Consider the following 72,089-nt stretch of genomic DNA (forward strand, 5'->3'; position numbering starts at 1 on the left):
GACTTCTAGAGGCAACCTGTCAGTGCTCTCAAAATGTGTAAGCTGGCTTTTCGGCACCTATAACACCTCTAGTAACAGAAACAGTGTTACAAATGGACTTTAAGTCCAGGCACTAGCTCACAAAGCCTATTTAATAACAAGTTCCTAAATATCCTTGTGAATCTGTGAGAAAAAATATGTAATACTGGAAATGACTTCTTGGCAAATCATGATGTTTTAACTATGGGTTACAGTTGAAGTAAAATTACAAAGGCTACCCTGGGAAATTAACTTGTTAAAGTGTTTTCAAGGCCAAAGGTGTTCTGAATTCCATCTTATAACTTGGAACTTGGGAGAAAGTTACACACACACACACCATGTGCTGCCGCAGAACTTGCTCACTCAGGGAATACTTTTTGTTCTGGGGGATTCCCGGGGGGGAAAAAGCTGGTGTTTCTCATGTGTAGGATGTTTCCACATCAGGGATTTTTAACTTAGAAAAGAGCCTATTTCATTTCACAAGTAAAAAAGGACATTTTCTGAACTGATAGTGGAAATTCTTTCAATTGATTTATTTTTGGCTGTGCTGGACCTTCGTGGCTGTGTGCAGGCTTTCTCTAGTTGCGGCGAGCAGGGCTGCTCTGCATTGCAGCACACTGGTTTCTCATTGATGTGGCTTCTCTCATTGCAGACCCTGAGCTCTAGGTGCACAGGCTTCTGTAGTTCTGGCATGTGGCCTCAGTAGTTACAGCTCATGGCTTAGTTGCTCCTCAGCATGTGGGGATATTTCCAGACCAGGGATCAAACCTGTCTCCTGCATTGGCATGCAGATTCCTAACCACTGGTCCACCAGAGAAGTCCTCAAGTGATAAAGGAAATTTAAGTCAAATTCCTATCTTCCCTACATAGCCTCCTAAATTTGATATTACTGCCATAGCAGCCAGGCTGACCCCAGGTCAGACAGCTGGGTCCTACTCCCAGTTCAGCTTCTTGCCAGCTGTGTGACTTTGATGGGCACCCTCACCTCTCTGGGCCTTAATTTACACAAATTAAAAATGAAGATGGTAACAGCCAATATAGCCACCTCACAGAGCTGTGGTCAGCACAAAATGAAATAAGAAGACAGCCTTCTTTTTGTGTAACCCTTTGGCTTTTTTAATGTGTTCACACATTTTACTCAACTTGCCAACTCTGGAGGAAAACTCTTTAAAACTAACATACTCCAAGAGGCCAAACCAGGAAAAAAAAAAAAATATGTAAGACTCCCAGGGTATTTGGCAAGTCACACAGTCAACCCCACACCTCTGCCAGCCCCCACCCTTTGTGGCTCTAACACCAGCTGGTACCAGAAAACACCCTCTTTTTTTGCTTCTTCACTCCTAATGAAAGTTCATAAAGGAGCCTAAAGTTTCGATAGTGGAGACAGTTAAGGGGAATATTAACCTCACTCAAACACTCTTACAAATGAGTTTCCCTACATTTCCAGTGACACAGGTAGTATCTAACCCAGTTAGACTCATTCAGGTGTGTCTGTGTGTGTGTGTTTAGTCACTCAGTCATGTCCAACTCTTTGTGACCTCACAGACTGTAGCCCCCCAGGCTCCTGTGTCCTCGGGCTTTCCCAGTCGAATATACTGGAGCGGGTTGCCATTTCCTTCTCCAGGGGATCGTCCCAACCCAGTAATCAAATCTGCCTCTCTTTTGTCTCTTGCATTGCAGGTAGAAGACCCATTCAGGTAGTTCCTGTTGAATGGGTCCCTCTCCCTTCACTGGGAGACAACATGCTGGACTGCCCTAACGCCCATCGCTCATTAATTTCTTGCCTGGCTTTGTCTTTGGTCACTCTTGACTCACACCTCAATGGAGACACACCAACCCCACAAAGGAGGCATGACTCAAACAGCGGTCAGTGAGACCAAACTCAACAGTGTGGCCATTTAGTTAATCATAAATCATCTGTATTCTCTCCGACTCCTTCAGACCAGAGTTTGCCCTTCCCAAAGCACGTCCACGTCCTCTCTTTGAGTAATGGGTTTGACAGTCCCAACTCAAACACAAGCCTGCCCCGTGCACAGACTTATCAGAGCTGCTTGGAATGAAGGAGGCAAGGAGCAGAGGAGAAGAACAATGGCGCCCTGACTGGAGGGGCGGCGTTATCGGCCGCCATCGGAACAGGGCCGGCACCTGTTTTCCTTCCTGCGGAGCGAGCTAGCTGGTTCCAGTGTACAGTACCAGGTGGTGTCAAAGGCTGCTGCCGGGCCCCTCGGTTTGTGAGGGCTGTTGACACAAGGTGGAGTCCCTGTGATGGAGGCTGGTTCCCGCCCTATTTTTCTGATAGTGTAAATGAGTGAAGCACTGTGGGTGGACCCCTTTGCCCAAAGCTTGGGAGTTGCATCTTTTTGGAGAGGAGGCTTTTTGCGTTGTGGAAAGAGCTGTACTTGACCCTCTGGTGGAATGACACATTCGGCCAGTGAAGAGGACACATTACAAAGAAAAGAAATTTTAGTGAAACATCACATACAACTGGTGCCAAAAAGGAAAGGAAGGAAGGATTTAAGGACTACTATACAACTTGAAGACTTCCCTGGTAGCTCAGCTGGTAGAGAATCTGCCTGCCATGCAGGAGACCCTGATTCGATTCCTGGGTTGAGAAGATCTCTGGAGGAGGGCATGACAACCCACTCCAGTATTCTTGTCTGGAGAATTCCCCTGGACAGAGGAGCCTGGTGGACTACAGTCCATGGGGTTGCAAAGAGTCGGACACAACTGAGCGCTGGCAACTAAGCACTGCACGGCATGCATCTTAAGGCTTATGGCTCTTCAGCCAAACCCTCATCTCATCCTGAGACCTACCAGACAAGGGAAGGGCCTGAAACCCACCCCAGACTTTGGTTTGAAAGCCAGAATGTGCCTTGAAATAGCCCCCATTTCCTATAGTAATTCACATGATCCATGGATTTGTGAGGAATCCCCCTGGAAGCTACTTGGATTTTTCTGCTTTTAGTCCCTCTGGGAGTAATAAATATTCTATTTCAATTAAAGATGCCTCAGACCATTTCACCAGATTCAGGGCCCTTTCTTAGCCTAAACTTCTTTTTCCTACCTTTGTTTCCCATTGTTTTATAGTTCAGCTGATTTTATGTAAGCTACTTGAAATTCTTATTAGAAAGGGATGAACCACAAGTCAAGAATAAACTATTTCTAGAAAGGATTTTTTTGTGTGTGGGTACCCTTCCAGGATAAGATTTCAGACAATTCTAGCGGAAGTTTCTTCAAATTATTTATAGATTTTTTTTAAGTTTGTTGGGTTTATTTTAATTTCATTTCTTTATTCTTGGCTCACTGGGTCTTTGTTGCTGTGCACGGGCTTTGTCTAGCTGTTGTGAGCGGGGACTACTGTTTGTTGCGGTACAAGGGCTTCTCACTGCGGTGGCTTCTCTTGTTGCGGAGCATAGCCTCTAGGGCACGCGGGCTTCAGTAGTTGCGGCTCACAGCCTCAGTAATCGTTGTGCACAGGCTCTGGAGCACAGGCTTGTCGTTGTGGGGCACAAGCTTAGTAGCTACATAGCATGTGGAATCTTCCCAGACGAGGGATTGAACACATGTACGCTGCATTGGCCAGGCGGATTCTTATCCACTGTGCCACCAAGGAAGTCCCTATTTGTAGATTTTGTGATGGAGGATTTGGGGAGTGGAACCAGGGCTTAGGGACTTTAGGAAATTGGGAGGGGTGTAATTTTCCTTTAGGAACAAATATAAGTCATGAATTTAGGCCTTTTCTGAGCTTGCTTAGGCTTTGGTCTCAGGCTAAAATCCCAGCTCCTTCACTTAGTAACTATAAAGCTGAACAAGTGGCTGAACTCCTCTATACCTTAGTGCACTGTGCCCCCTGAATGCACTGGCCACATCCATGGAGGACCACGAACATGAATGAGATCATGCACAGGCCCAGCACACAGAGGGTTAACCAACGTTCCTCCCCTTCTCCTCTCAGACTTAAAGCAACTCTCTCCTCTTTATCTGCACCAGAGCTTTTTCTTTGAAATATCCTAGAGAATCAGGCCAGAAAACAAACAGCACGTACATATGTTGCCACCCAATGGAAAGAACATTCTGTTCGTTGGTTTTTGAGCATGGAGCTAATGCATAGTTTAAGAGAACAGTTTACAGAGCACTTGATCTGGATTCAAATTCCAACTCCATTTATAATCTTTGGGCTGAGGGCCAATTACTAAACTCTCTAGGCCTCAGTTTCTTCATCTATAAACTGGGGATAGTACTAGCAACAACATATATGGTTGTAGAATCAAAGGAAATAATTCAAGTAAAGTGCTTTATTTAGTGCTTGGCATATAGTAAACTCTCAATGTTGGCTGTGAGTGTTATTTATGACATTGTATTATTGTTGTGATTACTGTTGATTTGTTATAATAATCATCACCATTACCCAGATTGATAGTAACAAGAAATTTATTCAATTCCTAAAGTCTTAAACTTGGTGTTTTTTTCTTTTTAAAATTTTATTGAAGTATAGTTGCTTTACAATGTTGTGTTACTTTCTGCTGTACAGCAAAATGAATCAGCTACACATAAACATGTATCCCCTCTTTTTTGGATTTTTTTTCCCATTTAGGTCATCACAGAACATTTAAACTTACTGTCTTAAGCTTTATTAATACCACTAGTAGTACTGATGATGATTTTCCCCTCTTTACCTCCTGTAGGTTATTGGCTGTGATAAAACTATGTGCTATTTAATTGGGAGCAGGCCTGTGCTAGGTACCAACCAAACATTGAATCTGCATAACAACCTTCGAATTCACGGATTTTTATTTTCTCATTTCTACAGCCCAGAGAAAAGGTTTAATGATCACACTGCACGTGGCAGATGTGAAAAGTCTTAAAACTATTGGGCTTCAGGGGCCAAAAGCCTCAGACCAACAATGATCCCTAAAATTCCCTTCCAATTCCAACACCTGTGATTCTCAACTGATCATAGTTTGGCTTTATTACCATCTCATGTATATGTGAAAATACCATACTGGATTGAGTTTAATGTATAAGCTATTGTGACTTTCATAAACATTTTGCTGTAGCAAATTCTGTGTAAGTAGGCTCATTTCTGTCTGTGTGTCTCCTCCCTTTGCTCCCAAAGCTTCCAGAAAACTCTTCCTCCAGCTCACGTACCTCCCCTTTCTCATACCCTTCCTGTCTTTCCAACTTCTCCTTCCACCAACAGTCCACACAACCTCCATACCTACTCCCAGATCTGTCTGAGAATCTATCTGCCACCAAGGCTAAGTCTCTGAACCTTGAAAACTGAAGTGAAAGTGTTAAAGTGAAAGTGTTAGTTGCTCAGTCGTGTCCGAATCTTTGTGATGCCATGGGCTGTAGCCTGCCAGGCTCCTCTGTCCATAGCATTCTCTAGGGAGGAATACTGGAGAATTCCCTTCTCCAGGAGGTCTTCCCAACCTAGGGATCAAACCTGTGTCTCCTGCATTGCAGGCGGATTCTTTACCATCTGAGCCACCAGGGAAGCTCTCTCTGAGCCTCAAGACCCAAGTCCAACCAACACCGCTCTGAATCCAAAGATACCTCAGAAGGGCTGAAAAGAACTCTATGAATGCTCTTCTTCTCCCCACATAGATCCATACCCTGATTATTACTTCCTTGAGAACAGGGATTCTTTTGAATTATCTGGGAATCTTGATGAATGCAAATTCTATGAAATGCAGATTCTGATTGCAGTTCTGGGGTGGGGCCTGAGAGTCTGCATTTCTACAAGCTTTCCGGAAACGCTGCTGGGCCCTGACCACACACCTTATGTCAATCATGCCTCTCAACGTCCCTTCAAGGAAAGCATACTGTCCACATTTTACAGATGAGAAATGGGAGGTGAAGAGAAGGACCCACCGTCCCAGAGCAAGTGAGTAGCAGAGGAGGGATCTGAAACTAGCCAGACGTTTCTGATTTCATATAACAAAAAAGAAAAGACAAGAAAAATAGATGCATATGTGTGTACATGTGTGTGTATACGTGTATGTACATATGTAATGATACTGAAGATATTTCATTTCAGTAACATGAACACCCATAAACGGCAGGAGAAAACTTTTGAGCCCTGCACGTTGTCAGCACATAATAAACATTATGCCTGTAGGTGTGAGCAGGAACATTTGAGGGCCTGTTACATGGGAGGCCTGTTGCTTCCATTAAGAGCAGATCCCAGAGAGGCTTTTCCAGAGTTGTTCCTTGGAGTTCTGCACTTTAATTATGTCACTGATTAAACTTACTGACTCTAACACCTTTTCTCCTCTGGCAACCCAGTCCCATAAAGAACCTCAGAAAAACAGGCATTTCAGAATTAATCTGAGTTATGAAAGTACGGTTTCCCAATGGCTCAGCAGGTAAAGAATTCACTTGCAATCCAGGAGACACATGTTCAATCCCTGGGTTGGGAAGATCCCCTGGTGAAGGAAATGGCTACCCACTCCAGCATTCTTGCCTGAAGAATCCCATGGACAGAGGAGCCTGGCAGGCTACAGTCCATGGGGTCACAAAAGAGTCGGACGTGACTTAGCAACCGAGTGGGCATGAAAGCAAGAGTATGAATGATGGGGATCGTGAATGGTGAGTCACCGATGTCTCACAGAGTGGGAGCAGGATGTCATAGGGTCAGCGAGAAAGGGACGCAGCCTTTGCAGCTCTAAGGAGGAGAACATTTTAGCTGCCATAACTTAGTCTGGTGCTGGAGGCCTTTGGGGACCTGATGACCTAGCTGGAATATGTGTGTAGGTTGGAAGGGAAGAACAGGAAGACACAATTAAACAGAATACTCAGAAGATAAAGCAGTGATTACAGCAAAAGATTACCAATGGGCAGCTGTCTAGAGGCCGCAAGAGCCCAAGGGAGCAGGAATAATGAGGTTTGGAGGGAATGGTGTCCCAGACAAAGGCCCAGGGAGTGGGGGAGTGAACATAGGGTGTTCTCAGTGGGGAAAGGAGAGAGCAGGGGGATCCCCTGCCCAAGAGACAGAGCAGAGAAATGAGGTTGGTTGCCTTGCCAGGCAGAGGGCTGGTTACCTCAGGGTCTTTGCAAGCTAGGCCAAGAGTGTGGTCGCCATACAGTAGCAGGGAGGCTTAGGGAAGGCGGCAGGCAGGGTGATGAGTAGTAAACGGGGCATCTACAGTCAGGAAAAGTAGTTTTGGATCCTGGCTTCATCATTTGGGAGCTCAAATCTGATGCTCTGTGACAGCCTAGAGGGGTAGGATGGGGTAGAAGGTGGGAGGAAGGTTCAAGAGGGAGGGGACGTATGTATACCTATGGCTGATTTATGCTGATATATGGCAGAAACCAACAGAATATTGTAAAGCAATTATCTTTCAATTAAAAATAAATATATATTTTTAAATGGAAAGAATCACACCTCTGTGAACCTTAGACACTTTTTTTTGGCAGCACCGCTCTTCTGTCTTCTGCATTGGCAGGCAGGTTCTTAATCACTAGTGCCACCTGCGAAGCCCATCTTTCTGTTGGCCTTGGTTAAAAATGTTGCTGTTGTCCAGTTGCCCAGTCATGTCCAACTCTTTGTGACCCCATGGACTGCAGCGTGTCAGGCTTCCCTGTTCCTCGCCGTCTCCTGAAGTTTGCCCAAGTTCATGTCCATTGCATCAGTGATGCCATCCAGCCATCTCATCCTCTGATGCCCTCTTCTCCTTCTGCCCTCAATCTTTCCCAGCATCAGGGACTTTTCCAATGAGTCGGCTGTTTGCATCAAATGACCAAAATACTGGAGCTTTAGCTTCAGCATCAGTCGTTCTGAGTATACAGGGTTGATTTCTCTTAAGATTGACCGGTTTGATCTCTTTGCTCTCCAGGAGACTTTTAGGAGTCTTCTCCAGCACCACAGTTCAAAGGCATTATTAAAAATAATGATGGCTGAAAGAACTAAGTGAAGGGGATGTTAAAGGTACAGAGGAGGGTGGGGCGACAGACACCTGGCCTCCTGCCTGCTAAGACCCACGGGTCATTTTCAAAATGGTGACTTACATCCTGCTCCCAGAGCTGAGCTGAAGACCCTCGGTTAGGGTCCCCAGGTCCAGTATACTCTCCCAAGGGTGAGGGTGGGGAGAGGAGGCAGCAAGCTCTCCAGTGACAAGATTGGCCCAGGGCCTTCCTGGGTGCCGTCTGCCCCAGAGAGGAAGTAACCAAGTCCAGAGAGGCCTGAAGAACTAGAGACCTCAGACCCCTCTCCCCACACCCCTGCCCCGGGTCTTCCAGAGCGGCCAGAGAGGAGCAAGGTCAGGCAGAGCAAACGGCCACTGCAGGAAGGACACGTCTTTTCTTTGTGGGACCTGAGCCAGGGGTTCAAGTGAAGGATATCCAGCTGTCTTTTTTGCTAATGGATTAGATGAACAAATATCACAGGGCCTCTCAGAACAACAGGCCTAAGAAAGGGCCCGGCCAGCAGAGACGGGAGTTTGTGGTTCCTGCTCCTAAAATAAAAGGCCGAAAGGCCACCTGGGTAGAAGTTCTGTGGCCAGGCTGGGAGTGACCTACTCCTTCCGGGTGGATTTCAAAGGTTGCTCTGGTCTCCAGGCTCAGAGCACTGTGAACCTTCAATGATTCATTATTCAGTACAAGGCAGATCCTATTTAGAAAACAAACATTGCCTGCATATCCATCCAAGCGGTTTGCATAATTACACTACCTACCATCACAATGACCCTGTCATTTAGATATTTTTAATCCCCATTTTTACAAATGATGACATTAGGGCTCAGGGAATTTGTTTCAAATTCCAGGATTCTTCCCCAATCTCTCCGTAGCCCAGCCCACCATTTTTTTCCCCAAGACACCACAGTCAAAGCTTTCTTCCTTCCCATTTTTTTCATTGCCACAGGCAACGTTTGGGAACTGGCACTGTGTTCTCTCCTGCCGGGTTTACCCGTCAGAACACACAGAACCTCTTTAGACTGTCCCCTGAGTTATTCCCAAGGAGAACTATTACTACTTTTACCGCAACTACTACTAAACATGGCTTTTATTCACTGAGCATCTACTATGAGTTCAGCACATGAGTTTATATATAATCTTATTTATTTCTACATTGTTGTTGTTTCGTTATTTCAGCTAAGTCGGTCCAACCCCGTTGTGACCTCACAGACTGTAGCCCACTGGGCTTCTCTGTCCATGGGATTCCCAGGCAAGAATAATGGAGTGGGCTGCCATTTCTTTCTCCAGGGGATCTTCCCAACCTAAGAATTGAACCGACATCTCCTGCTTGGCAGGCAGATTCTTTACCACTGAGCCACCTGGGAAGCCCCATTTATTTCTATAATTATACTTGTTTTATATGTTAGAATACTGAAGCACAGAAAGATAAATCCATTTGCTCAACATCACAGGGGTAGTAAGTGTTGAAAGTGGGCTTTGAACTTTGAATCCAGAGTATGCAATTTTCAGCACTGGACTTGAAATACACAGGTACACACCCCAATCTGTTCTCCCTATTTCCTTAATCATTTTGCAAATACTCACTAATAAAAGAAGCCTGACATTTTGGAAGCAATCAAAACAGGGAGAAACACATGACAAACTTTTCCCAGGACCCTTCTGTGGGAAATGGTGTCACCATCTACCCAGTTGCTCCAGCCACATATCCGAGTCCTCCATATTCAGTGTATTTTCATATATCCGTATATATTCTGATCATGAAGAAGCAGGGTCTTATTTAAACTAATTGGCAATTCTTCTGTGCAACAGAATTTGAGTCCATTAAAATGGTGATTATTCTTCCTGAGCTGTGAACTATCGACGTTAGTTGTATTCAGTTTTCAGCCATGAAACTCATTATATACATCACGAGAAATCTTAACTATCTGCTGACAAGGGCCATCCCTCCTCTGAACAAGTGAGCTACCCAGCCTAAAATAAATAGAAACTTTTATGACTGGCCACATTGTTTTCACTTCTAAACAAACCTCCAGGAAAGAACGCCCATTACCGACATGTTTGTCCATTGTAAAGGGCCATCATTAAAACCAACAAAGTTTAAACCTTTCCAGTGTTTGGAGTTCAGAATCTGGGGAGCTGGGCTGGGGGTTGAAGGAGGAGGTGGCATCTTTTAAAACAGTAACTTTTAAGTTTAAAGGCGAAACTTCCCTGGTGGTCCAGTGGCTAAGACTCCACACTCCCAATGCATGGGGCCTGGGTTCTATTCCTGTTTGGGGAAGACCACACATGCCATGGGGCAACTAAGCCCATTCGCCCCAACTACTGAGCCCACACTCTAGAGCCCATGCTCCGAACCAAGAGAAGCCCCCATCAATGGGAAGCCCATGCACTACAGCTAAAGAGTAGCCCCCACTCGCCGCAACTCGAGAGAGCCCTCTTGCAGCAATGAAGATCCAGCTCAGCCAAATACATAAACGAAAATGAATTTGCCAAAAAAAAATTAAAGAGTATGAAAGGAAACTCCATCTAATCTAAGAAAACTTTCCTAACCTTTTAAGGATCCATGTTCGCCTTACTGAGAACAGTAGAATGCAAAAAAAAAAAAAAAAAAAAATCACTATTATCCTAAAATTTACCAGCATGACATTTTCACACAATGAAAACAGATGGAAAATCTGGCTCACCCCATCACAATTCAGATCCCCAGCTTGGCCAATGGGAGGTGCATTCCCGGGGTCCATGTGGTCTCCGTGGTGCGGATGGAGGCCAGCAGTGTCCACCCAAGAGCAGCGCTCACTCCACGGCCCCTCTGAAATCCCCAAGACTCACCCTCCACATCCTTTACAAACTGCAGAGCTTGATAAAAAAGGACACTGTCTGACTCTCTAGTACCCTACTGCCAGCCCCACCGTGTTTACTTTTATCCATATTGTAAATATTCCCTTGACTTAGCTGAGTCCTTTCATTTTTAAGTGTTTGGAGCCAGGCAGCCTTCCGGTGTCAAAGACCTGAAGTGCTAGAAGAAGCTCCCAGCTTCCACTGAAACAAGCATGGTCACGGTCTGATTTTGAAAAGCTCTTTGGCTCATAGCTCAAGAAGCCCTCAGAGCCTAGGAGAATAGAGTTGCCAAAGGGGATGAGAACAGTAGCTGTTCTGTGCTCTGCGACGCCGCTGTTTGCTCTGTGGTTCGCTGTGCCCATGAAATGATCCTGGCCACCCAGAGTAACAAGAGTGGCTGGCCTTCAGGTGTGCACAAACCGGGGCTGCTCAGGAAGTATAGAAAGCCTTTTTCTCTGCAAGCAATGTCTTAAAGTATTCATCAAAAGACCACTATGAGTTCTTTAAAGTTCACAAAGCTGTTTTCACCTTAAGGGGATGTTCATGCTAACAGGGAAAGAGATGTTGTTCTATTAAATCTGTTACAAAATACTTGACTCTAACTTTTTTAAGCAAGTAAGTATAAGGGGCATCTCAAAGACCCATGGCCAGGACTTCCCTGGTGGTCCAGTGGTTAAGACTTCACCTTCCAATGCAGGGAGTACGGGCTCAGTCCTTCCTGGGGTTGCCGTGATCCTACATGCCTCATGGCCAAAAGACCAAAACATAAAACAGAAGCAATATTGTAACAAGTTCAATAAAGGCTTTAAAAATGGTCCACATTAAAAAAAAAAAAAAAAAAAAACGTTTAAAAAAAAGAAAAAAACAATAGCCATCTTCAAGAGGTGACAAGCTCTCTAACTACAAATAATCAAAAGATCAGTAGGTTTTCCAGACATTAACATTTCTATCCTTTTCTTAATGCTTGTTTTTTTTAGCTCAAGGCCTCTGTGTGTGATGTTCTATTAGCATATCAAAACAGAGTCCTTTGTTTTCCAACTTGCAGTGATGAATTCTGCATTTTCATTCTTTTTGTAAGGGAGATATTTTGAGGATGGTGCAGGGGAAAGAGGAAGGGTTTTCCAAACAGAAGGATGTCAACTCTCTTTCACATTTGTCCATTTCATTCTTTGTTGCCTGGGCAAGTTGATTTCACCCCTCTGACTCGTTGTTGTTCAGTGGTTAAGTTGGCCGACTCTCTGACACCCCCTGGACTGTAGCCCGCCAGGCTTCTCTGTCCTCCTCTCCCACTGTCCATTCTACAAACTGAAGTCCCAGGTTTGCACTGGTAGCAAAACAAAACAACGTAGCAGGGGCTGCCATACAATAGGAGCCCCGACACTTTTCTAAACCTTTCCCGTGGTAAGCATCTCTAATAAGGAGTCACACCTAGTTTCCAGTCCTCCCCAAACCCACGTGCCTCTGACAGGCGAACCTGGTTCACGTGAGGCCCGATGACTCAGGGAGGTGCTGGCCAGGCCCCTGCATTGCAGACATGCCTTCTATTATTCCTAAATTCTTCTCATTTTTTAACGCCTTCTGTCCTTTCCCCTAGGTCAAAGGAAACGGTATGATGGTTACAATAAAAAACAGACATTTTGATTGGCCGGCCGATGGAATACTCCCGGAAGGCCCCTCTGCATCCTGAGAAATGACGTAAGCTCTGGTAAGAAATTCCTCCGCCAGCATTCTTACCTTTCCTGGCTGAGACCTGGGTTGGTCATTACAACTAATGACCCAACTTTTATGGGATTGTAAAATATAAGATCTGAAAACAAACAAACTTCCCTGTGTTCGTGCTGCCCTCAAATTGTCATGATTAAAAAGAGATCATCGGTTTTAAGTTACATCTTCCTTGCATCCTATCCAGTCCTCTAGGGTTAGCATTCATATTTTGTAGACTTTGAGGTCCGACCTATTGACCCAGGTCCTGCAGTGCCCACGTCAAGCCGGAAAGGCCACCCTTCCCCCTGGCTTTGCAATCAGGAGGCTGACAGCCACCCAGCCATCCACCCGTCGAAGTCCCCGCTGGCGACTCTCTCTCCCAGCAAGCAGCCTCCCTTCCCCCACTTTCTCAAACATCTTGGGCATCCCAAACAATCACAATTACACTCAGGTTGTTTAAACAAACAGCAGCCAGCAGCGCAATTCCCCAGCCCAGGGCCCCAGCGGAGGGATTCCCTTGGGTCCACTCTCACCGCCTTCTCCCCAACCCCAAGCCACTTTCAGGCAAGACAATGGCTGTGAGTTTACAGTGGGTAGTTTTGCGCATCTAAATGTTTGCAGACACTTGGTTAAGTGTCCCTGGGCCAAGCTTTCAAAGGACAATACGCCCACGTTGAGTTTGTTTAAGCAGCAGATAATCCCAGCTAAGAGGCGGTTGCCTTCCCTCTTCAACAGCCAAGAATGCAAGACAGGCTAAGAGGGATGCTGCGGAAGGTTTGGGGCAAATTCCACTGGAACCGGGAGTATCTGAGTCCGTCTCTTTACTCCCATTTTCTCTTCAAAGCCTGGACCTACGCTACAGAGAACGTGAAATTAGGGAGTTGGTAGGATTTTTAAAGTATTTCCCAAATAAGACAACTGAAACTGGGAAGGGGGCATTTTTTTTTTTTTTCCCCCACACCACATGGCATGTGGGATTTTAGGTCCCCCGACCAGGGATCGAACTCACATCCCCTGCACTGAACTGCCAAGGAATTCCGGGAAGTGTTCAATTTTCAATTCTGCAGCTTGGCTGGACCTAAGACATCCACAGGTCCCTGTGGAAAGGCTTACTATACCTCCTCACTGTGCAGCCTAGGATTTCTCGTGAAATCCTAGTCAATGTCCAATGCCTTGCCTTTCTTGTTGACAGGTTGAAAAGAAAAAGAACCTATCATTCTAACCTCCAAGTCTCTCCAGGACATTTATACAAGGGCTGCCCCAAATCTGTAAGGACCAACTGACAGACAGCTTGATGGGTACCATCGATGATTCACTTACCCAACTAATATTTCTAGATTGTCTACTTAGACCGAATCCAAAAGAGTATGGGGTAGGCAACAAAGCTGAAGCCTAGACTCTCACACGTGATAAAAGTGATGTCTTAAGAGAGGAGCAAACAAGGACACTGGGAGCTTATAGACGAGATCACTTCTGGCTGTGTGGAGGTAAATGGATCAGAGGAATTTCAGGAAGGAGCCCTTTGGGTCAGTCTTTGAAGGCTTTGATCTGCTAATAAGAACAGTTTTATTTTTGTCTTTTTAATCTGTATGCCTTTTATTTCCTTCTCTTGCTTTATTGCACTGGGTAGATCTTCCAGCATGAATGAGTAGTCACAGCAGACATCCTTACCTTGTTTCTGATTTTAGGGGGAAAATATTCATTCTTTCAGTGTCAAATATGGGCTTCCCTTGTGGCTCAGCTGGTAAAGAATCCACCTGCAATGTGGGAGACCTGGGTTCGATCCCTGGGTTGGGAAGATCTCCTGGAGAAGGGAAAGGCTACTCACTCCGGTATTCTGGCCAAGAGAATTCCATGGACTGTATAGTCCACGGGGTCGCAAAGAGTCAGACATGACTGAGCGACTTTCATTTTCACTGTCAAATATCATGTCAGCTGGAGAGGTGTTTATAGATATTCTTTATCAAGGTAAGGCGATTCTCCTCTGTTGCTGGTTTGCTGAACAATTTTTATCAAGAATGAATGCACAGGGATTTACCTGGTGGTCCAATGGCTAAAACTTGGTGCTCCCAAAGCAAGGGGCCCAGGTTCAATCCCTGGTCAGGGAACTAGATCCCACATGCCGCCACTGAGAGTTCACATGCTGCAACCAAGACCCAGCACAGCCAAATAAATGAACACATAATTTTGTTTAAAAAAAGAATGAATGTAGAACTTTGCCAAATATGTTCGTTAATATAATTGATTAATACAATTACATGATTTATCTTCTCTAGTCTATTAATATTGTGGATTCCACTGATTATCTATTCTATACCAGATGAGTTGTGGTGGTCTGTATTTTTTGAGGAATTGGCATTTCATCTAACTTGTCATAGATAAAAATTTATGGGTGTAGAATTGTCTATAGTATTCCTAGCATCCTTTTGATAGCTTCTTTTTCTTTTCAGCCTGCCAACAGGATGTAATGGCAGTGCCAGTTTTACTCCTAGTATTGATCATTTGTATGTTATCTCTTCTTTGTCTCTCTTATTAGAGGTTTGTCAATTTTATTGACTTTTTAAAGAGTCAACTCTTTGACTTTCTCTACTGTTTTTCCATTTTCAATTTCATCACTTTCTGCTCACTTCCTTCCTCCCTTAGTTGTCAGTCTATTGGCTCTTCTTTTTCTTTAGTTTTTAGAAGTGGGAGCTTAGAGTATTAATTTGAGACTTTTCCTTGTTTCCTTTTTTCATTTATTTTTGGCAGCACTGGGTCTTCCTTGCTGCCCTGGGGCTTTCCTAGTTGCAGCAAGCGGGGGCTACTCTCCAGTCGTGGGGTGTGGTCTTCTCACCACAGTGGTGTCTGGTTGCAGAGCACACGTTCTAGGGCTTGTGAGCTGCAGTAGTTGCGGTCCACAGACTTAGCTTCCCGCATCATGTGGTATTTTCCCAGAGCAGGGATTGAGCCCATGCTCCCTGAATTGGCAGGCAATTCTTAACCACTGGGCCACCCAGGGAAGTCTTCTTTTCCTTTTTCGGCTGTTCCACAAGGCTTGTGGGACCTTAGTTCTCCAACCAGGGATTGAACCTGTGGGCCCTGCAGTGGAAGTTCAAATTTCTAACCACTGGACCCCTGGGAATTCCCTATTCTTTTCTAATGTAATCATCTGAGGCTATAAATTTCCCTCTCAGAACTACTTTAGCTTGTATGCTTCCTAGGTGGTGCTAGTGGTAAAGAACCCACCTGCCAATGCAGGAGACATAAGAGACATGGGTTCAAGCTCTGGTTGGAGAAGATCCTCTGGAGGAGGGCACAGCAACCCACTCCAGTATTCTTGCCTGGAGAATCTCATGGACAGAGGAGGCTGGTGGCTACAGTCCATGCGGTTGCAAAGAGTTGGACACGACTAAAGTGACTTAGCATAGCACAACACTCAGATCTTGATATAGTATATTTCCATTTTCATTCAGCTGAATATATTGGTCTTATTTGTTTTTGAGACTTCCAAAAAAGGAATTTTCTTCTTTCTTTTTCTTAAAACTTAAAAAGGATTTTTCTCTTTGTGTTTAGCTTCCAAATGTTTGGAGATTCTCCTGTCACCTTTCTGGTGTTCATTCCTCTTTTGGTTCCATTATGGTCATAGATACATACGATTTCAATTCTTTTAATTGCATCTTGATATGTATCTCTACATGTATATTTTAATGCACTTTTAATGTATTTCTATTTTGTAAATCGAGCTTACTTAAATGCTGTCTACCGATATTCCCAAGAGTTTATCTGTGAGTACTTCTAGCATTCTGTTTACTTGAAAACACTGTCCCTTTAGACATTTTTTATTAGATAAGGTTTAAATCTTAGATTTAAAAGTCTTTTTCATCTACAGTCTTGAAACCCAAAAATGCCATCAGCTCTAAACGTTTACCATTTGATATCACATCTTCTTCTTGTGCCAGACTGTCCTTCAAATGAGAGAGAATTGGAAGGTGACTAAACAGAGGGGTCTATGGGAAGGTGAAGGTCTTTGCTAAATATCAGCTAAGGAGGTCTTAATACATCCCCTCACTTTCACCTCTCTATCAATCTTGAAGAGCCATGTGCAGGAAATAAAAAGTGTGGGATCATTCTTTTATAAAGCCCCCCAGTTGGTAAGGAAATATTTTCCAGGAAAATTGGTAAGATCAAGAAGAGGAATAGATAAGAACAGGAAAAGTTTCCGATTGCTTCATTTTTTCTAGTTTTGACTACCACAATTTCATAACAGTCAACTCTTAACTCACTCTGGGCTCTGAAAATCCCTTGAAATTCCAGCAGCTCAAATGAGCCAGGCCCCAAATATCTGTAATCTGTATTTCCAAAAGAACTTGTTCCTTAATTCCAATAAAAAACAGAAGCCTGCATCCATACCTTTTACTGGATTACTCAGAGAGGGCTGGGCGCTGATTCATTTCCAAAGGCTCTGAGGAGCAGGCCAGGGATGTTTTCCCAGTACAGACCCATCCTTCGCCCACCCCCCAGCCCCTCCTGTTTCCCCCCTCCCAGGATAAACACAAAGCAGAGACCAAGCTCCCAGCAGGATGACCTATAAGTGACCCTTGGACTGACCTAACACTCTGGTCACTCTCACCGACAGGTTTGTTTATCTTGGAACCTCGGAGCCTCTGCACCCAAAAGCTTCGTCGCTAGACTCCAAGTCCTCCCAAGTGAGCTGTCAGTCACAGCTTAAGTGCATGAGGGACAGTTGCATGATAGCCTGAGTTTATTTACCAAAACCTGGTGTTTATGTTGTTCGGCTACAGGGAGGGGCCGCGGGATGCTGAATCTAGTGATGCGGAGACAACTAAACGTCTCCATCAGGCATTAGCCCTCGGATTATAGAATTATCAGTGGACCTGATAGTGTCTCTCCCGGGAGATTAAACGTTTCGAATTTAGCATCTCCAAAGGAGAGGTGTGTGGTCAGGCCATGCCACCAGAGTTTTGTTTTAATTTTTTTGCCCACGCTGCAACGTGGGATCTTAGTTTCCCAACTAAGAATGGAACCCCCTCCTTCCCCCCATGCCTTGGAATTGAGGAGTCTTAACCACCGCACCACCAATGATGTCCCTCTTAGAGCTTGTTTTAAGGAGCCCACAACTGAGGCGAGAGGGAAGCTGCACAACACGGTGTGGCTTGTTTGCTGGGACCAGGGGCAAGTTTACATTTGATAGTGGTATCTTGATATTTACCTGAAGGAAGCATAATGGTGGCCCTATTTTGGGCACTAGATGGAGGGATGACCAATAAATCCCCAAATAAGGATGGCTGTAAAAATTTTACTAAATTTTTTAAAATAGATTTTATTTTCCCAGATACAATCACTCAAGGAGTTCCGGCCTGACATGTAGACTTCTGTACTCCTGCCCACATTTCAGTGGTAATCCCCAGGGGATTAAGGCTGTCCAGAGGACTGAATTCATTATTTTTTTTATCATTATTATTTTTTTAATTTGGCTTTGCCAGGTCTTAGTCGGAGCATGTGGGATCTAGTTCCCCAACCAGGGATCGAACCTGGGCCTTTTGCATTGGGAGCACGCAGTCTCAGCCACGGTACCACCAGGGATGTCCCTGAATTCATTATTGATCAGGTCCTGTCCTACAGTTTCTTTTCCAATGGTTAAATACAGCAAATATGAACTTTTAAGGTAAATGAGGCCAAATCAAGAAAGATGACAAGGTTGACCATAGAAATGGGCTTTCTCTCCCCTCCCCTCCCCCTCCTGGTAGAAGATTTCAAATAGATCTGAATCTCCAAGGAATGCTTTTATTTGGTAGACCAGATGAGGAAAGCGAGACCGGTCCCTTCCAAGGGCGGTGCAGAAAGAGGACTCTCATCCCCTTTTATCCCATTAAAGCCCTGCTGCTTGGTCCGAGAAGGCCCCTCTATTATCAGCCTTGGCTTAAATAAACCTTCTGCCCCCGCACCCAGCCACCTCCCTTGGTGCCGCAGGCCCCATCCATTACTGTCACCTTTGCAGAGTGGCTGCCATGACAGTTCATGATCATTAACCAGCCCTGGTGTGCTTTGTGTTAAAAGTTAAGACACATCAAACGCAGACACTCCGCAGTTCCTTAAAGTTACAGGGGCTGGGGATGCTCTGGGGCCGATGGCAACCAGACTTGACACACGGTGTTGACAAAAGGTGAAAATGAGCCCTGGGTCAGAATTGCCTCAGTGTCCCTTCTCACCTCTCCCCAATGCCACTCTCAGGGGCAGAAACCAGGTGGAAAAGACACAGTGTGAGGACTGGGCTAAAGAGCCCAGATAAAGAGAATGTGAGAGAAGGACAGAGCAACACTGCTCCTTAAACCACCCCTCCCTGCTGGGCTGGTGTCCCGCCCCCAGCTCCCCCTGCTCTCCAAAGAACACCAGTAAAATCCCTCCCACTCTCCTTGGCACCCTGAAATGGCCCTCTGAACCGATTCACAGACCTTCTTATTTATGGGCTCAAATCCCCGAACCAAATGCAAATTGACAAGTGTCTCTTTCCATTCCACAAAACATTTATAATCTATAAGTAACAAGAGTGCGCGAAACGTATTTGTTTATTTGGGTGAGCCTACTTACATTTCATGATTTTCTCTCTGGCCCCACTGTTGAACGAAGACATTTGCTTTTCTTATCAAGGGTTTTCTGCAACAAAGCCCAGCTTGGGGGAAATGACCTTGAGAGGAAGTTAGAGACGGAAAAGGGAGCTGGCTCTGTCAACTAGTACATAAAAATTAAGTGACAAAAAAAGAAAAGAAACAAACAAGCAACCCGTAACACCCTGTCCTCAAAGCAAAGGAGTATGCATGCAACTCCTTCTTCATTCAAATGACATTTATTCATTCAAATGACCTTTATTCCCCACCCCAGGGCTATAAAGAACAAAAAGTGGGCCATAATTCTTAAAGGAGATTAGAGTCTGTGAAGATAAATAAAACATCTACAAATGGAGATAGATGCCAGGGAAGTAGTGGGTGGAGGAGAGACCAGGACAGGATGTTTCAAGAAGACCTTCCAGGGGATGTGGCCAATTCGGTTCAGTTCAGTTCAGTCACTCAGTCATGTCTGATTCTTTGCGACCCCATGGAGCACAACCCGCCAGGCCTCCCTGTCCATCACCAACTCCTGGAGTTTACTCAAACTTGTGTCCATTGAGTCAGTGATGCCATCCAACCATCTCATCCTCGGTCATACCCTGCTCCTCCCACCTTCAGTCTTTCCCAGCATCAGGGTCTTTTTCAGTGACTCAGTTCTTCGCATCAGGTAGCCAAAGTATTGGAGCTTCAGCTTCAGCATCAGTTCTTCCAATGAATATTCAGGACTGATTTCCTTTATGAGGGACTGGATAGATCTCCTTGAAGTCCAAGGAAGTCTCAAGAGTCTTCTCCAACACCACAGTTCAAAAGCATCAATTCCTCAGTGCTCAGCTTTCTATAAATCCAACTCTCACATCTATATATGACTACTGGAAAAACCATAGCTTTGACTAGACAGACCTTTGTTGGCAAAGTAATGTGTCTGCTTTTTATAAGCTGTCTAGGTTGGTCATAGCTTTTCTTCCAAGGAGCAAGCATCTTTTAATTTCATGGCTGCAGTCACCATCTGCAGTGATTTTGGAGCCCCCCCAAATAAAGTCTGTCACTGTTTCCACTGTTTCCCCATCTATTTGCCATGAAGTGATGGGACCAGATGCCATGATCTTAGTTTCCTGAATGTTGAGTTTTAAGCCAACTTTTTCACTCTCCTCTTTCACTTTCATCAAGAGGCTCTTTAGTTCCTCTTCATTTTCTGCCATAAGGGTGGTGTCATCTGCATATCTGAGGTTATTGATATTTCTCCCGGCAATCTTGATTCAAGCTTGTGCTTCATCCAGCCCAGCATTTCTCATAATGTACTCTGCATATAAGTTAAATAAGCAGGGTGACAATATACAGCCTTGACGAACTCCTTTCCCTGTTTGGAACCAGTCTGTTGTTCCATGTCCAGTTCTAACTGCTGCTTCTTGACCTGCATACAGATTTCTCAGGAGACAGGTCAGGTGGTCTGGTATTCCCATCTTCTGAAAAATTTTCCACAGTCTGTTGTGATCCACATAGTCAAAGGCTTTGGCATAGTAGATAAAGCAGAAGTAGATGTGGCCAATTGGCGGGGTCTTAATGTATATGAGAGGTACTTCCCTTGTGGGAAAGGCTACCCGCTCCAGTATTCTGGCCTGGAGAATTCCATGGACTGTATAGTCCATGGAGTTGCAAAGAGACACAACTGAGCAACTTCCACTTTCACTTTAAGGTATAAGCTAAAGTTCACCTAGAAGAGGGAAGTGTAAGACATGCAAAGGTACCACATTGATGATAGCTAGCATTTATTAAGCATGTACTAAAATCCAGACTACTGGATTTCAATAGTCTCAAATCCAGACTATTGAGCACCTGTAAGGAAGCTGTTCTGAACAGAGATTGTTAAATTCCAGAGGGTTTCAACAACTTAGCGTAAAGAAAAGAATGTACGATATCTCAGTAATAACTTTTATATTGATAACATGTTGAAATGATCCTATGTTGGACACAGTAGGTTAAAGAAGATCTAGGATTATCAAAATTAATTTCACCCATCTCTCTTTTTTTAACAACACACAAATGTTTTTTTGCTACATATACAGAAGATATTTTAAAAATTCTAACTCTCCTAATAAATCACTTTTTTTCCACTTTCTTTTCTTTTTTAAATTGAAATATAGTTGACAATGGTCCTCTTGGGTTTTTTAAATTAATTTTTATTGGAGTATAATTGCTTTTGGAGTATATTGGAATGTTGTGTTAGTTTCATGGATCAGCCTTACATATATGAGCTTACCTGTTGCCTCAGGTGGTAAAGAATCTGCCTGAAATGCAAAAGACCTGGATTCAATCCCTGGGTTGGGAAGATCCCCTGGAGACCCTATGGACTGTAGCCTGCCAGGCTCCTCTGTGCATGGGATTCTCCAGGCACAAATACTGGAGTGGGTTGCCATGCCCTCCTCCAGTGATCTTCTCAACCCTGGGATGGAACCCCGGGTCTCCTGCAGGCATATTCTTTACCACTAGCGCCACCTGGGAAGCCCCGAGGGAATGGCTACCCACTGCACTGTTCTTGCCTGGAGAATCCCATGGACAGAGGAGCCAGGCAGGCTACAGTCTGTGGGGTCCCAAGGAGTCGGATATGACTCAGCAACTAACAGACACTATAAATATATACCTTCCCTTTTGGACTTCTTTCCCATTCAAGTCACCACAGTGCATTAGGTAGAGTACCCTATACTGTATGGTATGTTCTCAGTAGTTATCTATTTAATACATAGTATCAATGGTGCATATGTGTCAATTCCAATCTCCCAGTTCCTTCCACCACCACCCCTTCCCCTTGGTATCTGTTCATTTGTTCTCTACATCTGTGTCTGTATTTCTGTTTTACAAATAAGATCATCTATACAATTTTTCTAGATTTCATATGCATGCATTAATATATGATCTTTGTTTTTCACTTTCTGACTTACATCACTTTGTGTGACACTTTTTAGGTCCATCCACATCTCTACAAATGACCCACTTTCATTTCTTTTTATGGCTAAGTATATTCAACAATGGTCCTCTCACTTTTTAAAGTGACTACTAAAAAAAATGTAAAGTACCTTACATTGTGGCTCTCTTTATATTTCTACTGTACACAGACTCTCTTTAATCTTCCCAGCAACCATGAGCTTTGTATCTTCATTTTTCAGGTTAGAAAGTGAGGACCTAGAGAAGTGAACTCCGGTGCCTACAGCCCACACCTGGTTACGTAGCAGGAAAGAGGAAGTTTGCAAGGGTTCAGTGCCTGTTGACAGTTCCTAGGGCTGAAAAGGGAAGAAAGCAAGAAAGAACACAGCAAATCAACTTCACTTGATGTGTTTATGTGCACTTGTTATTTACAAATCAGAACAACGTAAAGGAATAGAGTGGCATGTAAGGGTTCCTCCAACCCAGTTCACTTGCTGCTGCCATTTGCTTGGTTTCCCTATGAGGTACTGTAGACATAACAAGCATGTGTGAAAGTGTTCCTAAATTGTATCTATTTCTTTGCAATGCCATGGACTGTAGCTCGCCAAGATCCTCTGTCCGTAGCATTTTCCAGGCAAGAATACTGGAGTGGGTTGCCATTCTCTTTTCCAGGGGATCTTCCCAATCAAGGATTGAACCAGGGCCTCCTACATTGCAAGTGGATTCTTTGCCGCCTGAGTCACACACACATATATACATATATATATATGATATAACATATAATACACATTATACGTATATGTGTGTTTTATACACATAGCAAGTATATCAGTTCAGTTCAGTAGCTCAGTTGTGTCCAACTCTTTGCAACCCCATGGACTGCAGCACGCCAGGCTTCCCTGTCCATCACCAACTCCCGGAGCTTGCTCAAACTCATGTCCACCAAGTCGGTGATGCCATCCAACCATCTCATCCTCTGTCGTCCCCTTCTCCTTCCGTCTTCAGTCTTTCCCAGCATCAAGGTCTTTTCCAGTGAGTCAGTTCTTTGCATCAGGTGGCCAAAGTATGGGAGCTTCAGCTTCAGCATCAGTTCTTCCAATGAATATTCAGGACTGATTTCTTTTGAATTGACTGGTTGGACCTCCTTGCAGTCCAAGAGACTCTCAAGAGTCTCCTCCAATGCCACAGTTCAAAAGCATCAATTCTTTCATGCTCAGCTTTCTTTATAGTCCAACTCTCACATCCAAACATGACCACTGGAAAAACCATATCTTTGACTAGATGGACCTTTGTTGGCAAAGTAATGTCTCTGCTTTTTAATATGCTGTCTGGGTTGTCCATAGCTTTTCTGCCAAGGAGTAAAGTGAAAGTGAAGTCGCTCAGTCATGTCCTACTCTTTACAACTCCATGGACGGTAACCTACCAGGATCCGTGGTCCATGGGATTTTCCAGGCAAGAATACTGGAGTGGGCTGCCATTTCCTTCTCCAGGAGTAAGCGTCTTTTAATTTCATGGCTGCAATCACCATCTGCAGTGATTTTGGAGCCCCCAAAACTAAACTCTGTCACTGTTTCCACTGTTTCCCCATCTATTTGCCATGAAGTGATGGGACCAGATGCCATGATCTTAGCTTTCTGAATGTTGAGTTTTAAGCCAACTTTTTCATTCTCCTCTTTCACTTTCATCAAGAGGCTCTTTAGCTCTTCTTCACTTTCTGCCATAAGGGTGGTATCATCTGCATATCTGAGGTTATTGATATTTCTCCCGGCAATCTTGATTCAGGCTTGTGCTTCATCCAGCCCAGCGTTTCTTATGATGTGCTCTGCATAGAAGTTAAATAAGCAGGGTGACAATATACAGCCTTGATGTACTCATTTCCTGATTTGGAACCAGTCTGTTGTTCCATGTCCAGTTCTAACTGTTGTTTCTTGACCTGCATACAGATTTCTCAGGAGGTAGATCAGGTGGTCTGGTATTTCCATCTCTTTCAGAATTTTCCACAGTTTGTTGTGATCCACATAGTCAAAGGCTTTGGCATAGTCAATAAAGCAGAAATAGATGTTTTTCTGGAACTCTCTTGCTTTTTCCGTGATCCAGCGGATGGTGGCAATTTGATCTCTGGTTCCTCTGCCTTTTCTAAAACCAGCTTTAACATCTGGAAGTTCATGGTTCACGTACTGTTGAAGCCTGTCTTGGAGAATTTTGAGCATTACTTTGCTAGCATGTGAAACGAGTGCAATTGTGCGGTAGATTCAACATTTTTGGCAGTGTCTTTCTTTGGGATTGGAATGAAAACTAACCTTTTCCAGTCCTGTGGCCACTGCTGAGTTTTCCAAATTTGCTGGCATATTGAATGCAGCACTTTCACAGCATCAGCTTTTAGGATTTGAAATATCTCAACTGGAATTCCATCACCTCCACTATTGTTCCTAGTGATGCTTCCTGAGGTTCACTTGACTTCAAATTCCAGGATGTCTGGCTCTAGATGAGTGATCACACCATCATGATTATCTGGGTCATTAAGATATTTTTTGTATAGTTCTTCTGTGTATTCTTACCACCTCTTCTTAATATCTTCTGCTTCTCCTAGGTCCATACCATTTATGTCCTTTATTGAGCCCATCTTTGCATGAAATGTTCCTTTGGTATCTCTAATTTTCTTGAAGAGATCTCTAGTCCTTCCTATTCTATTATTTTCCTCTATTACTTTGCACTGATCACTGAGGAAGGCTTTCTTACCTCTCCTTGCTATTCTTTGGAACTCTGCATTCAAATGGGTATATCTTTCCTTTTCTCCTCTGCCTTTATTTTCTCTTCTTTTCTCAGCTGTTTGTAAGCCCTCCTCAGACAACCATTTTGCCTTTTTGCATTTCTTTTTCTTGGGGATGGTCTTGATCACTGCCTCTTATACAATGTCACAAACCTCCATCCATAGTTCTTCAGGCATTTGTCTACTGTATAATCGAAAGGGATTTGATTTAGGTCCTACGTGAATGGTCTAGTGGTTTTCCCTACTTTCTTAAATGTTTAAGACTGGATTTGATAATAATGAGTTCATGATCTGAGCCACAGTCAGCTCCTGGTCTTGTTTTTGCTGACTTTATAGAGCTTCTCCATCTTTGACTGCAAAGAATATAATCAATCTGATTTCAGTATTGACCATCTGGTAATATCCATGTGTAGAGTCTTCTCTTGTGTTGTTGGAAGAGGGTGTTTGCTATGACCAATGTGCTCTCTTGGCAAAACTCTGTTAGCCTTTGACCTGCTTCATTTTATACTCCAAGGCCAAATTTGCCTGTGACTCCAGGTATCTCTTGCCTTCCTAGTTTTGCATTCAAGTCCCCTAGAATGAAAAGGACATCTTTTTGGGGGTGTTAGTTCTAGAAGGTCTTGTAGGTCTTCATAGAACAACAATAACAACAACAACAACAAATATATATATGTTTTAAATATATATATCACATATATATTATATATGTTTAAATATATATATATAAACAAGTATATATATGTTTATGTGCATGTATATATAAAATCCCCCATGTTGTACAAATGGCTGCTTCATTTTTAATTTTTTTTTTTTTTGCCACAACCCATGGCATGTGGGATCTTAGTTCCTCAACCAGGGATCAAACCCACACACTCTGATGTGGAAACACAGTCTTAACCACTGGACCTCCAGTGAAGTCCCAGCCTGACTGACTTTTTAGCTGTTTTATTAATATATATGGGACTAATAAGATTTGCTGGAAAATGGGTTCTTCTGCTTAAAAACCACTCCTAAAGCTACTTATTATAGAGCCTCTGAGGCCCCACTGAGCTCAAAACTCCTTTTGCTTTGGAATAGTGCAATTTTATTGTTTGGTTCTGTTCTTTCACCATATTATCAGTCATCGATATGATTTATTTGATGTGAAATTCTCGGCCAAGAGCAAGCCTCTTCATTGCAACATTGCTCCTGTGGGAAACATGATTTACTTTCCAACAGGTCACTTTAAGATAGAGAGCAGCTCCCTTGAGAATAAAATGTTCACTGTACTGTGGTTTTGCCTTATATATCTATAAATACAATGGAAATTGAAAGAAAATGATTTCGTTTTACCCAAAAGGACAAATTAAGTTTCGTGTTGCTTAACCGAAGGATGACTTTTGCTTTACCCCATGCATCAGTGTTTCAAATCTCAGCTTTAGCCTTTAATAGCTCGGTGGCCCTAGATATGTTATTTAACTTCTTAGCTAAGAAGTTAAATAGAACACAGAGATAATAATATCTGTCTTATGGGATGAAAGTGAAAGTGTTAGTCGCTCAGTTGAGTCCAACTCTTTGCAACATCATGGACTGTAGCCCACCAGGCTCCTCTCTCCATGGAATTCTCCAGGCAAGAATCCTGAAGCGGGTACCCATTCCCTTCTCCAGGACATCTTCCCAACCCAGAGATCAAACCCTTGTCTTCTGCACTGCAGGCAGATTCTTTACCATCTGAACCATCAAGGAAGCCCACCTCATGGGATAAGGAGAAATAAATGCAATATACAGATGCTTAGTTTAGTTCCCTGAATATAATAAACACGAAATACATATAATTTACTTTAATTATTATTACTAGACTTATATTTATTGACCTTTACTATGTGCACGATTTGGAAATTGGGTAAATTTTTCTGCCTGTCTCATAGAACTATTTTGTGAATTGAATGAAATAATACATATTAAGTCCTAATACAAAGGACACACAAAGATTCAATATATTATATCTAACTTACATGGTGTAAACTATAACCTTTAAACTGTAATGGCATGATGTTATAGTTGTATACTTAGAGTATTAAATGTAAAACTTAATTATATCATCAAGCTTACTTTCTTAATGTTTTTCTGAATTATTGCCAATTCTACTGAGGTTTTATGCTCATAAAGGTGATATTTAATACCAAAGAACATGCACTATTTCTCCATTCCCCTCAAGTTTTCATGCAGAGCACCTCCTTATTTAAAAGCCTTGTCATGGGACTTCCCTGGTGGTCCAGTGGCTACATCTCTGAGCTCCCAGTGCAGGGAGCCCAGGTTTGATCCCTGGTCTGGGAACTAGATCCCATGCACCAGAACTTACAGATCCTTCATGCCAAAATAAAGATTGAAGATCCTGAATGCTGCAATTAAGACTCGGTACAGCCAAAGAAATGAATACAAAAAATAAAATAAAACCTTAGTCATACCTAGGGCCAGATCAGTTCTAGACATTGTTTAACAAGCTATAGAGACTAAGGGTCTGAGTCATCTCTGGACACACTTTAAATCTCCTTCAAGATGCCCTCACCCCAAACCTCCATCACCACAGGCCTCAAAAAAAGTGATCCTCAAACCCTGGCCCTGGTGTCACTGACCTCTAAGACGGCCTGCTTATGTCTCCTGGTGGAACAGGGAAGAAACTGCCATCATTCAGGAGGTGAGCCGTGGGCCACACCAGGTCCAAGCTGGCCTGAGGAGCCACTGCTCAGCTCGGTGACCTGTGTGTCAGCCTTGCCCAGAGTTGTTGTTGTTCAGTCGCTAAGTCATGTCCGACTCTTGTGGCCCCATGAACTGCAGCACACCAGGCCTCCCTGTCCTCCACTATCTCCTGGAGTTTGCTCAAGTTCATGTCCATTGAGTCGGTGATGCTATATAACTAATTCATCCTTTGCTGCCCCTTCTCCTTTCACCTTCAATTTTTCCCAGCATCAGGGTCAAAAAGAGTTGGCTCTTGCCCAGGATTTTGTGGTGCCAAGTGGCTCACACAATTGCATCCTGACTTTGGACACTACTATATTTTTACTTGGAGCTTCCCTGATGTCTTAGATGGTAAAGAATCTGCCTACATTCCAGGAGACCCAGGTTTGATTCCAGAGTTGAAAAGATTCCTTGGAGAAGGGAATAGCAACACACTCCCATATTCTTGCCTGGAGAATTCCATGGACAGAGGAGCCTGGCGAGCTACAGTCCTTGGGGTCACAAAGAGTTGGACATAACTGAGCACCTAACACACACATATTTTTACTTACCAGCAGGAAAACAAACTGCTCTAATTTCTATTCACTCTATTTTGAAAGGATAAAACAAGATCAAAGAATCAACTGACCCAAGTTAGAGCCCCTGGAGCCAGCAGGGCAATGGGTAGACATCAGCTCTGCTTTCAAGCCCACAGAGGCTGGTACCAGGAGACCGGGTCTGTGGGAAGTTAGGGCCTCTCTAAGGTCCAGGCAAGTCAGTCAGATGGAGCCACCACCCAGCACTGAGGATGTTTGCCCCTAAATCTTAACAGAATTTACCCTCAGAGAGGCAAAGCTCTCTGTAGGAGTGATGAACCAAACTTGATGAAAATGGTCAAGGTGGGACAGGGCAAAGAGTCTTCTTTTCTTTTTTCTTTTTTTTGGTCACGCCATGTGGCTTGGGGGATCTTAGTTCCCTGACCAGGAATGGGACATTGGGAGCTAGGAGTCTTAACCATTGGACCACCAGGGAAGTCCCAAGAGTCTTCTTTTCTGTCATCAAACTGCAAACATGGCTGAGCAAATGAATGTGAGCTTGGGGAGGCAGGGCTGGGTGGAGGGGGCGGTGGGCACAAGTTGCAATCGTTTTGAAACCAAACCCTGGGAAGTCTGAATCTGAAAGCAGAGATGTCAAACTTCTGAATGAATGACGAAGCTTTTACTGACATTGTGACTCTATTCTGGCCTCTCCACGGTGCTGTTATTTATGGAGTTGTACTTGTGAGTGTGAACTTCCGTATGTTTGCACCTTTCATCCCCAAAGGCATTTTCACAAATCCTAAGAACACCCTCGCAACTGGGGAGTAGAAGTACTCTCTCAGGCTCCTAGCACTAAGGCCCTGCAGATGGCCAGGGGCAGGGGAGACAGTGACCTGCTGTTTCCAAAAGGAGCCTGGAGTCACCAACTAGGGCACAGAAGGGAGAGGTTAAAGGCTAGAAGTGAGCATTACTCTCCCTTGACCCCTTGTCACAGAACCATTTCTCCTATGGGACCAGTTCATGGAAAGCGAAGAAAGCATAAAAAGCTGGCTTCCTGGAACTTCCCTGGTGGTCCAGTGGTTAAGACTTCACCTTTCAGTGCAGAGGCATGCAGGTTCGATCCCTGGTGGGGGAGCTAAGATCCTACATGCCTCATGGCCAAAAAACATAAAGCAGAAGCAATAGTGTAGCAAATTCAATAAAACTTTTAAAATGGTCCACATTAAAAAAAAAAGTCTTTAAAAAAAAGAACTGACCTCCTGACATAGCTAATCATACCCACTATGACACATTTTGAGTGAGTCTGGAAACAGGTATGTTGTGTGAATGTCTTGTCAGTCACACCTGGGCTTCCCTGGTGGCTCAGGCAGTAAAGAATCTGCCTGCAATGCAGGAGACCCAGGTCTGATCCCTGCGTGGGAAAGACCCTCTGGAAAAGGGAATGGCAACCCATTCCAATATTCCTGCCTGGAGAATCCCACAGACAGAGGAGCCTGGCAGGCTACAGTCCATAGCGTTGCAAAAAGTCAGACACCACTGAGCAACCAACACTTTGACTCAGCAGTTCTAGAAATTCTACTGGCATACTTACCCACTGTCTAAGAATATTCCCTATAGCATTTTTATTTACTGTAGCATCTTTTTTTGTGAAAGCAAAAGTTAAAAACAGTCTAAATGCTTACTCCTAAAAGAATAAAGTTAAATAAACTATGGTGCAGATAAATCCATGCAGCTGTTACAATGAATGAAATAAATCTATAGAGAGAAGCTTGGGAAGGCAGTTGAGATGGTTCTAAAAACACATTCAAGACCCATAAATTATAGCCTGTTGCTCTTGGGGTTACACTGTTTGCATGTTAATTGAAGGCAAGGAAGGGTGTATGAAGTAAAAAGAAGCGGGTCTTTATGAGTGAAGTTTGCAAATATCCTCAGGCCAATATAACAAGCATCCTCAAACTCTCAAATTCACCATCTCCAATAAAAGCAACTCCATCTCCAAGCAACTGGACAATAACCCACATTTAACCAGATGATCCCCTTCCTGTTCAACACACCCTCACTCCCCTTGTTGACTCTACGACAGTCCCCGACTTAATGGTGGTTGAGGAAGATCATATATGTATATTTTAAAGTATACATTTTTATTTTTAATATTTTTAGTTATTAAAAAAGGGTATTATACAGTTTATAATCTTTCCGAATTTATTTCTTCACTTCATACATGTGAAGGTTCATTCACATTGTTACATATGGTTTAGTTCACACAGGTGACTGTTGGGGAATAGATGTTCCTCCACTTTCCTGATGTTTCTTGTTTTCTGCTATTGCCAGCAGGACCGTTTGATCATTCTTGGGCATGACTGTTACTGTTACTGTTGTTGTTATGCAAGAATCACTCTTTGGTACATGTCCTGGAGTGGAACTTGTTCACAAAGTTTGCCAACATTCCACTTTAGGAACCAACAAAAGCGGTTGTACAGATTTACTCCCACTTGCTATGTGTTACAGATCTCTCTTTAGATTTGCACCCTCTCCAACATTTACTAAGGGCTTCCCACGTGGCTCAGTGACGAAGAATCCACCTGCAAATGCAGGAGATGTAGCAGATGTGGGTTTGATTCCTGGGTAGGGAAGATCCCCTGGAGAAGAACATGGCATCCCACTCCAGTGTTCTTGCCTAGGAAAACCCCATGGACAGAGGAGCCTGGTGGGCTACAGTCCATGGGGTGACTAAGCACACACACACACACACACACAGTATTTAGTAGTCAGACTTTTGGATTTTTGCCAATTGAAAGGATGTCTCAGTGAACTTGATTTGCATCTCACTGACCCATGATGGGAATACCAGACCACCGGACCTGCCTCTTGAGATATCTATATGCAGGTCAGGAAGCAACAGTTAGAACTGGACATGGAACAACAGACTGGTTCCAAATGGGAAAAGGAGTACGTCAAGGCTGTATATTGTCACCCTGCTTATTTAACTTATATGCAGAGTACATCATGAGAAATGCTGGGCTGGAAGAAGCACAAGCTGGAATCAAGATTGCCGAGAGAAATATCAATAACCTCAGATATGCAGATGACACCACCCTTATGGCAGAAAGTGAAGAGGAACTAAAAAGCCTCTTGATGAAAGTGAAAGAGGAGAGTGAAAAAGTTGGCTTAAAATTCAACATTCAGAAAACTAAGATCATGGCATCTGGTCCCATCACTTCATGGGAAATAGATGGGGAAACAGTGGAAACAGTGTCAGACTTTATTTTGGGGGGCTCCAAAATCATTGCAGATGGTGATTGCAGCCATGAAATTAAAAGACGCTTACTCCTTGGAAGGAAAGTTATGACCAACCTAGATAGCATATTCAAAAGCAGAGACATTACTTTGCCAACAAAGGTCCATCTATGTGAGAGTTGGACTGTGAAGAAAGCTGAGCGCTGAAGAATCGATGCTTTTGAACTGTGATGTTGGAGAAGACTCTTGAGAATCCCTTGGATTGCAAGGAGATCCAACCAGTCCTTTCTAAAGGAGATCAGTCCTGGTTGTTCATTGGAAGGACTGATGCTAAAGCTGAAACTCCAGTACTTTGGCCACCTCATACGAAGAGTCAACTCATTGGAAAAGACTCTGATGCTGGGAGGGATTGGGGGCAGGAGGAGAAGGAGATGACAGAGGATGAGATGGTTGGATGGCATCACTGACTCGATGGACGTGAGTTTGAGTGAACTTGGGGAGCTGGTGATGGACAGGGAGGCCTGGTGTGCTGCAATTCATGGGGTTGCAAAGAGTCAGACACGACTGAGCGACTGAACTGAACTGACCCCTGAGGATACTGGTTACCTCTTTATTAAAAAAAAAAAAATTTTTGGCCACATCTTGTGGCATACAGGGTCTTAATTCCCCTAATGAGGACCAAGCCTGAGGCCCCTGCATTGGAAGTACAGAGTCAACCACTGGACGGCCAGGGAATTCCCTGGTTATCTCTTTAAATGGATCTTGGCCACACATATTTTCTGTGAAAAGTCAGCTTGTATCTTTTGCAGATGCTTCTCCTGGGTTGTTTGTGGTTTGAGTAAGCCTTGCTGGTGCCTGAAATGGAAATTCCAAGGGAAATAGTTTTAAATGAAACTCGTTTTCACCTGCCAGGAGACGGGGCTGGAAGGACCCTGGGAATCATAGGAGGCTGGTTTGCAGAGGGAGTGCAGTGAGAGTCAGCATGAATCAAGGCAGCAGAGACCCCAGGAGGTGAATGAGACTGGAAGCTGAGCCCAGCTGTCAATTTCTCCCCTTTCCTGCTGGCTACCTGCAGCAGCAGCAGATCCCCGGTGCCCTGGGCCAGGGGTTTCCCGCACTTTCCATGGCGCCTGCCAGGAGCCCTCAGCACCTAGTGTTTGGTGTCTCTTCCGGTGACAGCAGAGCAGTGGGCTCAGATGACCACCCCAGTCATCTGGCAGCCGACATGATCACTATAGATCTTCTCTCAGCCTTTAGGAAGCAAATTTCCAGAGGTTTCTGAGTAGTGAGGGAAGAACCTATGCAGACACAAATTTTCCGATTTGTACATCAGAAACCGCAGGCCCAGGTCTTTTAAGAAAATAGATTGAATTTCAAGAGGGAATAAATACATGGGAAGCACAGAGAGCATAGTTTCCAGGAGCGGCTGCCTCCAGGTTTGCTCTAAACCAAACCATTTTCAGCATCACAAATCACCCACAGCCCACTCTGTGGCTGAAGTTTATCCACACTTCCAGAAGCCTTACAGAGCATCCCCCCCACCAACCCTCAACTCCACCTGCCCTTGTTCAGATGCGAGAGGGATCACTTCCTGTCCTTCTCAAGATCTCCTGTCCCAGTCATGTCTATCAGCTGCCATCTCTCTTTAATTATTGATTAATTTCTTTCTTATGACCTTGGCGGCCTTCCTCCCTGTCTTGGTCCCACAGACTCCCATGCTCATTTCTTCCTGCTTTGCCAACACCTGACATCAGCCTGTCTCTCTGGCCACAGATGAGGTGAGGTCAGGCCGACCTGCCTTTGACTTAGTTCCTGTGCACTGGGTCAAAGACCGCCTGGGATGGACATGAGCCATTGAGAAGCAAAGGGAAGGTGAGGCTCAAGTTGAAGAAGTCCTTGGTTCTTCTAACTTTAAATGGAAATGATTGAAGAAAATGCTTTGACTAGTAGTGTGTGTGTGTACATTTTTTTATTGCAGTAAACTATGCATAATATATTTGGACGAGGAAATGGCAACCTACTCCAGTATTCTTGCTTGGAGAATCCCATGGACAGAGGAGCCAGGTGGGCTACAATCCATGGGGTCGCAAAGAGTCACACACGGCTGAGTGACTAACACTCGCACTTGCATGCATAATGTATAATTAATCTTTTTTTTCTAATTTTTTTCTTTTTTTGGCTCTCCCTTCTGACTTGCAGGATCTTCATTCCCTGACCAAGGGTCGAATCCATGCCCCCTGCAGTAGAAATGCAGAGTTCTACCCACTGGACAACCAGGAAATTCTCCCCATTTTAACCAGTTTTAAGTGTGCAGTTCGGTGGCATTAAGTATTCACACTGTTATGCAACCCTCGCCATCATCCATCTCCAGAAATTTTTCATCGTTCCACACTGAAACTCTGTCCACATTAAACACTAATTCCCTGTTCTCCCCTCCCTCCAGCCTCTTGGCAACCATCATCCCACCTTCTATCTTTATGAATATACCTCTTCTAAGTACATCATATAAGTGGAACCATATGATACCTGTCCTCTTGCGTCTGGCTTATTTTACATTTCCCACATTCATCTATGTTATGCATGTATTAGAATTTCATTCTTTTTTTTTAGACAATGATATTCAATTGTGCACATATACCGTATCTTATTTATATATTCATCTGTTGATGGATATCTGGGTTGTTCCTACCTTTTGGCACTTGTAAACAATGCTGCTATGAACTTGGGTATACAAATATCTCTTTGATGAGTAGGACTTTTAAACATTTAAAACTATATTTTCCTCCAAAGGCACAAACTACATTGTGCCTATCTAAAAAGCTAGTAAAACCTGACCAGCGGGCTAGGAAACCCCATTGTAGTGAGATCCGTTTTAAGATAGGAGCCAGGGATTGTGAATTTTCTGGGTTCTGCACAGTTCCTGTCATGCTCAGCACCTGGGGTCCATCCAGTCAGTATGGACTGTTGGCAACACAGGGAGTAGTTGTCACAGGGGTTCCTGCCAAGGCTAGACCTCACAAAGGGCCAGTGGGGCCCAGGATATCGGTTTTTGCCAGGACTTGGCCTTATCAAAGGGTTATTTAGCCTCATTTTGATTAGCCAAGTACTTTATAATCATTTACTAATTTATATTTTCCATCATCGTCAGCCATCACCCAGTATGTGGAAATATTTGGAGAGGGAGGGAGCCCATATCATTTTATTTATATGCAAATATGGGTGCAACCATAGAGACCAAATTTGCTTTGCTATTGGGAAATAAGCAGAAATATTAAATTGGCTGTCCTGTTAGCCAAGCTGTAGTCCTGAGGCTGGCCTATGGCCCTCTGCCCCTGACCTATGGCATCCAAAAGGATGGCATTAGTACCTGTGAGCCTCCACTGACTCCTCCCTATGCCCTTCCCAACCCTTAGAGCTTATAGTGGCAAGAGGAGAGTGGGGTGAGAAGCACAGCCCATAATACCTGATTCCCAAGAAGGTAAACTCAGGTAATGTAACTGCTGAGAACCTGCCACTGTGAACTCATAACACCATCTATCATTCAATGATGCCAACAGATGGGACTTTAATTTAATTACTTTCTTTATGTTTGGCCACGCTGAGTCTTCTTTGCTGTGCGCTGGCGTTCTCTGGTTGCGTATGCAGGCTTCTCATGGCAGCGGCTTCTCTAGTCGCAGAGGCTGAGCTCTAGGCACGCAGGCTTAGTAGTTGTGGCCCACAGGCTTGGCGGCTCCACAGCATATGGAAGCTTCCCAACCAGGGATCGAACCCATGTCCCCTCCATTGGCAGACGGATTCTTAACCACTGACCACCAGGGAAGTGCCCATATGGGACTTTCAAATTCCATTCTAAACTGAAATTTTCACAATCTTTTACCGATTTTGGCTTGTGGCATTAACCAGAGTTTTAAATTCCATTTTCTCAAGTGAACGTATGTTAAATGAAACAAATGTAATCCATTTTATTTTAATTATTTTTATCACAAAAAAGCCTCTTGCACTGGTGGCCATATTCATTGTTATGCCACATATATTGCATCATACAATTTATATGTATAAAATATTTCACAAATTTAAGAGTTAATTTGCATGCATTAGCTGTACTTGTACTGTTATTTTTTATTGGGGGGCCCACAATATTTCCATTATACATTTTCATTCCTATATCGAACTAATGAATTTTCTGATGAATTCTGTTTATTTTCTTATTCATTCTCTGGCTTAAGAAATAGATCAGAAGGTAGTAAGCAGGTGCCAGAAAGTTCACTTACACAAAAATGATAACACATTCTTATTCACTATCTGAAGCGGAAAACAAAAAGACAATAAAGGATAGTTACTTGGTATCAGAGAATCTGCACTTTGCAAATGATGAATAGTCAAATCTTTTTTTTTAATAACTGTATTTATTTATTTATGGCTGTGCTCGATCTTCCGTGCTGTGTGGGCTTTTTTTCTAGTTGTGGTGAGTGGGAATTACTCTCTAGGTGCAGTGTGAGGGCTTCTCATCGTGATGGCTTCTCTTGTTGGGGAGCTTGGGCTGTAAAGCTCAGGCTCAATAGTTATGGTACACAGGCTTAGACGCCCCATGGCATGTGGGATCTTCTTGGACCAGGGACCAAACCTGTGTTTCCTGCATTGGCAGGTGGATTATTTACCATGGAGCCACAAAGGAAGCCCATGAGTAGTCAAATCTTAATGACCTCATTCAATATATTAATTTTTTCATTAAGCTTCTATCCAATGCCTTTCATGCATGAGATCCTGGAAGTGCTAAGGTGAACTCTTGGCTTATGCGATCAGAGTTTTAAATTCCATTTTCTGGAAAATGGAACTCTGCCCAAGGAACCTCACTGTCAAGTGATTCTGTAAATTAGTGGTTGGCAAACACTGGTCCATGGAGTAAATTCAGCTCGAATTTTGCTTTTTGTAAATAAAGTTTTATTGGAACACAGCCTTGCTCATTAGTATTGTCTGTGATTGCTTTTATACTGCAGTGGCAGGGTAGAGTAACTGTAACAAAGACCATAACACCCATAAACCTGATATTTTCTATCTAGCCTTTGACAGAAAATATTTGCCAAAAACCTTGCTCTTTTTTTACATATATTTATTTGGCTGCAACAGGTCTTAGTTGCAGCATGCAGAATCTTTAGTTCCAGCATGGAAACTCTTAATTGTGGCATGTGGCATCTAGATCCCCAGACAAGGATTAAACCCAGCCCTCCCATACTGAGAGCATGCAGTCTTAGACACTGGACCATTAGGGAAGTCCCAACCCTTGCTCTTGAGGAAGAAAATAACCATGGACTCCTTACATTTTAGAAAGTTCTGAGACGACCTAGCCTCACTCCCAAATGCTTTAAGAACTCAGGAAAGACACTGTTGCAACTCAAAGTGTCATCAACAGACCCACAACATCAGCATCACCTGGGAACTTAGGAATGCAGAGTCTCAGGCCCCACCCCAGAACTACTGAAGCAGAAGCTGCAATTGAACAAAATCCCCAGGTGATTCACATGAACAGTGAGATTTGAGAATCACTGTTAGAGTTGAGTCAGGGTTCCCCAGAAGAACAGAACCAGTAGGGTGTGTGTGTGTGTGTGTGTGTGTGTGTGTGTGTGTGTATGTTTATAAATGGAGAGAAAGAGAGAGATTTGTCTTAAAGCTTTGGCTCTTGTGACCTTGGGGACTGGAAACTCTGAAATCTGCAGGGCAGGTGGGCAGGCTGAAAATTTCAATGAGAATTGATGTTGGAATCTTGAGTTGAAGGCAATCTTGAGACAGGATTTTTTCTTTTCTCAAGGGCCTCAATCTTTTCTCTTTAGGCCTTCAATTGACGGGATGAGGTCCACCCACATTATGATGGAAAATCTGCTTTATGCCAAGTCTACAGGTTCCAGTGTTAGTCACATATAAAGAACACCTTCTAGGACTTCCCTGGCACTCCAGTGATTAGACCCTGCCTTCCAATGCAGGAGATACAGGTTCGATCCCTGGTTGGGGATCTAAGATCCCACATGCCTCATGGCCAAAAAAAACCAGAACATAAATAAGAGAAGCAATACTATAACAGTTTCAACAAAAACTTGAAAAATGGTCCACATCAAAAAAATATTTCAAAAATAAATTTAAAATAAGGCATATCTCCTCAGCAAGATCGAGACTGGCGTTTGACCAAACAACTGGGCACCATAGCCTAGCTGTGTTGACAGAAAAAATTAGTTATCACGCCTTTCTAGATGGAAAAGTTAGAGGAACCATCACACTGTTCTAGGTGGAAAACTTAGAGGTCATGGAAGAAGGGGGATAGACCCATGACCAATATGTGAAGTTGGTCAAAGTGGGTCTTCTCTAATGGTCAAATATTCTTTCTAGAATCTACCTCAGCCACGTATGTATCTTCTCAGGCCCCATACCAGGTACCAACACCGCCCAATGCCATAAGCTCCGACTAAAAGTGGTTACTGAGTGCTGGACGTGTGGCTAGGCCAAACTGAGATGTGCTCTAAGTGTAAAACACACACCAGATTTCAAATACATAGTATTTAAAAAAAAAAACTCAATAATGCTTATATTTATTATATGCAGAAATTAAAATATTTTAGGTATGAAAGGTTAAAAAACTATTAAATTTTATTTTGCCCATTTCTTTTACTTTTTTTTAACATGGCTATTGGAAAATTTTAAATTATATATGTGATTTATATGTTATTTCTAGGGCCAGAGCTGCTCTAGACTCTTGCAATCTGTTATGGACAGATTATGAATTGTTATGAATTGTTCTGATATGAATTGTTACTTCCCTAAAATTCAGATGGTTTAGTTGCTAAGTCACGTCTTGACTCTTTGCAATCCCATGAACTGTAGCCCGCCAGCCTCCTCTGTCCATGTAATTCTCCAGGCAAGAATACTGGAGTGGGTAGCCATCCCCTTCTTCCCTTCTCCAGGGGAATCTTCCTGACCTAGGGATCAAACCAGGATCTCCTACATTGCAGGCAGATTCTTTACCGATTGAGCCACCAGAGAATTCATATATTGAAGCCTTAACCCATCATGCAACTGTCTGACCCACCAGGGAAACCCAAGCATACTGGAATGGGTAGCCTATCCCTTCTCCAGCGGACCTTCCTGACCCGGGAATTGATCCAGGGTCTCCTGCATTGCAGGCAGATTCTTTACCAGCTGAGCTACCAGGGAAGCCCCATATTTGGAGAGAGGGTTTCAAAGAAGTAACTGCAGTTAAATGAGATCATATGAGTTGAGCCCTGACTTGATGGCATTAGTTTCCTTATTGGAAAAAAAAAAAAACAAAAACAAAAAAGGAAGAGATACCTGATGCAGATGCACAGAGAAAAGGCCATGGAGAGAGTTCTTACCAGAAACCAAACCCTGCTGACATCTTGATCTTGAATTTCCAGTTTTCAGAATGTGAGAAAATACATTTCAGTTGTTTAAGCCCCCAGTCTGTGATGTTTTGTCATGGCAGCCCTAGCAGGTTAATACACCACTCAAAGTGTGGTCTATGGATCAACAGAACCAGGATGACCTGGGAGCTTATGAGACATACAGAGTCACAGGCTCCACCCCAGACCATGGGAACCAGAATCTGCATTTTCACAAGGTCCCCATGTGCTTTGAGGAGCCCTGCCCTGGAGAAGGCAATGGCAACCCACTCCAGTACTCTTGCCTGGAAACTCCCATGGACGGAGGAGCCTGGAAGGCTGCAGCCCATGGGGTCACAAAGAGTCGGACATGACTAAGCAACTTCACTTTCACTTTTCACTTTCATGCACTGGAGAAGGAAATGGCAACCCACTCCAGTGTTCTTGCCCGGAGAATCCCAGGGATGGCAGAGCCTGGTGGGCTGCCATCTATGGGGTCGCACAGAGTCGGACACGACTGAAGCGACTTAGCAGCAGCAGTAGCAGCAGCAGCCCTGGAAGATGTTTGTCAGGGGTTTCTAAGAAGGATGGGAAAAGGATGTGGGAGAAGTGCGTGGTGGGGTGGGGAAATCAGGAGGCTTTGCCTGGTGACCTCGGCTCGTCAGGGAGAGCAAACATCTAAGAGCCTTAAAATTCAAATCCCCAGCCCAGGGAAGTTTGCTCTTTTTGATCCCAATGATTAGAATCACTGTTTTCAGAACTGGAGAGGCTCCTTCAGAAAATATCGAGTTCACATCCTTAAGGAGTCGCTGTGACTGATCCAAGGTCACTCAGAGGAGATGAGAGCCCAGACGCTCCCCTGGTGGCTCAGCGGTAAAGAAACTGCCCGCAATGTAGGAGACCCTGGTTCAATTCCTGGGTCGGGAAGATCGCTGGAGAAGGAAATGGCAACCCACTCCAGTATTCTTGCCTGGAGAATTCCACAGGCAGAGGAGCCTGGTGGGCTACAGTCATGAGATAGCAAAGAAGTTGGACATGACTTAGTGATTAAATACAATAGCAACAAGAAAATAGAATCAGGGTCTCCCAACCTAAAGCCCTTTGAGAGAATGCTAAGTCGCTAAGTCATGTCCAACTCTTCGAGACCCCGTGGACTGTAACTCACCAGGCTCCTCAGCCTGTGGGATTCTCCAGGAAAGAATACTGGAGTGTATTGCCCTGTCCTCCTCCAGGGGATCTTTCCCACCCAGGAATCGAACCGCTGTCTCTTACATCCCCTGCATTGGCAGGCAGATTCTTTACCACTAGCGCCACCTGGGAAAGCCCTTTGCTACTGTTTAATTTAAATATGCATGAGAATTCTGACAAACAGTTCCAGTTCCAAGAGGCTCATGGATCTGAGGGTGTTTGTTTCTTTGTTTGTTTAAATCCAGAGAAGCCGGTCCTGGGCTTTCTTGGGAAAGGAGAGAAAACGGACTGAGTCCCGTGGACCTGCAGGGTGAACACACACTAATATTAACCACATGTTCTCTGCACATCTGATGGGGATCCCGTACTTCTCACCACGAGTTTTCTACTAAAGGTTACCATATGCTGTAGGAATGTTTCACCACCACGAACTGGCCATATAAGCTGAGCGCTTTAAATTACTGCACAGTCAGAGTGAGTTAATCTATGCCTTGATTATCTGTGTGTCTGGCTATCTAAAGACATCACTGGCATGGAGCTGTAACTCATGACTAACTTGCTAATTTGAAATATAGATGTAAGCCTCCCTTGTAAACACACACACACACACACACACACACACAGATGTACATTACATTGGAGTTTGCAAATGGATTGAATGCATTGTCAAGTCTGTCCTCCATTAATTTCTATAGATGCATTGCTGCCTGGGAGCTGGAGAATTATCACGCAGTTGAAAGCAATGGTGGGGAAGCCTATAGAAGGGGAAAACGGGTGGAGAAGATGTTAGAGAGGGACAAATGAGAAATAAGTGAAAATTAACTAGCTATTGCAGCCTGAACTGTAAGTCATTTCAGAGTGGTCTGATTTCTATATAAATCTCAGCTTTGCCTCTTGAGTGAGTGAATAAGCCTGGGCAAGCTGTTTAATCTCTTGTGTGCATGCTAAGTCATTTCAGTCATGTCCAACTCTTTGCGACCCTTTGGACTGTAGCCCGCCAGGCTCCTCTGTCCATGGGATTCTCCAGGTACGAATACTGGAGTGGGTTGTCTCATTTTACTCATCAGTAAGAATGGGAATAATAAGACTTTTCCTCTAAAATTTCGATGAGAAGATACAGAAAATGCACATGGTAGGGTCTCTGTTAATGTCCACATTCTTTCTTTCCTTCTGTCCTTCTTGTCCTCCTATTGAAACCAAGATGTTGGCAAGATGAGGTTCTTTTCACCTGCCCAGTAAGAGGAGAGATTATGGAAAGACACAGTAAGATTGCCTTCAGGGACACTGATTGCTTTGATTTGATTGATTTATTGAGCTATTCAGTACTTTTTATGGTTATCAGAGTATATAATTATGACAAGTGGTAAACAATGATGGTCTATTAATAAAAATCAGCAGAAGGAACAACAACAATAATAATAATGTAATCATAACTGTATGCTGGAAATGTAAGCTGGTGACCTTTGTAGCTGAATGTTTCATATACTATGAATGGACATGTCAGACTGGCCATTTCTGTTGACATAAATTTAAAAAGTAGCACTTGCAGAGAACTTTAGAATCAGTAGGAGATTTCTTTTTCAAATGCCATCAGTATATTTTTAGAATGTCCTTGGCAAATGGGCCTATCCAGGTAAAGCATGTTAAAATATTGTTCTATTATTTCAGCTGTCAAGGACACTTAGATGAGAAATGAAGTCTCCCCCTGTATGATGGGATCCTGCTGGATGCTAGTCAGCTTTGTAGCTCTTTGGCTTCAACTGAAGCAGTTCATTTGGACCAACAAGGGCCATGGTCAAAGCCAGAGGAGAACCACTTGGCTATGAGCCCATCCTGGACTTCGGGATCCAGAGGGTCTCTCTCCAAGGAGTTTTCCACTGGCTTCTTCCAACTTGTCTCCTAAATCATCAGAAAATAAAAATTTATTGGGCCCTTAACTACATGCCAGAAATATATATCAACTCATTCAACCCTTGAAATAATCCTACAAATTAGGAACTATTGTACCATTATACATGTTAAGAACTAAGGCTCAGAAAGGCTAATTAACCTGCCCAAGTTCACCCAACAGAAAACGGTGAGCTGGGAATTGAACTCAAATGTGGCAAGATTCTGCTGCTTCTGAAATCAGAGACATTTCCTCAGCTCCTTAGAGTTTTAGTTTATATATGGTTTAGAAACTCATTCTATTTTCTTGGTATCTTCATTTCCTTCAGGTGAGAAAATATCCAAGATGCTTTTCAAAAGAGTATCAACATCTTCACCTAAATCAGGAATGACTATTCTCTTTTAGCTAAGAAACTTTGGTGATCTCATTCCATTTTGTAAACATTCTTGCATTTTTTTAATACATACATTTCTTCCTCTTTCTCTCAAGTTTCTAAACTCACAAAGCTGCTCCTCAGCCACCATCTGCTACAAATTCATTTATTTGTTTGACTGTCCACTGAGGGTCTGCTCTGAGTCAGGGACTGTGTTCTCCCCTGGAAAGACAAATATTAATAAGTTCTCACTCTCAAGGTGCTCCCAGTCTAGCGGGATGACAGTCATGCAAGCGGACAGTTTCAGTGGAGTTTTACACAGTTCTGGCCACTATTATACACTTCTGTATACTCCAGTCAAAGTTGGGCAAACACATGGGATCCAGCAACGACATCAGTGTGGAAGCACTAGTGAGGTATCAAGGTAGGGGATGAGCTTCCAGTCGGAGCAACAAGAAGAAGAAACGATAGGGCCTGGAGTATTTCAGGAATTGCCTGTGTGACCCTAGAATGTGGGGAGCAGAGGGGCACAGGTGGTGGGAGAAGAGTTAGAAGAAGTCCAAGGCCAGTATGGCAGGCCTTGTGTCCCTTGCTCAAGAGTCTAGACTACCGTGGGCAAGGAGGTGCCACAGAAGTTTTGCAAGGGGACTAACATGATAAGATTCTTCTTTTAGGAAGATCCCCTGGTCTCAAGAAGAGCTATTGCCTAGAAGAGAGAGAGAGAGAGAGAGATGAGAGGGAAACCGACAAGGCTACGCAGTAATCTAGATGGAAGATGGACTTAAGACAATGAAGATGGAGCCACGTTTGAAAACATTTCTGAGTCAGCGTTGTTAGGATGGAGAGTAGCCTGGATGTGCAGGATGTGGGAGCTGAGTTCAGGCGAACTCTGAAATGTCTTACTTGAGAATCTGTTGGATGGTGACAACACTAAATGAAACAAGGCATTTGTAGGAAAAGCAGGTTTGGAAGATTGGGGAATGGGATAGAGAGTGTAAAATATAAAAGAAAAAAACACAAATACTGATGCCTGGGTCCTACTCCCAGGGAGAATTCTGTTCAATTTGCCTGGGATATAGCCTAAGGGCTTTCCAAGTGATGCTAGTGGTAAAGAACCTGTCAACGCAGGAGACATAAGATCCTTGGGTCAGGAAGATCCCCTGGAGGAAGGCAGGGCAACCCACTCCAGTATTCTTGCCTGGAGAATTCTATGCACAGAGGAGCCTGGCAGGCTACAGTCCATGGGGTCGCATAGAGTCAGACACGACTGCAACAACTTAGCACACACGCATAGCCTAGACATTTATTTAATCTCACGAGGTGATTCTAGTTTGAAGCCAAGTTGAGAACCACTGTTATGAGGAAATAAGAGAAGACAGAATTCTCAGAAATACCACAATTTAAAAGGCAAGAAAAATAGCTCAAGTGTCCCTTAATAGGGTACTAACCAAATAAACTATGTGATTCAAAACTCAGCCCCAGATTTCAGGGAAGATGGAAATCATACTCCACCTCTCTCTCCCCCTGAATGCAGCCATAACCTGAGCAGAATTCATGGAGCAGCAATGTGACTCTGTAAATAGTAGCAGATGGATCCAGAAGGAAGAACAGAGATCAAAGTACCTCTAAACCAAGGGTGAGTTTACCAGATTGTCAGCTTCAATGTTGCCCAGTCTGGACAGAAGGTAGCCTGAAACTGGATATGGGCTCCTGGAGAAAGCCTCTGGTTCTGGCTCAAGGAACAGGAAAGAGAATTTTCAAAGAGAGAGAATTTTCCTTTCTCTTTTCTGGTTTCCTTCTGGTTGGATAACTGAGAAGGGAAGCCCAGGAACCAGAAGGTACTGAGGACATGGAAGAGAGGAAGGAGTCTGGGGAAGTGACCTGATAAAATGGCTTATGAATTCTTGGGCTCACTCTTAAATGGCACATGTCTGAACTTGACCCCAAATATTTGAGATGGAAATACACGGGGAGATGGACCACTACTCACATCCCACCCTGGCCACCAGGGGGCACACACGCAAGACGGCTTGGAAGAGTGTTGCAAAGACGGAAAGTGGAGCTGACATTGAAACCACAACCTGCAGAAGGCTGGTTGGCACTTGTGACCTGAACCCAACTGGGTCAGTTACTTATTAAAGCAAAATAATCAACATTTTCTGTAGGGTTTACGTAAGATCCAGATCAGATCAGATCAGTCGCTCAGTCGTGTCCGACTCTTTGCGACCCCATGAATCACAGCACGCCAGGCCTGCCTGTCCATCACCAACTCCCAGAGCTCACTGAGACTCACGTCCATCGAGTCAGTGATGCCATCCAGCCATCTCATCCTCTGTCGTCCCCTTCTTCTCTTGCCCCCAATCCCTCCCAGCATCAGAGTCTTTTCCAATGAGTCAGCTCTTCGCATGAGGTGGCCAAAGGACTGGAGTTTCAGCTTTAGCATCATTCCTTCCAAAGAAATCCCAGGGCTCATCTCCTTCAGAATGGACTGGTTGGATCTCCTTGCAGTCCAAGGGACTCTCAGGAGTCTTCTCCAACACCACAGTTCAAAAGCATCAATTCTTCGGTGCTCAGCCTTCTTCACAGTCCAACTCTCACATCCATACATGACCACAGGAAAAACCATAGCCTTGACTAGACGAACCTTTGTTGGCAAAGTAATGTCTCTGCTTTTAAACATGCTATCTAGGTTGGTCATAACTTTCCTTCCAAGGAGTAAGCGTCTTTTAATTTCATGGCTGCAGTCACCATCTGTAGTGATTTTGGAGCCCAGAAAAATAAAGTCTGACACTGTTTCCACTGTTTCCCCATCTATTTCCCATGAAGTGGTGGGACCAGATGCCATGATCTTCGTTTTCTGAATGTTGAGCTTTAAGCCAACTTTTTCACTCTCCACTTTCACTTTCATCAAGAGGCTTTTGAGTTCCTCTTCACTTTCTGCCATAAGGGTGGTGTCATCTGCATATCTGAGGTTATTGATATTTCTCCTGGCAATCTTGATTCCAGCTTGTGTTTCTTCCAGTCCAGCGTTTCTCATGATGTACTCTGCATATAAGTTAAATAAGCAGGGTGACAATATACAGCCTTGACGAACTCCTTTTCCTATTTGGAACCAGTCTGTTGTTCCATGTCCAGTTCTAACTGTTGCTTCCTGACCTGCATACAGGTTTCTCAAGAGGCAGATCAGGTGGTCTGGTATTCCCATCTCTTTCAGAATTTTCCACAGTTGATTGTGATCCACACAGTCAAAGGCTTTGGCATACTCAATAAAGCAGAAATAGATGTTTTTCTGGAACTCTCTTGCTTTTTCCATGATCCAGCGGATGGTGGCAATTTGATCTCTGGTTCCTCTGCCTTTTCTAAAACCAGCTTGAGCCCCTGGCTTGGAGAATTTTGAGCATTACTTTACTAGCATGTGAGATGAGTGCAATGGTGTGGTAGTTTGAGCACTCTTTGGCATTGCCTTTCTTTGGGATTGGAATGAAAACTGACCTTTTCCCAGTCCTGTGGCCACTGCTGAGTTTTCCAAATTTGCTGGCATATTGAGTGCAGCACTTTCACAGCATCATCTTTCAGTATTTGGAACAGCTCAACTGGAATTCCATCACCTCCATTAGCTTTGTTTGTAGTGATGCTTTCTAAGACCCACTTGACTTCACATTCCAGGATGTCTGGCTCTAGATCAGTGATCACACCATCATGATTATCTGGGTCATGAAGATCTTTTTTGTACAGTTCTTCTGTGTATTCTTGCCATCTCTTCTTAATATCTTCTGCTTCTGTTAGGTCCATACCATTTCTGTCCTTTATCGAGCTCATCTTTGCATGAAATGTTCCTTTGGTATCTCTGATTTTCTTGAAGAGATCTCTAGTCTTTCCCATTCTGTTGTTTTCCTCTATTTCTTTGCATTGATCGCTGAAGAAGGCTTTCTTATCTCTTCTTGCTATTCTTTGGAACTCTGCATTCAGATGTTTATATCTTTCCTTTTCTCCTTTGCTTTTCGCTTCTCTTCTTTTCACAGCTATTTGTAAGGCCTCCCCAGACAGCCATTTTGCTTTTTTGCATTTCTTTTCTATGGGAATGGTCTTGATCCCTGTCTCCTGTACAATGTCAAGAACCTCATTCCATAGTTCATCAGGCACTCTATCTATCAGATCTAGGCCCTTAAATCTATTTCTCACTTCCACTGTATAATCATAAGGGATTTGATTCAGGTCACACCTGAATGGTCTAGTGGTTTTCCCTACTTTCTTCCATTTAAGTCTGAATTTGGCAATAAGGAGTTCATGGTCTGAGCCACAGTCAGCTCCTGGTCTTGTTTTTGCTGACTGTATAGAGCTTCTCCATCTTTGGCTGCAAAGAATATAATCAATCTGATTTCGGTGTTGACCATCTGGTGATGTCCATGTATAGAGTCTTCTCTTGTGTTGTTGGAAGAGGGTGTTTGTTATGACCAGTGCATTTTCTTGGCAAAACTCTATCAGTCTTTGCCCTGCTTCATTCCGTATTCCAAGGCCAAATTTGCCTGTTACTCCAGGTGTTTCTTGACTTCCTACTTTTGCATTCCAGTCCCCTATAATGAAAAGGACATCTTTTTTGGTTTAGTTCTAAAAGGTCTTGTAGGTCTTCATAGAACCGTTCAACTTCAGTTTCTTCAGCGTTACTAGTTGGGGCATAGACTTGGATTACTGTGATATTGAATGGTTTGTCTTGGAAACGAACAGAGATTATTCTGTCGTTTTTGAGATTGCATCCAAGTACTGCTTTTCGGACTCTTTTATTGACCATGATGGCCACTCCATTTCTTCTGAGGGATTCCTGCCCGCAGTAGTAGATATAATGGTCATCTGAGTTAAATTCACCCATTCCGGTCCATTTCAGTTCACTGATTCCTAGAATGTCAACATCCACTCTTGCCATCTCTTGTTTGACCACTTCCAATTTGCCTTGACTCATGGACCTGACATTCCAGGTTCCTATGCAATATTGCTCTTTACAGCATCGGACCTTGCTTCTATCACCAGTCATATCCACAGCTGGGTATTGTTTTTGCTTTGGCTCCGTCCCTTCATTCTTTCTGGAGTTATTTCTCCACTGATCTCCAGTAGCATATTGGGCACCTACTGACCTGGGGAGTTTCTCTTTCAGTATCCTATCATTTTGCCTTTTCATACTGTTCATGGGGTTCTCAAGGCAAGAATACTGAAGTGGTTTGCCATTCCCTTCTCCAGTGGACCACATTCTGTCAGATCTCTTCACCATGACCCACCCATCTTGGGTTGCCCCAAGGGCATGGCTTAGTTTCATTGAGTTAGACAAGGCTGTGGTCCTAGTGCGATTAGATTGACTAGTTTTCTGTGAGTATGGTAAGATCCAGAGATTCATAATATTCAAAATGTCCAGAATATGACACAGAACTACTTGTCATATGAAAAACTAGGAAAATCTCAACTCGAATGCTGAGATGACACTAACGATAGAATTACCTGACAAAGACTTTAAAGCAGTTATTATCAAAATCCAAGCATAGAAATAATTACATGAAATGAAAATAGTCTGAACAGATCAATTGGCAGAATGGATTTATTTTTTAAAAGACTACCCATGGACTATAGCCCGCCAGGCTCCTCTCCTTGTCCATGGGATTCTCTGGGCAAGAATGCTGGAGTGGGCCAGCATGGCGTACCGGGGGCAGGGCCAGAAGGTGCAGAAGGTGATGGTACACCCATCAATCTCATCTTCAGACACTTGCAAAATAGATCACAGATTCAGGTGTGGCTTTATGAGCAAGTGAATATGCAGATAGAGGGCTGTATCATTGGTTTTGATGAGTATATGAACCTCGTATTAGATGATGCAGAAGAGATTCATTCCAAAACAAAGTCAAGAAAACAACTGGCTCGGATCATGTTAAAAGGAGATAACATTACTCTGCTCTAAAGTGTCTCCAACTAGAAGTGACAGATGTAGTGAGAAATTGGCAGTACCGTTGGTTTTTTTAGGTGTCCTTTGTTAGAGATGTAGTTCTAAAACATGTATTCATATTGTTCTGCTCTTATGTTATTACCAGATGACAATAAATGCTGTGGGACTGTTTTTATAAAAAAAAAAAAAAGAAGAAGAAGAATACTGGAGTGGGTAGCCATTCCCTTTTCCAGGGGATCTTCCCAACCCAGGGATTGAACCTGGGTCTCTCACATTGCAGGCAGATTCTTTACCATCTGAGCCACCAGGGAAGCCCCAAAATATAAGACATGACATCATAAAACTCCTAGAAGAGACCATAGACAAAACATTCTCTAACATAAATTGTAGCAATATTTTATTAGATCAGTCTCCCAAAGCAAATGAAATAAAAGCAAAAATAAACATATGGGCCCTAATCAAACTTACAAGCTTTTGCACAGCAAAAGAAACCACAAACAAAATGAAAAGACAACCTAAGGCCTGGTAGGAAATATTTGCAAATGATGCAAATGACAAGGGCTTAATTTCCAAAATATACAAATAGCTCACACAACTCAATATCAAAAAAAAAAAAAAATCAAAAAATGGACAGAAGACCTAAACAGAAATTTCTCCAAAAAAGATATACAGATGGCTAACAGGCACATGAAAAGATGCTCAACATCACTAATTATTCAGATCAGTCGCTCAGTCGTGTCTGACTCTTTGCAACCCCATGAATCGCAGCACGCCAGGCCTCCCTGTCCATCACCAACTCCCGGAATTCACTCAGACTCACGTCCATCGAGTCAGTCATGCCATCCAGCCATCTCATCCTCTGTCGTCCCCTTCTTCTCTTGCCCCCAATCCCTCCCAGCATCAGAGTCTTTTCCAATGAGTCAACTCTTCACATGAAGTGGCCAAAGTACTGGAGTTTCAGCTTTAGCATCAGTCCTTCCAAAGAAATCCCAGGGCTGATCTCCTTCAGAATGGACTGGTTGGATCTCCTTGCAGTCCAAGGGACTCTCAAGAGTCTTCTCCAACACCACAGTTCAAAAGCATCAATTCTTCGGTGCTCAGCCTTCTTCACAGTCCAACTCTCACATCCATACATGACCACAGGAAAAATCATAGCCTTGACTAGACGAACCTTTGTTGGCAAAGTAATGTCTCTGCTTTTGAACATGCTATCTAGGTTGGTCATAACTTTCCTTCCAAGGAGTAAGCATCTTTTAATTTCATGGCTGCAGAGATATGCAAATCAAAACTACAGTGAGGTACCACTTCACACTAGTCAGAATAGCCATCATCAAAAAGTCTACAAATAATAATGTTAGGAAGGGTATAGAGAAAAAACAACCCTCCCAAACTGTTGGTCAGAATGTAAAGTGGTACAGCCACTAAAGAACAGTATGGAGGTTACTTTAAAAGCTAAAAATAGAACTACCCTATGATCCAGCAATCCCACTCCTGGGCATAGATCCAGAAAAGATGAAAACTCTAATTCAAAAAGATACATGCACCCCAATATTCATTGTAGCACTATATACAATAACCAAGATGTAGAAGCAACCCAAGTCTCCACCAACAGATGAATGGATAAAGAAGATGTGGTACATATATACAATGGAATATTACTCAGCCATTAAAAAGAATGAAATAATGCCATTTGCAACAACATGGATGGACCTAGAGGTTATCATACTGAGTGAAGCAAGTCATACAGAGAAAGACAAATATTATATACTATCACTTATATGTAGAATCTAAAAAATAATATACATGATCCTATTGAAAAATCAGAAACAGACATAATAAATTTATGGTTACAAAGAGAAAGGGAAAGAGAGGAATAAATTAGGACTATGGGGTTAACAGGTACACACTACTATATATAAAATAAACAACAAGGACTTACTGTATAGCACAGGGAACTATATTCAATGTCTTACAATAACCTATAATGGAAAAGAATCTGAAAATATATATATATATAGTTGAATCACTTTGCTATACACCTGAAACTAACACCATATTGTAAATCAACTATAATTCAACTTGAAAACAGAGAAAAAAGTCGATATGACAATGGGAGCAAAGGTCAAAGAGAGAGCCTGGAAGATGCCACAGTGCTGGCCTTGAAGATGAAGGACGTGGGCCCTGGGTCAAGGAAGGCAGGCACCTTCTAGAAATGGAAGCGGCAAGGAAATAGATCCTCCCCTAGAGCTTCGAGGGGGAATACTCTACTGACCCACTGAGTTGAAGATTTCTAATTTCTGGGATAATAAGATAATACATTTGTATCATTCTAGGCCACTGAGTTTGTGCTTCAACAGCCATAGGAAGGGCTTCCCTGGTGGCTCGGCAGTAAAGAATCTGCCTGCTAATGCAGGAGATGAGGGTTCCAGCCAGGGTCAGGAAGATCCCCTGGAGAAAGGAATGGCAAACTGCTCCAGTATTCTTGTCTGGGAAATCCAATGGACAGAGGAGCCTGGCAGGCTACAGTCCATGGGGTCACAAAGAGGCCTATATGACTGAGCAACTAAACAAAAACAACAACAAGCCATAGGAAACTAACACAGCCACAACTTTTCTGCTCTCTCCAGTGCGAAGTATTGCCCAATAACCTCCTCATCGATGCTTCCCGCTCAGGAAGCACAGCTGCCTCTCACATGTCTTCTAAATCCCTGTGGGGGGAAATGAACCACAGATGGCAGAGTTCCATTGTCCTGTGAGGTGTAAAAGATGTGCGTGGCAAAGTAACCCAAGATCTGTCTCCTCTGCACCTCCGGAGGAAATACTGAGTTCTAAGCCCTGTTGGATAAAGATACATGACAGAAAGGACTCGAAAGTCTTATAAAGGACATAAGCAATCATTGCCCTTCGCAGAGATTGAGCAAGATCTGCAGAAACCAAAGCCAACGAGCTTCCTCCTTATCCCCACTGGCAGTGTTATTACCTTTAGCTGGCAGCTGCAAGGCCGAGAAGTTTAAAAGCTGCCCCCGACTCTCGCCCCCCGGCATCATGCCGCTGCCCGACCCCTCTCCCACAGCTCAGCGGTGACTGGCAGGACCTGCCCATCCACAGGTCATCCATCAGCCGAGATGTCTGCATGTGGTTTTGCTCCACGTCCATCCTCTTCAAAGCCCCCCAATATGCTTCACATCTAATACGTGTAATAGGTTCACTCCAGTGGAGCTGGCCCACAGAGGGTAATTCCATGTGATAAAAGACCCCATAGCAGGTTGGGTGGCAGGTCCAAAGAGTTGAAGGTCTATAAATTTTTTCCAGCTCTTTCTACTTCAGATGGATGAGGATACTGCCATCACTATCACCACCTTCAGAGAACAGACAGCTTTGGATCTCTGCCAGCTATGACATAAAAATCCACTTACAATTCATTGAAGAAACACTTGAAGAATGTGGATCTCTGACTAGGGAATAGGTCGAAATAAAGCAGTGTAATATTTCTTAGAACCCAAATGAAAATAGTTACTATTTAAAGCGGGAACTACACAGGATCAGCTTCAAAGAAACATTCACCAGAAGGTGGGATTTCGTTATTGATAAGAGCAATAACAACAATATTTATTGGGCACCTGCTGCAGTGATCCTGTGGGTGTCTTGCTAGCATGAGTTCTGTCCCCTTCCAGGCATGGAGTCTGGGTAGGATTCACCCGCCCCCAGGTCAAGGTGTGAGCCCTGATTGGTTGGAGCCAATCGGGTTAGTTCATCCCCCACTTGCCACAGTGATTGGTTCAGGGATAAGCACTCAATGCAGATCTGAGCCAATCAGCACTTGGCATTTCACACCCACCAGTTCAGGGCATGACAACATATGACCAAATGCAGCTTCATAAGAAGGAAGTCCAAGATTTCGGCTCCACGGTTGAGGGGAACATTCTGTCTTTCTTTTTGACTGTGATGAGGAAGCATGCAGTCCTGCACAGCGAGGGTACCGCCCCCCCGCCCCAGCCCCGCCCCGGCCTTGTGAGAAAGAGGGAGAAAGTCTGGCATGAGATCAACATCTTGGAGGGCCCTGGTGACCTGACTGGACAACTGGGTTAAAACAACCCTGAAGCCTGCCTGCTGGGTTTTCGATGATATGAAGCAATCAACTCCCTTGTTATTTAGGCCAGTGTGTGTGGAGATTTTTTTTCTGTTTACAGCTGAATGCATCTTAACCAGTGTACCCACTACAGCCCAAGGGCTGTGTGAGGGATTTCTGAACGATCTGTCTCAGTTAATCTTCACCATGGCCCAGGGACAGAGGTGTCATTCTTCTCTCTTTACAGATGTCAGGTGTTCTATGAAACTGCTGATGAGTGGTGGAGCCAGGATGCTCAGGTCTGTCCATCCCTCAAGCCTCTGCTGTCTGCCACAATCTCTTGGCTTCTCCTGTGAAGAACCTGTGGGCACAGCATTAGGGAGGAGTCTCTACAGTGGCTGCAATAATTCTACAGATCAGCCCCAGGAGAGATGGTTCCTATCATCATACAAGCTGCCATATTTTGTATCTGGCATTATGTCTCAGAAGCTGGATGTTTCCTACAAGTATTGGTTGACGTTCAGTGATTCAGTCGTGTCCGACACTTTGTGAGCCCATGGACTGCAGCACACCAGTTCCCTGTCCTTCACTATCTCCCCGAGTTTGCTCAAACTTATGTCCATTGAGTCAGTGATGCCATCTAACCGTTTCATCCTCTGCCGCTCCCTTGGTGGATCACTGTAAAAACAGCAATTAATAAATCCCTCATGACAGAGGCAGTGCAGAAAGATCTCAGCTCTTATGGGCATTTTAGGCAGCAGAACTTAATTCCAAGATCTCAAAAGCAACCTTCTGTCTACCAGAAATGGACCTAACCTTAAAATAAACAGAACGGCCGAGAGGAGCTACCCTGCGTCCTAGGTCAGGAGAGGCGACGAGAGGAGTTACCCCGCGTCCAAGGTCAGGGGTGGCAGCCGGGAGGAGCTACCCCACGCCCCTAATCCCGAGGCCAGGGGTGGCGGCCGGAAGGAGCTACCCCACGCCCCTAAGCCCGATGCCAGGGGCGGTGGCCGGGAGGAGCAACCCCACGTCCAAGGAGCTGTGGCTGCGCCGGCGCAGGAGGGCCTAGAGGAGCTATCCCGTGTTGAAGTTCAAGAAGGGCGGCGGTGAGGAGATACCCCTCGTCCAAGGTAAGGAGCAGCGGCTGCACTTTGCTGGAGCAGCCGTGAAGAGATACCCCACGCCCAAGGTAAGAGAAACCCAAGTAAGACGGTAGGTGTTGCAAGAGGGCATCAGAGGGCAAACACACTGAAACCATACTCACAGAAAACTAGTCAATCTAATCACACTAGGACCACAGCCTTGTCTAACTCACTCTATGAAACTAAGCCATGCCCGTGGGGCAACCCAAGACGGGCGGGTCATGGTGGAGAGATCTGACAGAATGTGGTCCACTGGAGAAGGGAATGGCAAACCACTTCAGTATTCTTGCCTTGAGAGCCCCATGAACAGTATGAAAAGGCAAAATGATAGGATACTGAAAGAGAAACTCCCCAGGTCAGTAGGTGCCCAATATGCTACTGGAGATCAGTGGAGAAATAACTCCAGAAAGAATGAAGGGACGGAGCCAAAGCAAAAACAATACCCAGCTGTGGATGTGACTGGTGATAGAAGCAAGGTCCGATGCTGTAAAGAGCAATATTGCATAGGAACCTGGAATGTCAGGTCCATGAATCAAGGCAAATTGGAAGTGGTCAAACAAGAGATGGCAAGAGTGAATGTTGACATTCTAGGAATCAGCGAACTGAAATGGACTGGAATGGGTGAATTTAACTTAGATGTTGGAGAAGACTCTTGAGAGTCCCTTGGACTGCAAGGAGATCCAACCAGTCCATTCTGAAGGAGATCAGCCCTGGGATTTCTTTGGAAGGAATGATGCTAAAGCTGAAACTCCAGTCCTTTGGCCACCTCATGTGAAGAGTTGACTCATTGGAAAAGACTCTGATGCTGGGAGGGATCGGGGGCAAGAGGGGAAGGGGACGACAGAGGATGAGATGGCTGGATGGCATCACTGACTCGATGGACATGAGTCTGAGTGAACTCCAGGAGTTGGTGATGGACAGGGAGGCCTGGCGTGCTGCGATTCATGGGGTCGCAAAGAGTCGGACACGACTGAGTGACTGATCTGATCTGATCTAAGAAGTCACTTAAAATTGACTTTGTTTTCCTATTTGAAAGCGGAGAGTTAATGACATGAATCTAATTCACAATGGTTCATTTCCTTTCCCTTCAAAGATTTTTTTCTTGTAAAAAATCAACCTTAATAATCACCACTTAAGTTAGATCACTATATAATTTACTGTTGATATTTATAATTCTTATATTAAGGAAATTCCAGCACAAAGGCTTATCAACTGTCTACTTTCTCTCAACCTTTTCATTCAACCTTTCAAATATTATCAGGTTCATATCTTGTCTTGGCTACAATGTAATGGTGGAGGACATAAATCAAGGCTAAAACCAAATTCCAGGGACTTCCCTGGTGGTCCAGAGGTTGAGAATCCACCTTGCAATGAAGGGGACACCAGTTGGATCCCTGGTCTTGGAAGATCCCACACACCGAGTCTGCACAGCACAACTACTGAGCCCACGTACAGCAGCTACTGAGCCCACGTGCCCTAGAGCCCATGCTCCACAACGAGAGAGCCACCGCCATGAGAAGGCTGCACCCGCAGCTAGAGAGAAGCCCCCAGGCTCCACAACTAAAGACAGCCCGCACAGTATGAAGACCTAGTGCGGACAATAATAAATAAATAAAAGTAAATAACAACTAAAAAAAACCTGAATTCCAGGGACTTCCTTGTGGTCCACTGGTCAAGCATCCACCTTCCAATGCAGGGAACTTGGTTCAGTTCCTGGTCAGGGAACAAAGATCCCACATGCCTCGGAGCAACTAAACCCACACACCACAACTACCGAGCCTGTGCACTGCAACTAGAGAAGCCCATGCACTGCCATGAAGATCCAGCACAGCCAATAAATTTAAAAATTGAGTTGATTGCTTTAAAAAGAAAACTGAACTCCACCTTCAGAGACTCCACTTGGTCTAGTGCAGTGGTCTCCTATCTGTTTCTGATCATTTGCTGCATCAGTTTAAAAAGAGTCAGACACAGTTGAGTGACTGAGCACGAGCACTTTATAGCACAGGGACCTAGATTCAATATCCTCTGACAAATCATAATAGAAAAGAATATGAAAAAGAATATGTGTGTGTGTGACTGAGACACTTTGCTGTATAGAATAAATTAACACAACATTGTAAATCAACTATTGGTTGATAAAATTTAAATAAATAAATGAGATATTTTAAAAAATCAAGCAGCTACCCCCAGCTTATGTAATTTTATTTATTAATCATACACATATCCTACCATATATAATAGTGATCTGTTACATATGTGTATATATGTGTAAATGTAGATACACATATAATAAAACATACTTATACTTATGTAAATACATAAAATATTTGGGCTTCCCAAGTGGCGATTATTGTAAAAAAATCTGCCTGCCAATGCAGGAGATGTTAAGAGATGCAAATTCAACCCTTGAGTCAAGAAGATCTCCTGGTGGAGAGGATGGCAACCCACTCCAGTATTCTTGCCTGGAAAATCCTATCAACAGAGGAGCCTGGAGGGCTACCTTCCACGGGGTCGCAAAGAGTCGGACATGACTGACGCGTCTTAGCACACATGCACAAAATAATATATACTTTCACAAACAAAACATACACAATATAAACAGGAGGCAATAAACAACATAAAACAAAAATTATATTTTCTCCCCTTTCCCCACCATGAATCCTCTTCCTTACCCTCTGGGATGCTCAAATCTTTGGGGGTTTGGAAGCTATTGAGCTTGTGGATAAGAAAGACTTGTAAGCAAATAATTTGCATACAATGTGATAAGTTCTGTAATTGGAAAGTTAAAAGTGCGCAGAAGGAGTGGGGGCCTCTGCTGAGAAGAAGGAGGAGGAAGCCTTCATGAAGACGGTGACCCAGTGAGACTTGAAGGGTGATGAGACTTTGCAGGTAGGCTTGGGGACCAAGGATGCTTTTCAGGCAAAGAAAACAAGCTTTTGAAAACACATTATTATGAAAGAGGAAATAACGTCTGCAGAGAATCAGGAGCAACTGGGTATGGTTTCAGCATAGAGTTCTGTTGGTAAAGGAAGAGTTAAGTGTGGTGAGAAGAGAAGATTCTAGGACATGCAGAAGAGCTGAAGCCCAGGAAACAATGCGAACCTGAACCTCGACCTTGCTCTCATTTACATATTAGCAAGATCACTCCTATAGAGGAGGAAATTCTAAGTGAACTCTCATAATACTTGACATTCTAATTAAAGCAGTAAATTACAGTATAGATTAATCTGTCCAAATAGTATGTGTTCTAGGATTACCCAGATGGTTTAACATTAGAAAATTTATTAACATGGAAATTTAGATTACTTTTTTAATAAAAATATTCATCCCAAGAGATATAAAAAATCTATTCAATAGGTGTCCAACTTAGAGAACTGGGACACTCAGACAATAAAGAGTATCTATCTTAAACACACAGTCCAACATCATATAAAAAGTGTTTCCATTAAAGTCAGAAATAAAACAAAAATACCAAACACTAGCATTATCATCTTATATTGATGGCTCAGCGGATAAAGAATCCACCTGCAATATCGGAAACATGGGAGACTTGGGTTTGATCCTTCGGTCAGGAAGACCCCCTGGAGGAGGGCATGGCAACCTACTTCAGTATTCTTGCCTGGAAAATCCCTTGGACAGAGAAACCTGGCGGGCTACAGTCCACAGGGTCTTCAAGAGTCAGACACGACTAAAGCAACTTAGCAGGCGCACACACAGCCTTGTTCAGCCAGCCCTTGCCCTCTGCTGCTGCAGACTATCCCCTGGAGGGGGCCAAGGCCTTGAACAGGCATCTAAGTTGCCAGAGAGAAAATTCTTCTTGAGTCTTAACACATCCTTCAGACTTTGGGTCTGAGACTTTGCCCTGATGCCTCCTGTCAAATGAGGGTGGAGCCTTGGGTACCTAAAGCCGCTGCAGTGGCTGGCACTGTGGGGAAGGCCCTAAACCCTCCTCGTCCCCCCGAAACCCTCCTCGTCCCCATCTCAAAGGCCCCGTCTGGGTGACATCCCACTCATGCCTGCTGCTGCTGCTGCTGCTAAGTCACTTCAGTCGTGTCCAACTCTGTGTGACCCCATAGATGGCAGCCCACCAGGCTCCGCCGTCCCTGGGATTCTCCAGGCAAGAACACTGGAGTGGGTTGCCATTTCCTTCTCCAATGCATGAAAGTGAAAAGTGAAAGTGAAGTTGCTCAGTCGCATCCGACTCTAGCGACCCCATGGACTGCAGCCTACCAGGCTCCTCCATCTGTGGGATTTTCCAGGCAAGAGTACTGGAGTGGGGTGCCATTAATTCCAAATCTGTATTTGAAATCACCCTTTTTTTCGGGCCTGACTTGGGATTTTGGCAACCATTTCTGGTCATGATTTCTGTTTCCTCCTGGTCCTCAAGTCCCCAGGTGGTAAAGAACCTCTGGGTTCCTAATACCTGGAAAAGACCCAGTCTGTGCCCCTGGGTGTGGAACAACAGCAGGACGGGTCTTAGGGAGGTGGTTAGACAGAAAAACATCCATCTCTTCCCCACCAGTCACTGTGCCTCCCACCAGCCAGAGGCTCCTTGACATCTGAGGTGGAGGAAGTGGGGTGACCCAGTAGAGTGACGAGCGGGAAAGGCAGACCAGAGGCCACCAGAAACCAGCCCGGCTCTGAGATGTCGCGGATAGGTCGGGGCCAGCTCCTCAGCGCCACTGGCTCCTCCAGCAGGGCAGCTGGAATAATGACTGTGGTGACAGCCCTGAGCCTGGCAGACCCTCTTCAGAGGGAAGTGGGGGAGAAGGCTCCTTGCATTGCGAAGGAGCCTGCGTGACAGCCTCTGAGAGCACCAGCGAGCGCTCACAACCAGCTCCTCTGAGGAGACCCACGGGGAGGCTGGGCGGGGGGCCGGGGGGAGCCCACCTCTTCTGAGTTAGGGTTACACCAGTCGAGCGGCTCTGCCCTCCCAGCCCCCTCCCCTCAGACACTGAGCCCATTGTTGACGATCTGGCAGTTACTCCAGCATGGCTCAAATCTGGCACATCCTCAAGACCTTTCCTGGTCAGATCAGGTGACCCGCTTCCCTGAGCCCACAGAGAAAGGAAGGATTAGCTGCCACCTCCCCTCCCCCTAAGAGGCAGGTGAGAGTAAATCCATTTAACTGACCAGTTTACAAATAAAACAGAAGCTATAAAAGCCGCCTTTGTTCCACTGAGGCAGCCGGCCTGAAGAGGAGGTTAGATTAGCAATTTGCCCTTTGTCAGAGCGGTTAGCAGAGCCTCATTGTTTTCATGTTTATTTATCAATTTGCATCTTCTAACAGCTTCAGTCCAACTCCCAAGGCCCCAGTTCTCCCATGTCCCTGCTCATTTTATGTCCTCTGCCAGGGGCCCAACGAACCTGGATTAGGGCACCCCCCAGGGTGGAGCTCCGGCAAGCCTTTCCTTCTGTTCGTGTTCAAACTGGCCATCCCCCTGCCACAGAGAGGAAGTGACTGCCCAGGTAGAAGGACGAAAAGATGGTTCATCCAGATAAAGGGACCCTTCTCCCCACCTGTACACATGCCATCTCGAATGCAGAACGCCGCTCTCCATCGAGATCGAGAATAAATAGAGTCCTAGTTTTGATCCCAGCCAGTCCCCGGGTGGCTGGGCAGGTATCATCATACCTGGGCGTTTCCTTTCGATTTTGCCAAGGTTCTGAAGGCCCTGAGACAGGGTGGGGATGATCTCCGCAAAGATGACACTATGCTGGACAGAGTTCTCTGGAGAGACTGACCAACAGTTATCACGTCCTTCCCCAAAGATTATATATTAAGTACCTAGTTGTACAGGGCTTCCCAGGTGACTCAGTGGTAAAGAATCCATCTGCCAATGTAGAAGATGTAAGAGACGCGGGTTCAACCCCTGGGTCAGGAAGATCCCCTGGAAAAGGAAATGGCAACCTGCTCCATTATTCTTGCCTAGAGAATTATATGGACAGAGGAGCCTGGTGGGTCCATGGAGTTGGTACGAGTCAGACACGATTGCGCACATATGCACCTAATTGTAGGTGAATCCTACAAGGAGAACTATACCATCTCAATACCTGCCCATCTAGGATATTTCAGCCCAAGACTTTTACAGTACTACTATTTTTTTCAAAGCTGCAAATTTATTTTTCTAAATGAAAGCTTACTCTGGGGGATAGTGAAGGATAAGGAAGCCTGGCATGCTGCAGTCCATGGGGTCAAAAAGAGTCGCATGTGACTCAGTGACTGAACAACAACAAGGGCCAAATTTTGTGAAATAAAATAAGCACCCTGTTCTCCCTGGTGCCCTCCCCTCAGCCCCAAGGCATCTCAGAGGAGCACTCTGCGCTGCAGGACACATTTGGAAACTTCTGGATGAAACTCTGGGGCTCTCCTGCTCTCCTCCATGTGCTTCTCTCCAGCTCTCACAGTCAGGCTGTTCCTCCTACATCCTTTTCCCCAACCGGCCATGAATCCCACAAGATACTAGTCCTGGTCCCCTTTTATAACCCCCTCGTTGCACTTTCTAAGCATCATCGGACATTCTGGGAAGACTTCTTTTACAATTTTTATCATGTTACCTCTCCAGCTTTGGTAAGGCTTTCAAAGTCCTTTAGAACTTGGCCTTAACTTAATATTTCAGTTTTATCTTTCACTGACTCCTAAACAAAACTTCCACCTCCTGCTGGTCTTAACCACTCACCATCCTTAAGCCATCCACTCATCACATTTGATGAATGAATGAGCGAATGAAAGGCATCTGTGTTCTCCCTTTCATAGAAAGGTGACACTGCTTCAGAGTCACAGGAGTCAATTCTGACCCTCCTGATCCATCAGCCCTGTGACCTTGGGCAAACTACTTCTCTGCACCTCAGTCTTCTCAAGAGCAGAGTAGAGATGCTCCCTATCTTACATGGGCGTTGAGAGGAGGAATAAGTCTTTCAGGCAAATGCCTGGCTAGTGCTTAGATATTATGCAGGTCTGGAGGACTCACGGAATATTGGAATATTTTCTACTTAGTGATAAATCTGATACATTAAAACTCCCATCTGTTATTAATTACAAAAACCTTGCCAATATTTGTTAGCTCTAGACTGAAAGGAATACTTAGAGGAGCTACTAAGAGCCATCACAGTTTTTTATTACATTTTATTTATTCATTATTTTTGGCTGCGCTGGGACTTCATTGCTGTGCGAGGGCTTCTTTAGTTGTGGCAAGCGAGGGATACTCTCTAGCTGTGGCGTGTGGGCTTCTCATTGCGGTGGCTTCTCTTGTTGCTGAGCAGAGAATCTAGGCACGCAGGCTCAGTAGCTGTGGCGCACAGGCTTTGTTCCTCCACGACGTGTGGAATCTTCCCGGACCAGGGATCAAACTCATCTTCCCTGCTTTGGCAGGCAGATTCTTAACCACTGGATGATCCAGGAAGTCTCACATATATTTTCAATTCCCTCCGAAACTTGATCATTCAAGTGTTACTCTTTTCTTTTCAGACAACTATATGGAGGGTAAATAACTCTCTAGGTTTACCCAGCGAGGCTAGATCTACTGGACCTGTGGCAGATACCATAGTTAATTAGATGGAAGAAGTATGTCAGTTACATCTGCAGCCTCAACTCTGGACAGCTGGATTAACCAGTCATAATGTGGAAATAAAAGCAAAAGTACAACCGCAAAACTTTCCCCAGTCCAGGTCACCTAGGCTTCACAAACATCCAGCCAACCTGAAGAACTCAAAGGCTGTGACAGAGACAGTTGTCTCAGCTTCTGCTTCTCTCAACGATGTTGGCAAGGTATCTCGCCACCGCTGATGGGAAACAAAAGAACATGGAAGCAGAGACTAAAAAAAAAAAAAAATCAGGGATCTGCATTTCCCTTGAAATCCAGACTAAAAAGAAAGTCAGATACCAGAATTAATGTACCACGCTTATGATTAACCACATTAACATGAGAAGATGTATCAGCTCCCTAATTAAGAGCATGGCTTCAGATGCAGGCAGCCCTGGCTTTGAATGCTGGCTCTGCCACTTATTAGCAGAGTGATCTGAGTTACTGAACCTCAGTGTCCTTGCCTATAAAATGGATATAAATATCCTATAAAAAGGATATTCATCTCATAAGGTCATTGTAAGAATTTAAGTGCAATACATAGATGACCTTACTTGTGCCTGGCACTTTGTAAGTATTCAAGAAATGGTAGCTATATGACCAACAATAATGATAGGAAACATAGGACATTTTAAGAACTTTGTATACATTACTTCATTATTCACAGCATCCCTATAAAACAGAGACTACTATCACTGTTTTACAAATGCAAAACTAAGACACAAAGAGGTCAGGCAACCTGCCCAAGATCACACATCTAAGCAGCAGAGATAGAGTGCAGAACCAAGGAGCTGCGGCAGAATCCACACTTGCCTAATCGCCTCCCAGGTCTCTTGTTTCCATTTGACCACTGTCACGATCAGAGTCAATACCATTCAGTGGCAGTGACACTGAAGGAGGCAGAGACAGACACAGATGGGTTTTTAAGAGTTTTAAGTCCCTCTGCTGGACTGAGGGAGTCCTCAGACTGAGCCAGGAGACAGGATGAAAACCTGGTCACACTCAGTCAAGCCGCCAGAAAGTTCAGGGCCTCTAAGGCTGCAAAGTACCTACTTGCCCACAAATTAGATCTATGCTCCAAAAAACATGAAACAGTTCCAAGCCCAGAAGACTGCAGGATCGTCCGCAAGCATTTGTGAGCAATCCCCTGGAGAAGGAAATGGAAACCCACTCTAGTATTCTTGCCTGGAAAATCCCATGGACAGAGGGGCCTGTTGGGTTACAGTCCATGGGGTCGCAGAACTGGACTTGCATGTGTCAGGTATTACGTTACACACCCTATGAGGTGTCCAAAGGTATGTATAACTAGGAGCTTCATCCTTGGAGGGGAAACATGCCACCAGCCATGAAAGTCAGTGCTCAGAGAAAACATCTGGGTGAAGAGAGGGTTAAGCAGACCTTGAGCCTGGGAAAATAGTGGACCAATAAGAATGTTCAGGTAGGCATTTGGTGTGTTCCTTGTGAGCTGCCATCTCACTGGCTTAGCTGAAAAGAGCTTTGGTTCAGAGAGCTCCATTCAAGGCAGTAGCTGCAGGACAATGACCTTTGACCTGTCCTGGCTCAGCCGAGTCCCCTGGTCTGAAACAAATCCTATTTCTCACTCCCTTAAGAACATCCCTGGGAAATGCTCGGGTGAAAAGTTGATTTGGAATAGCTAGGTTTCTGGCCCTGGAATTTTTTGACAAGATGGACTCAGGGAAAATAAATTAATCTGTGCAGCAGGGTCAGCTGTGGAATTGTGAAAGAATGTTGGCCTTCATTGCAGGAAGGGAAAGTGCTCGAAAGCCACTTCCAAGAGGCCTCGGGGCTCCAGGAAACACTGTGTCTTGGCCTCTGCCCCTCCCTGCTCCACCATGTCATTAACCTGGGATGGGGGTTGGAAGGAGGCCCCTCTACTTTCTCTCCTGCTCTGCTCTGGACAGCAGACACTCTTGTTTATGCTCACAAAGTTGAGTCCTTATTCACCTAGAAAGAGTTAAGACTGGAAATCTTTTGTTTCAGTAGAACTGAACCCAGATGGTGGCTCAGGCAGTAAAGAATGCAATGCAGGAGACCTGGGTTTGATCCCTGGGTCGGGAAGATCCCCTGGAGAAGGGAATTATACCTGGTTAAGGGCTTCCCTGGTGGCTGAGTGGTAAAGAATCTGCCTGCCAAGGCAGGAGATACAGGTTCCATCGTTGGGTGGGGAACAGCACCTGGAGGAGGAAATGGCAACTCACTCTGGAATTCCTGCCTGGAGAATCCCATGGACCGAGAATCCGTAAGGTCACAAAGAGTCAGACATGACTTAGCAACTGAGCACCCACAATACACCTCATATAATTCTCCCTGCTAGACACCAGACAAGTTTTCACATACCTCCTCCTAATTATCCCCCCACTTGTCTTTACAGCCAGTCTTTTCTAAAAGTGTCCACTTGCTTTCTCCACTTACAAATCTGCATATTACACCTCTTGAACTTGATGTGTGAAGAAATCACAACCAACTTGGAATCTGAAGCCCAAGTACATTCTGCTGCTGCTGCTAAGTCGCTTCAGTCTTGTCCGACTCTGTGCGACCCCATAGACTGCAGCCCACCAGGCTCCCCCGTCCCTGGGATTCTCCAGGCAAGAACACTGGAGTGGGTTGCCATTTCCTTCTCCAACATCCTGCTAGGATAACAAAATCATTAAAATTGGGTAGGTAATTGAATGATCCATGTAAGACAGATTCAACATGTGTGTGAAACCAGCATTCCCCTTTTTTTACGCTGTCCATTCCCACCTATGTTACTTCTCCCTGCCCATATCTGCTCACTCAACAATGCCCCAAACGCACACAGACACTGACGTTTGAAGGGTCAGGACTCAGCATGTACAGCTGGGATGTTGCCTTGCAGATACTAGCTTTCAGTTGACTTTCCCAGAAAGCAAAACAAAGTGTCAGGAAGTGGGTATTGCCCATAAAATATCATATATTAGGACAGTATGAATTCTTTTTCTTTTTTTAAAAAAATCAATTTATTTTTTACTTTTTGGCTGGGATGCTGGCATATGAGATATATTTGCTGACTAGGGATCAAATTTGCCTCCCCTACCATGGAAGCCTGGAGTCATAAGTCCCAGGACAGTATGAAATCTTAAGGGAGACAATGATTTTATTCCCAATTTAAGTGCCTTTGAGACAATGCCTTTGGCCTTTGTCTTTTTCTGCCACCTACTGTTGGCAGCCTGGTTCACTATCAAGATAATAGCCCCTAGGAGCTTCCAGTCCCAGCCCTGCACTTCTTAACTCAGAAAAGTTACTTAACCTCTCCTGGCCCCAGTGTCCTTATCCATAGGTAAGATGACTAGAGCTAGATCATCTTTTTCTGATTAAATGAGATTCTGGTTATAAACCTAACTTCAGAGGAAACATCCTAATTTATAACCATTGATCTTAGTGAATGAGGGCAATAAATGTCTTTCCAAAGATTTAAAAGAGTAAAAGCTCTTTATTGTGCCAGTGGGCAAAGTAATACTTTCGTTGATCCATTTACAACTGATCAGAGCAAAGAAAAAAAAAATCTGATGTCTGTTAACAGAGTACCATTTTAAAAGAAATATCCAAATCTATGCTTGCATGCCGGCCACAGCTAAATTTTTGCTACCTAAATGCCAAACAGAATTCTAATTACTCTTAAATTCTTTTCGGTTATCATACCACCTCTATCCCCTCATTTAATGAAATTTCCAAAATCCTCTCTAAAAGAAACTTCAACACACACGCACATATATAAACATTTTAGAACTTGGAGCAGTATAAACTATGTAAACTTTTTCCTCACAATAATCTCCAATAAAGAGTTATTTTATAGGGTCTGTTCAATTTCCAGACTGCAGAGATGTGATTTCAAGAGACATAATTATTAGAACAAAATCCCATTACAACAATATCAGATATAGTTATGTAGTTATAGCTATATAGTTAGGTATAGTTATGTACAGATATAGTTACATACACTTTGTATTAAGATTTCACCAGTCCTCATCAGACAAAATCCAGGACCTAAACATTTATTTGACCTTAGGATGACATTTAGAAAAAATTTTAGCATTATCTGTGTTATATGGAAACATAAAATGTTAAAAATATTTATATAATATATTCAAATCTGTTCACTTTTTCCCCTTTATTATTTCCAGGTTTCCAAAATATGTTACATTTCTTCCCCCAACTCTGAAATTATATGAATGGTCTACTAAACTTTTCTCCTGATATTTTAGTTTTTACATTAAGTTATTATAGCTGGAGATTACTTCTATACATGATATAAGAAAGGAATATAACTTTTTGCCCACACAAATATTGCTGATTACACCAGGACTATTTATTAAATAAACCACCTTTTCCCCCAAAGTGAAATATTACTTTTATGTGGTATCAGGTCGCAACATATTTGAGATATTTCTGGATTCCGTTCATTGTAACAGATCCAGGGATATATGTTGCAGTAACTTTTATATTTACAAAATCTGGAAAAAACTAGCATGTCTATCAGTAGCAGAACACATAAATTATAGGACATTATCATTTACAAAACAAGACTATTTATTAGAGAATATAGGTAGCTCGATAAATGTCTCCAACCATAATGTAATAAAAATAGAACTTAGAAACAACATATTTCCTTAAAAATACTATATGTATTAGAACTAAAAAGCATATTATAAAATAATACTATGCTTTGCAACTTTTTTTACAGTTTTAAATAGCACTCAATTTTAAAGTAAATATTTATAATTAAATGATAATGAGGCACCATATATCAAATTCTGGAGGACACAGCTAAAGCTGTACTAGAGGGAAATTTATATTTTTAAACATATTTATCAGGAAGGTTATAAGCAAATGAGATGAGACTTCAACTCAAAACACCAGGGAAAGCAAAACAGAACAAATTTTATTTTAAAAAGCAAGAAGGAAGTATAATTTTGATTCCAATATCAGACAAGGACATAGTAAGAAAAAAAATTTATAATCCTCTTTCACTTATGAATATAGATGTAAACATCTTCAATAAAATAATAGCTAATTGAATCCTGATCAAATACGGTTTATCCCAAGAATACAAGTATGATTCAGTTTACGCAAATTTATCAAGTTCATTCACCTTATAGTGGGCTACAGGAAGCAAACTGTATTATCTCAAATGATGAAGGAAAAGCTTCTGATAAAAATCATCACGATTTTTCTTCACAAGCCTAGAAAATTGGGAAAAGAAACAAAATGTCTTAACTTTGTACGTTATTTATATGAATGTCTTAAGTAAATATATACTTAATTGAGAAACTAGAGATGGCTTCCCTTTAAGACAAGAAAAAGATAAGGCTGCCCATTATCACTAGAGTTGTTGGTTATTATACTGAAGGTCTTGCTCAACCCTACAAGAATTAAAAAAAGGGATGAGAAAGGAAAAGGAAGATATAAAAATGCCATCATTTGCAAATGATCAGCAATGTACAAATACTAACAAAATAATCAGCAAAACCATTAGAAGAGCTGAAGCTCCAATATTTTGGCTACCTGATGCAAAGAGCTGATTCATTGGAAAAGATCCTGATGCTGGGAAAAATTGAAGGCAGGAGGAAAAGGGGTCGACAGGATGAGATGGTTGGATGGCATCACTGACTCAGTGGACATGAATTTGAGCAAACTCCAGGAGATAGCGAAGGACAAGGAACCCTGGCATGCTGCAGTTCATGGGGTCGCAAAGAGTCAGATGCTTAGCAACGAAACAACAACAACAAACCACTAAAGGAAAAGAGCTCAACAAAGATATAGAATAAACTGAAAATGTTAGTCCTTCATTCTATGGACTAAAAGAGCAGCTTGGACAAATCAACAGCATTGTTCTATGTCCAGAATATGAAGACTAAGATCCTGAGGCTCTCAAATGCCCTCAAAATCTGTTTTTATAAACCTTCACCAACTGAGAATAATTTTTACATTTTTTAAAGTTGTAAGAAAACCAAACACACAAAGAATATTCAACAAAGATCTTGCTGCTGCTGCTGCTAAGTCGCTTCAGTCGTGTCCAACTCTGTGCGACCCCATAGACGGCAGCCCACCAGGCTCCCCCATCCCTGGGATTACAAAACATAAAATATTCACCACTTGGTCCTTGACAGAAAAAGTGTGCCGATTTCTGGTCCAAACCATGGGTAATCGGCTAGAAAAATCTAACTTTAAAAAATAGAGCACAGGACTCTTCCCTGGTTGTCCAGTGGTTAAGAATCTGTCTTCCAATGCAGGGGACACAGGTTTGATCCCTAGTCGGGGAACTAAGATGCCACATTCCAAGGAGCAGTTAAGCCTTTGTGCAGCAACTGCTAAGCCCACACTCTAGAGCCTGCGCACAGCACTCCTCATGCCGCAACTAAGACCTGACACAGCCAAATAAGTACATAATAAATTTTTTTTAAAGAGAATATAAAACTGCATGATCAGGGGAACTAAAAAAAAAAAGAGCTCAGTTCACAACTGCCACAAAAACAGTAAAATACCTACGAAGTAACTAAATCAAGAATCCATAAATCCTCTGTGAGAAATAAATTTAAACTCAAAGAATGCACAAAATTTTTCCCCCGATTAACCTACAAATTCAGTGTAATTCCAGCTGGACTTTTCAAATAATTCCATAAGCTTATTTAAAAATTTATATTGAATAAGTATCCACAGAAATGGCTAATGGGCTTCATAAAGTATTAAAGAGTGGGATACATTAAAGAGTCTAACATGTCTTAGCATAGTGTGTGCACTGTCATGTCTGACTCTGTGCCACCCCATGGACTGTAACTCACCAGGCTCTTCTGTTCATGGGGTTTTCCAGGCAAGAATACTGGAGTGGGTTGCCGTTTCCTCCTCCAGGGAACATATATTAAGATAATTTTAAATGCCAGTTTATGAATCCAGTGTAATGTATGCATGAACAAACTGGCCAATAGAACAGAATTAGGCCAATGCGTACGTGGGGACTTACAGGATGAAGGTGGCGCCACAAACCAGTGGTGGAACATCTGCTTGTTAGGCAGATCCCTGGGGAAAATTTGCTCACTGTGGGGAGAAAAACAAAACTCAGTCGCCACCTAACACCACAAAGGTGAATTCAAGATAGATTACAAACCTAGGTACGAGATGTAAAGAAAATATGGGAGAAAATCTTTGTGACCTAGAGGCAAACCACTCTTTAAACAAAATTTCAAAACCATGAAGTATTAGGCATTGACAGAAAAATCAACTTAATTATATCAATATTGGCTTCCCTAGTCGCTGAGATGGTTAAGAATCTGCCTGCAATGCAGGTGACCCAGATTCAATCCCTGGGTCAAGAAGATCACCCAGAGAAGGGAATGGTTACCTACTCCATTATTCTCGCCTGAAGAATTCCATGAACAGAGGAGCCTGGCCATGGGATCACAAAGAGTCAGATACGACTGAGCAACTAACCCATGCACACACACACATTAGGGATTTCTGCTCCACCAAAGATACTATAGGCAAAGTTTAAAGAATGATAAAATGGGAGAAGATATTTGCAGTGTCTCAAACCAACAAAGGATAAATATGTTTGCATGAGATGATAAAAGGGAAGAACTAGATATTATCTAATACCTAAAAGAAGATATTTTTATCTCTTATCTAAAAATTAGAGATGGGCCTCCTACAGACCATGGGTGAAAATGTGACATGAAGCAAGAATTATGACTAACCTCACTCTGCATCTGAGGCCCATGGTAAACGAATATCATATTTCACCAACTCGGAGCACTTTTAGATTGTAAGATGTCCCATCAGCTTATGAAAGGAAGGGAAAATTGCCAATTTACACTATGACACAATGTTTTCTTATCATGTAAAATTTTATACTTTTGCAAGTTCTTTTAGACTTACTTAGGATGAATTTTTTAATATTATCTTGCCATATATAAAGAGAGAGAAAATATAAGTGAAATGAATCGATTCAGGCATTGTTGAAACTTCTTTATATACTCAGAGTCCAGCTCTTCTGGATTTTTAATTTAGACTCATCACCACCCATATTTTGCACGCAGTTTCCTCCTCACCAAGAATATTTGTGTGACAACTTTTTTAAAAATAGGAACCAAATGAAATGGCTGACATTTGACTGTAACCAAAATCGTGGCAATTTCATACAACTCAACCTTATACAGGAAAGCTCTATTACCTCCAGAATTTTCTTCCAAGTTGCTGATATTCATTCTGCAAGTTTTGACACTGGTGTTCTCTTGCTCTTCCCAGAAGATATCAATGGAAGGGAATTTTTTCAGACAATAATCAGGATATTACTTTTTCAAATGGTCCTTTTTGACTGGAAACATCAAGAGATTGCAGCTGTCCAGTCAGGCTACCAAGAATAATATTCAAGGTCACTCATGCACAGGGAAGGAAAAGTCTGTCACAGCTGGCTGAGAGCAATTGAAAGGTGGCCCGTGGATTATGAGTCGGGGTGCTAATTTTAGAAATGTTAGAATGAGCAGGCGGGGGTCTATCTTAGAATTGATGGGTACAGTAAAACATCAATAATAAAGAAATATTAATACATTTATATCATTGTGTAGCCAATCTCCAGAACTCTTCATCTTGCAAAACTGAAACTGTCTCCATGAACCAGTAACTTCCCATTTCCCTCCCTACTCCTGTCCCTGGTAATCACCATTCCACTGCCTGTTTCTGTGAGTCTGACTATCATAGACAACTTATTGTCCCACTGTGATTGGCTTATTTCACTTAGCATAATGTCCTCAAGGTTCATCCATGTGGTAGCGTGAGGTAGGATTTCCATTCTTTGTATTATTTTCATTGTATATATACCACATTTTGTTTATCCATGGATATCCATGGATGGATATTTGTGTTGCTTCCATGTTTGGTTATTGTGAATAATGCTGTTATGAACATGAATGTACAAAACACTTGTTCTAGTCCCTGCTTTCAATTCTTTTGGGAATCCAGAAGTCGGATTGCTGGATTGTATTATAGTTCTGTTTTTGCTTTGTTGAGGAACCATGGTACTGTTTTCCATAGCAACTGCAGCATTTTACACTCTTATCAACAGCGCACAAGGGTTCCAATTTCTCTACATTCTTGCCAACACTTATTTTCTGTCTTTTTGATAGCAACCATCCTAATGGGTGTGAGGTGATATCTGTTATGGACTATTTATTCTCTTCCCCACCCCCAAATTCAAATTCCTATGTTGAAACCCTAATCCCAATGTGATGGTCTTTGAAGATGGGCCTTTAAGAGTTAACCAGGGACTTACTTGGCGGTCCAGTGACTAAGACGAAGTGACTTAGACCGAGTGGCAAAGACTTCATGCTCTCAGTGCAGGGGGTCTGGGTTCAACCCCTGGTCAGGGAACTAGATTCCCATTCTGCAACTAAAGATCCTGAGTGTCATAAAGATCAAAGAACCTACATGGCACAGCTAAGAACTGGCACAGCCAAGAAAATACATTTTTTAAAAAAGAGGTAATCAGGTCATGAGGATGGAGCCTCATGAACAGGGTTAGTGCCCTCATATGAAGAGGCCAGAGAGCTAGCTTGAGCTCTTTCGGCTGTGTGCCAATCAGATGAGAAGGCAGCCATCTGCAACCTAGAAAACGACCCTCACTGTAATCTGACCGTGCTGACACCCTAATCTTGGACTTCCAGCATCCAGAATTGTGTGAAATAAATCTTTGTTGTTAATAAGCCACCCAGTCTGCGGTATTTTGTTAGGCTACCCTGAGATGACTAAGATAATACCTCACCGTGGTTTTGATTTGCCTTTCCTTAATAATTAATGATGGTGAGCTTGTCTCATACGCTTGTTGCCCATTCTTCACATCTCCATGATTTTTGACAATTCTGCTTAACCACTGAAGGCGATTGGTTTGCTACACACATCCTGAGACATTCTGAACATCTCTGCTGTGTGTTGTCTTAGGAATAAAATCACTGGTTCATTTAATATTAATTAATTAAATTTAATACTTGGGGACATACCTCTTCTCCACCACAGATGGTCAGACTTTATACAGAGAAACGTCTGTTCATCATATCCCACAATGCAGTTCTTGGAGGTGCTGGAGGGAAAAGAAGCAGAGTTTGGAATGGGGAGGGGTAAGAAGACTAATGGTGAAGAGGGGGAAAAGTTAGAGAGGCCAAAGGGAAGGCTGGACAAGGAACAGAGGCATAAGGCAGGAGAAGGCAACTTTGGTTTCAAATCCTGGGAAAGAAAAGATGTTCTCTTGGCGAGGACAGGAGAAAGAAGCTCGTGAACGCTTTGAGTCTGACGATGGCCGCACACTCCAAGGTCCGTAGGTTGCAGCTCCCCAGAAGCAGGCACTGAAGTGAGATTTGCATGCAGGCGGTTTACTTAGGAGGCACTCTGAGGAAGTGTCAGTCAGATGGTGGAGACGAGATGCAGAGGAGAAGGAAGCCACTCTCGAGGGTGTTTGACCAGGCTGTTGGTGGGGGCAGCTGGCCCTCCATCTCCCTGGGGAGCTCTGGGAGATGACGAAGAACTGGCCTCAGAGCTACTAGTCCTCCAATGCCCTCCATCCCTGGCTGACTGCTGCTCCCAGGGGTGTGAGCTCCCCACCATTTCTGTCCTGCCGTAAGCAGGCACAGACCAAACCCGAAATCCATCAGGAGGCATGTTCTGGAAAATGGAGGGCAGGAAGCAATAGGTGCAACACTAACAGTGTCTACTCCAAACTTCTACTGAATGCTTTCAAAATATATGATTTAATCATTTATTATTTCTGGGCACCCCTGGTAAGCTTGAGTAAAGAAGCTGCCTGCAATGCAGGAGATCCTGGTTCGATCCCTGCATCAGGAAGATCCCCTGGAGAAGGGACCGACTACTCACTCCAGTATTCTCACCTGGAGAATCCCATGGACAGAGGAGCCTGGCGGGTTACAGTCCATGGGGTCACAAAGAGTCTGACATGACTAAGCGACTTTCACTTTCTACTGAATAATACACTTGAAAATGGTTAAAATGGCAAATTTTATGTGTATTCACCATGATTTAAAATAAAAATAGGAACTTCCCTGGCAGTCCAGTGGTTAAGACATCGCACTTCCACTGAAGGGGGCATGAGTTTGATCCCTGGTTAGAGAATTAAGATCCTGCCTGCATGCCGAGTGGTACAGCCAAAAAATAGAAAACGGGCAAACAAAACAAAAATAAATAAATAAATAAAGTAATAATAATAATAAAGCAATGGCATTTTTTGAACTGGAAGAGGGGACAGGGAGACA

General features: G+C 43.5%; 1 pseudogene; it reads left to right on the forward strand.

Annotated features, from left to right (window-relative positions):
• The first annotated feature begins 47,756 nt into the window (after nt 1–47,756).
• LOC113883031 lies at nt 47,757–48,034 on the forward strand (annotated as a pseudogene).
• Nucleotides 48,035–72,089: the final 24,055 nt, after the last annotated feature.

This window comes from Bos indicus x Bos taurus, chromosome 24 (genome assembly GCF_003369695.1).
Source record: "Bos indicus x Bos taurus breed Angus x Brahman F1 hybrid chromosome 24, Bos_hybrid_MaternalHap_v2.0, whole genome shotgun sequence".
Classification (NCBI taxonomy): Eukaryota; Metazoa; Chordata; class Mammalia; order Artiodactyla; family Bovidae; genus Bos; species Bos indicus x Bos taurus.